The following is a 70,903-nucleotide window of genomic DNA, read 5'->3' as shown; positions in this document are numbered from 1 at the left end:
CTATTTGTTTATATCAGAATGGACTCATAAATGTTTATTTTGTTCTGTGAGTTATGATCCAATACTATCACTATTTATTTTGTTGCTCAAACTTTGGCCACTGGGAGCTCTTTCAGATGGGCTCCAGGGCCGTTTTAATGTCCTCCATCCTTTTTTTGTTTTGTTTTATTTATGAGACAAGACTTCACTGTGTTTCCTAGGCTGAATTGCGGTGGCATCATCATACAGCCTCAAACTCCTGGGCTCAAGGTATCCTCCCGCCTCAGCCTCCTACAAGTAGCTAGGACTACAGGCATGCACCAGCACACCCAGCTGATATCTCCATTGCTATTTTGTTTTGTTTTTTGAGACAGGGTCTCACTTTGTTGCCCATGCTAGAGTGCAGTGGTGCAATATTGGCTCACTGTAATCTCCGTATCCTGAGCTCAACTAATCCTCCCACCACAGCCTTCCAAGTAGCTGGGACAACAGGTGTGCGCCACCACACCCAGCTAACTTTTTTTTTTTGTAGAGACAAAGTTTTGTCATATTGCTCAGGCTGGTCTTAAACTCCTGGGCTCAAGCAATCCACTTGTCTTGGCCTCCCAAAGTGCTGGGATTACAGGCTCAAGCCACTGTGCCCAGCCTCTCCATCCGTGGTATTTTGTTTTTTTGTTTTTTTGTGTGTGAGATGGAATTTCGTTCTTGTTGCCTAGACTGGAGCACAATGGTGCAATCTCGGCTCACTGCAACCTCTGCTTCCTGGGTTCAAGTGATTCTCCTGCCTCAGCCTCCCAAGTAGCTGGGATTACAGGCATGCACCACCATGCCCAACTAATTCTGTATTATTTTAGTAGGGAGAGGTTTCTCCAAGTTGGTCAGGCTGGTCTCCAACTCACGAACCTCAGGTGATCCCCCGGCCTGGGCCTCCCAAAGTGCTGGGATTACAGGTGTGAGACACTGCGCGTGGCCCTCTCCATCCCTTTTTAAAACACTTTCTTGCATTCTGGTATTACAAGATGCTTCATGCTCATTTTTTATTTTGTCCATCCAGGCCCTGGAATCAACTATTTCTCCACAGAGCTCTGGCTCCTCTTTGTATTAGAGAATAATATTTAGAAACCAAGATTTGGGTACTAGGTGTGCTCATTCATAGTGGATGTCACTGCTTCTTGCCCCCACAGAAGTTAGAGCTAGGAAACGTATGTATGTAAACTAACTCATGCATAAACACAGGTCTGTATTTATTTCTGCAATTACCTGTCTGCATATACAGATTGAATCCCTTATCTGAAATGCTTGAGACCGTAAGTGTTTTGGATTTTCAATTTCTTGGATTTCGAAATATTTGTATATACACAATGAGATATCTTGTGGATGAGACCCAAGTCTAAACAAGAAATTTGTTTATGTTTTATATATATCTTATACATGTAGCCTGAAGGTAACTTTACGTGATATTTTAAATAATTTTGTGCATGAAACAAAGTTTGTGTATGTTGACTTGTGGTGTCATGTTGGTGCTCAGCAAGTTTTGGATTTTGGAGCATTTTGGATTTTCAGATGAGGGTTGCTCAACCTGTGTGTTAAACACAAGCATGGGTGCATTTTGACACCTCCAGCTTTAATCCAGCAACATGGGGTTCATTCTAGTCTCTCCCTTTTCTTTATTTGTAACTCCTTTCTCTGACATGGCTACGAATGTCTATAAACATATTTTTTTACTTATTTTTTCAACCCTAATAAACAAATAGTGGTTTCAGAACTGCTAATTCATACCCTTGCCAGAAACACATTTACCAACTACAGTACAGTGTTTCTGTATTTTTTTTTTTTTTTTTGTCTTTAGCTTTATGGTCAAAACACAGTTTTTCTTTTCTTTTTCTTTTTTAAATTTGAGACAGGGTCTTGCTCTGTCACCCAGTCTGGGGTGCAGTAGCACTGCAGCCTTGATCTCCTGGACTCAAGCGATCCCTCCATCCTAGCCTCCTGAGCAGCTAGGAATACAGGCACACCATCATGCCCAGCTAATTTTTTTAACTTTTTGTAGAGGCGGGGTTCTCGCTGTGTTGCCGAGGCTGATCTAAAGCTCCTGGACTCAAACAAGCCTCCTGCCTTGGCCTCCCAAAGTGGTAGGATTACAGGCATGAGCCACCATGCCTGACTCAAAACAGTTTTTCAAAGTTACTTAGGCCAGCTCCTTCTTCTCCATCCGTTTCACTGTGCTTACATGAGTCATTTGTCAGAGTCTGCTTTCCATCTTTCCCTCCACATCCTGGTTGATTTGCTGAATTTCCATACCCTAAAAATCACTTTTTGTAGTGTACAGTTCTATGGATTTTGATAAATGGTAGAGTCACGTATTTGGCGCACTGAATCCCTTCATCCTCCTCAATCTCCCCCCATGCTGTTCCTTTAGAGCCAACCCTTCTCCCACTTCCCAAACCCTGGCAACATGGATCTTGTTTCTTTCCCTATAATTTTTCCATTTTCAGTATGTCATATGAAGGGAATCATATAGTCTGTAGCCTTATAGTTTTAGATATAATTTATATAGTATTCAAAGGAATCATATTTGCAATTATTCATCAGAGTCAAGAATAAATAATTTTTTCTTGCACATATTTTTGAATAAAGTCTTTCATGTGAAAATTGTTATAAATAAATATATTTATCTTGAGTATTTTCTTAACTAGAAAACATGCTATAAATCAAGAAGACATTCCCCAGTCTCCCTCTGTCTCCCAGCCTCCAGCCTGCAGCAGGAGGGAATCACATTGAATATGATTTAAAGAAAATTTAAAAATTCAAAGAATTAGTCATTTGATGAATTAGTTTTAAGAAAATTGCCTAGAGCTCGTTAGATGACGACCTCCCTAAAACAGGACTTTTAACAAAAGTCACCATAAATTCTGGAGTTGGGGATTTTTAAAAAAGTGCTAGGCAGAAATCTCTTGAAATTCACATTTCTTCTCCGTTTTTTTTTTTTTTTTTTTTTTTTGAGACAGGGTCTCACTCTGTTACCCAGGCTGGAGTGAGTGGCGCAATCACAGCTCAGTGAAGGCTTGACCCCCTGGGCTCAAGTTATCCTCCCACCTCAGCTGGGACTACAGGTGTGCACCACCACACATGGCTAATCTTTTAAACTTTTTGTAGAGACAGGACCTCACTCTGTTGCCCAGGCTGGTCTCAAACTCCTGGGCTCAAACAGTTTTCCCACCTTGGCCTCCCAAAGTGTTAGGATTACAGGCATGAGCTACTGTGCCCAGCCTCCACTTCTTTTCTTCTTTCCCATTTCCATGTTTTGTGGTCTTAGATTTGTCTATTTGCTTCTTTCTTTGCGGGGGCATTACAACACCCTTTTTGCTGGTTTCCAGCCTCTATTTTCTACTCACTCAGCTGATTGAAGTGTTCTTATTGGGGAAAAAATTGTGTCCCACTACACCTTAAAGTGATGTGTGGGCTTTGTGCTGTTAAAGGATGAAATCTGGCCTCCTTGGAGTGGTGTTCAAAGCCACGCATTAGCCCCCAGCCCCAGCTCCCTCTGCTGTGCTCTCCAGCCCCACAGGTCTTCTGACCTTCACTGGCCGTGCCATGCCCAGTCTTGCACAAGCTGCTTGCTTGCCTGGCATTTCCTCTTCTGCTCCTCGTAAATGCCTGCTAACTCCTCAAAATCCAAATGTCACCTTCTATGTGAGTCAGCCTCTCCTCCCCTCATCAAGTTAGATGTTTCCTCCTGTGGTGCTTCCATTCATACTACTTGATGCGTTGGCCTGTAACTTATGTGCCTCCCTCACCCAACTGTGACCTACAGGGTCATCCTAGCTGCCCAGCTCCTTGAGACCTCATGCCAAGCAGGTGTCCAGTAAATATGGTGAATGAATGAATGAAAAAATGAGTGCAAAAGATGATAATTATTTTATGAAAAAGGTCTGGGGGCTCTTAAAACTGAAGAGGAGATAATGGATACACTGATAAATATCTTCAAGGTATTATTTTAAAACCCTAATATAAAAATAAAAATTAAAAAATCCCAAAATAAAAAACCCGAATATACATTTTTTCTTCCTATTGAGGTAAAATTTACAAAAAGTGAAATGCACAGATCTTAAGAATTCAGTTAGTGGAGGTTTCTTGTTTTGTTTTGTTTTTTTGAGACAGGGTCTCACTCTGTTGCCCGGGTTGGAGTGCAGTGGCACCATCACGGCTCACTGCAGCCTTGACCTCCTGGGCTCAAGCAATCATCCCACCTCAGCCTCCCAAGTAGCTAGAACTACAGGTGTGCATTACTATACCCGACTAATATTTGTATGTTTTGTAGAGATGAGGTCTTGCCATGTTGCCCAGGCTGGTCTCAAACTCTTGGGCTGAAGCAATCCTTTCACCTCAGCCTCCCAAAGTGCTGGAATTACAAGCGTCAGCCACCACGCCCAGCTGTTAGCTGAGTTTTGACAAGTGTATTTACCTGTGTAACCAACAGACCAGTTGATATAGAAAACATTCCTATCACCCAGAAAGTGCCCCCTTCCTAAAAACCCTCACCCTCATAGGAGATCTGATCTCTGCCACCATAGATTAGTTTTGCCTATTGTTGAATTTCATGCAAATAAATTGTACAGTAGATACTCTCTTGCATCTGTTAAAAATAGATTTTGTTGTTGTTGTTATGTTTTTTGTTTGTTTTGTTTTGGAGACAGTCTTTCTCTGTTGCCCACGATGGAGTGCAGTAGCGCAATCTCTGCTCACTGCAACCTCCGCCTCCCAGGTTCAAGCAATCCTCCCACCTCAGCTTCCCGAGTAGCTGAAACTACAGGCATGCGCCACCACACCCGGCTAATTTTTGTATTTTTAGTAGAGACGGGGTTTTGCCATGTTGGCAGGGCTGGTTTTGAACTCCTGACCTCAGGCGATCCGCCCGCCTCAGCCTCCCAAAACGCTAAGATTACAGGCCTCATGAGCCACCGCACCCAGCCTAAAAACAGTTTTGTTCATCATATTGTAAAATGTTCTTAGAGAAACAGCTTGGTCCTGTTAAGGCTCTCCCAAAGACCCAGGAGAATCTCAGAAGCTGAAGAGACTTAGCAGAGGGTGAAACTGATAAAGCAGAGGCGAGTGATTCACAGGGAGGAAGAATCAGTGGGGTGCGTGTGCGAGAGCAAGTTGCACCAGAAGCCTGGGTGGGACCAGGCCTGAGCATGGTGCTGACACTGGCATGTGTGCCCTCTGAGGCCTGGTTTTGGGGGAGCTGCTGAGGATCTAGACCGTAGCAGGGCAAGCCAGTCCTGCCCTTGCAAAAACTGGGAGCACATTCTCCCTGCCCTGGACAGTTGCTGGGCTGGGAGCCCACAGGAGAGAAAGGTGGCAACTCACACCTGCAGCCCAGAGCAGACGTGAGTGGCCAGGAAAAGTGGCCACGTCTAAGGGTGGCCCCAGTAGCAAGCTCTTTCCTACCTCACAACATGAAAACAGGATCACTTTCCTCCAGTTCATGTTCTAGGCTCATGCAGAGGCTGTTTTCCTGCCATGCAACACACGTCTGTAAAGACCAGCACCTGCCTTCCCCCATCTCTCCTGACTCCATTCTTCCATCGACCCAGAGGCCTCGGGGAGCAGGGAAGGAGTGGGGAAGAAAATGGGACAGATGTGAGGTCTCTGGATTTCATGCTAGGATTTGAGAACTGGGAGTACACAGCGAAAGAGTGTCCTCATGATATAGGAAACCTCTCTTCACAGCAATATACAAGCACACACCCACATTCTGGCTGTCACATAGAGCAGATGCACTTATTTAATCATTCAGCACCAGCGATAGCCTCCTGTTTCAGGTCTGGGAGAACTAAACGGAAGGTGGGAGTGTCAGGGGCTGGAGCAGAGCTGGGAGGAGCAGCCCTGGGGGCAAGTGAGGAAACCCGAGACCGCTGGTCCTCCCCACCCTGAGGACAGTGAAGTGCCTGCCTTTAGGGACACTGTGTCTCCTCATCAGCTCCATGCCTGCGGGAGAACACTGGTCTCTAAAATCCGTTTCAGTCTCACTTGACCCATCTTGGACTCCATGATATCCTTGAGGGCATGGACCAAGGTTTGGGATGTGAAGATCTTTGGTGAAGAGGTTTCTTAGGCACAGAGAGTTTCTCTAGAAAACAAAAGGATGGATCGTTCAGAGTTATGCCCCTCTTCCAGTGCTCTCCCATCCCACGTGTCCCCACTCCCCATTCGGCCTCCCCAGCCTCAGTACTCCTTTGGCCCCTTCTCTCCTTATGAATTTCCTCTGAACATGTACCAGCTTTTCTAGCCCTCTCTCTTGCTGGTTCTCACCTGCTCTCTCTGTCTTGCTTTGTCCCTCTCCTGATTTCTCATTCCCTATTAGCCACACAATGACCCTACTCTCTCTACCTTGCTTCCCTCCTCAGTTCCCTGCACTCCCTCCCTCAGAAAAAGGATTTCCCACACATCAGGCACTCGTGAAATAAAGGAGCCCTGTGAAGAGAATCACAGCCATTGCAACCAAGGCCAGAGTGACTAGGACGACTTCCCACAGCCTCAGGCATCCATTAGACCTTCCCTCATTCCCTGGAGGGGCTGCACTTGTGCTGGTGACACTGGAGGTTGCGGTTGTTGTGTTAGTTCCACTGGAAGATATAGTGGACCCAGGGCAGGGGGGTTGTAGTGATTCCACTGGGAGGTGTGGTTGGTCCAGGGGGCGTGGTCACGGTGATTCTGCTGGATAATGTGGTTGATCCTGGAGGGGTGGTCATGGTGATTCCACTGGAAGGTGTGGTTGGTCCAGGGCAGTGTTCACGGTAATTCCACCAGATGGTGTGGTTGATCCTGGAGGGGTGGTCACGGTGATTCCACTGGAAGGTGGGGTTAATCTAGGGGGATGATCGTGGTGATTTCACTGGAAGTTACAGCTGGTTAAGAAAGGGTGGCTGGTTGGCTCCATTGGAAATTTGGTTTTGTTCACCGCTACCGCTACTATGAGTAATACTAGTGATAATAATAGTGGCTGTCATTTAAGAATGCTCACTATATTCCAGGCACTGTGCTAAGTGCCACATATAAATTAGTACTAAAATCCTTACAACACCTCCTTGAGATAGAAACTAATATTACCCCCATTTTATAGATAGGTAAATTGAGGTTTAGAGAAGTTAAGCAGCTAGTTCCAGGTCAGACAGTTAGTAGGTAGTGGAACAAGGATTTAAATCAAGGCAGTCTGACCCCAGAGCCAGCCCCTAAAGCCCTTAACCCATGCATTATTCCATATCCCAGGTATGGGGGAGTTACAAGACCAGGGTTTACAGGGGATGGTGTTATTCTTTTAACTATTCATGATACTCTCCGACTAAAGAACGTAAGAGAAAAGTTGAAGGCCCATCAAGCTCCTCTCCAAACAGTATTGTGCCCTTCCTCTAGGGGGCAGATAATCAAGGGGAGTCGGTTTGGAAGGGGACCATGATGTGCATTTTTACTACATCGGGTAATTCTTCTGAACACAAAAGTTTGGGGCTGGGCGCAGCGGCTCACACCTGTAATCCCAGCATTTTGGGAGGCCAAGGCAGGAGGATCACTTGAGGCCAGGAGTCTCGACCAGCCTGGACAACATGGAGAAACCTTGTCTCTACTACACATACAAAAAAATTAGCCAAGCATGGTGGTGCACGCCTGTAATCCCAGCTACTCGGGAGGTTGAGGCACGAGAATTGCTTGAGCCTGGAAGGTGGAGGTTGCAATGAGCTGAGAGCACGCCACTGCACTCCAGCCTGGGCGACGGACCAAGACTCTGTCTCAAAAAAAAAAAAAAAATAGTTTGGGAGCCACTGGTTTAAGGGACCCCAGATGGTCTTGACACATGGACTAGTAAAGAATCAGTCACGTCAGCTTGAAGAAATAAGATCTTCTGGGATTCAGGAAAGTGGCTCAGCTTTCTTGTTGGATCAGTTAGAGTTAAGGTGAGACTGAGCTTCTTTCCCTGTCATGCCTATTTTCTACCCTGTTCTGATTTTCCATCCCATTAACAACGAAGCCCTTGACCTCCCAGATCCCTATAGACCCTCTCCTCATCGATGGCCCTGTTCTCTCCCTGGATGTAGGTGCTGCCCTTCACCCTCCACATATGTTCTTGCCTTGGTGTTGTCTGGACTAACATAAGGATTGCCAATTTAGATTTGAGGGAAGAATCCCAAAACTGTGTGTCGATGCCTTAGGTTAGGGTCAGAGCCAAGAGAGAAACTAAGTGAGAAGTTGAGATGAAAAGCTGGCCTGTGGAGAGGGAATAGACTGGTTTTGTGTTGGTCAGGGGCATAAAACACAAGAGTCAAAGCCATGCTGGGGCAGATTCTAGAGAGAATTAAATCTGCGTGAGTGTGGAACAGCAATGTCTCATGAAGTGTTTAATTAGAGGCTAGATGACTGCTGTCAGAGACGCTGGAAATAGATCCCTGCCTATTACGGGTGGTCAGACACTAATTCAAGTTCTCTTCCAACTCTAATGCGCCTATATCTGGGAATGATGTATTATAGAGTAAATAGGTCCATCTTCTGGGCAGAAGAGTTGCCACTGAGAACAGAACAGAGGACAGATGCTGGGTTGCATTGGAGAGAAAGAAGCAAAATAATCATCCCTCCTGCCTTGAAGAGAATGGGGGCAACAAGGACAGAGTGTGTGTCCCAGAAGTTGTCAACACTTTCCCCAAACTCTACTCAAACTCCAAGATTATTCTCTTTTAAACAAAATCACTCACCATTTCCTAAAAGTAGAAGGAAGTGAAACAGCCAGCATGCAAGGGAAAATTGTTTTCTCTTTCTTTTGAGATAGTCTGCCTGTGTGAGGCTGGAAGGGAAGGCTCCTCCCTTAGTCCCAATGGGATTAAGCCTTAGAAGGGAAAGGCAGAAAATGAGAATCTTGAGGGTGGAGTCTCAAGGTGGAGATCTGAGGGCTGGACTACTAGGAATTTGGAACTCCAAAGAATAGGTCCTCAATCTGAAGAGAAGCACCGCTAGGGGGACCTGGGCTGCAGGGGAAGCTGGATGTCTGGTCCTTGATGTTCCTTCACAGAATGCCACCTCTTCTTTTTCTCTTTCAAAGAAGGCCTTTAGGGCGGGTACAGTGGCTCATGCCTGTAATCCCAGAACTTTGGGAGGCCAAGATAGGCAGATTACGAGGTCAGGAGTTCGAGACCAGCCTGGCCAAAATAGTGAAACGCCATCACTACTAAAAATACAAAAATTAGCTTGGTGTGGTGGCACATGCCTGTAGTCCCAGTTGCTTGGGAGGCTGAGGTGGGAGAATCACTTGAGCCTGGGAGGCAGAGGTTGCAGTGAACTGAGACCATGCCATTGCACTCCAGCCTGGGCAACAGAGTGAGACTCCATCTGAAAAAAAAAGGAAGAAGAAGAAGAAGGCCTTTAAAGCATCATCTGGACTAGGCAAGGCCTGGACATGTAGGCTGTTGTTCTTCCAGCTGTGAGCAGTGGCAGAATCCCCAAGCTTAGAGAGGAGGGTACAGCAGCCAGAAGGTAGGTGAGGGTGGAGGATGACTTAGTCCCATTAGGAAGGGCCTGGGGAGGAGTGGGAAGTGGAATAGTTCAAGGGGATCAAGGCTGTCAAAGTGGAGGGGCTCCACCCTCTGAGGCAGGGATGGGGCAGAAAACCTGCTCTAGTTGGAGGCCTCCTTTCCTGGACAAGAAGTCCTGAGAACCCAGTATAGCTGGGCAGGAGCAGGGGTGTGAGAAGGAAGCCCCTGCAAACAGAGCTTAGCAGGTAGGGCACAGGAAGTGAGATCCCTGTGAATAGGCACTGGAGACTGGACCTCTGGGCATTGCTGAATAAGTAGTAAGCCTGCAAAGCATACCTTGAATGAGGTGGGGAAGAGAGACCCGGGGGAGGGAAATAGACTCTGGGGTCTCGTGGGAGCTGGGGGTGGGAGAGTTGGGGGTGGTGGTGTGAGCTGTTGAGGAGATGGAACCAATGGTGTACTGGGTCAGTGCATGCCTGTGTGCTAGAGCTCATTGCTGAATTTTCAGGATTTTTGGCAACACAGCCATCATTAAAAATTAACGTGTATTAACTTACAGTGAACTAAATTATATTTAAAACAAAGGTAAAAATGTTCCAAACTCATTACTTTCTAATTGCTTTACCACATTTTACTATTATCTCTGCGCACAGAGTTACGTACGCCTATCACATCTGCCTGGTGGGAATGGTATGGAATGGTGTGCCGCCCATCGCTTCCCATTCTATACACAGTGATTCACGCTGGTCACATGCAGTCAGCTCTGGCGGGTGCATTTGCACCACGAGAAGTGGGTTGTTAAACATTTACCAGCACACACGCTGCAGGGGACCTAAGGAGAGTGATGGCACTGGAAAGAGGAATGCTCCTGCTTCTAATCCTCCTTGATAGAGGCGCTCCCCTTTTGTTTTTGAAGAATTTATAGAAGCTTTTCCACCGGGGAGCTTCAGCTAGGTCTTCTCATCAGTGCTGTGTGCCAGACAAGCCAGATGATCAAGGAAGTACCTACACTTTGGACACTGTCAGTTTGCCTGGGGACTGAGAGCTTATAGTCCAAGCTTGCTTCAACTCTGGCTGAGGCCAACAGAGAGAGCCCAAAGACAACTGAAGGAGCGGCAGAAAACAAAGATGGGAACGGGGTAATTGGCTTCCAGTTCCTTCATTCGCAGGTCATGAAAAAAACCTGGGGCTAGACTCCATGAGAGTTTTTTTGTTTTCTGTTTTTGTTTGTTTGTTTGTTTGTTTGTTTGAGACTGAGTTTTGCTCTGTCACCCAGGCTGGAGTGCAGTGGCACGATCTCGGCTCGCTACAAGCTCTGCTTCCCAGGTTCACGCCATTCTCCTGCCTCAGCCTCCCAAGTAGCTGGGACTACAGGCGCCCGCCACCATGCCCTGCTAATTGTTTTGTATTTTTAGTAGAGACAGGGTTTCACTGTGTTAGCCAGGATGGTCTCGATCTCCTGACCTTGTGATCCACCCGCCTCAGCCTCCCAAAGTGCTGGGATTACAGGCGCGAGCCACCGTGCCCGGCCTGTTTTCTGTTTTTTTGAGACAGGGTCTTGCTCTGTTGCCCAGGCTGGAGTGCAGTGGCACAATCTTGACTCACTGCAACCTCCCAGGCTCAAGTGATCCTCTTACCTCAGCCTCCCAAGTAGCTGGGACTATAGGCATGTGTCACCACGCTTGGCTAATTTTTGTATTCTTTTGTAGAGCTGGGTTTTCACTATGTTGTTCCTGCTGGTCTCGAACTCCTGGGCTCAACTAATCCTCCTGCCTCAGCCTCCCAAAGTGCTGGGATTACAGGTGTGAGCCACTGCACCTGGCCACCAGGGGACTTCTTAAGCATCAAATCATTTCCTTCCAGCTTTTGGCTAAGTTTGAAATTGGAAAAGTTGCAGAAGAAAAACGTCAAATTATCTAGAGGGGAAAATATATTGGAGTATGTTCTAACAATATGATCCTAATTACTTATATCTACAAAAATGTTTAAATGGCCCTGATACAACATCTTTGGGAAAGGACAGCAGCACTTGGAGGGGCTAAAAAGGGATTTTTCCTACCTCCTCCAATCTCCATCTGGCCCCTTCAAAGCCACCCAAATATACATAAAACCTAATTTGAAACAATATGGTTGCTATACAAATACAGCTTTTACAAAAGACCCCTAAAAAGTATTTCCTTCCCTCCTTTGTAAGATATCCACAAATGAACAATCTAATGATACCTAATAATAGTTAGCTTTTATTGAGTATTCCATGTGCCAGACATTATTCAAAGTGTTTTACAGATATTAGTTTATTTAGTATTTGTATTACTCTATGCTTAGGTGCCACAATCTCTGTTTTACAAATTTAAGATGCCTCAGTTCATCTTGCCCAGACTTGTAAAGCTAACAAGTGGCAGAATCAGGATTCATACTCAGGCAGTCTGACTCCTGTGCCACGTTCTTTTTTTTTTTTTTTTTTTGAGATGGAGTCTCGCTCTGTCACCCAGGCTGGAGTGCAGTGGCATGATCTCGGCTCACTGCAACCTCTGCTGCCCAGGTTCAAGCTATTCTCCTGCCTTAGCCTCCCGAGTAGCTGGGATTACAGGTGCATGCCGCCACACCCAGCTAATTTTTGTATTTTTAGTAGAGATGGGGTTTCACTTTGTTGGTCAGGCTGGTCTCGAACTCCTGAACTCAGGTGATCCACCTGCCTTGGCCTCTCAAAGTGCTGGGATGACAGGCGTAAGTCACTGCGCCCGGCCTGCCATGTTCTTAATCACTATAAAAAGAAGGCATCAATTACAAACATTGGTCCCAGCTGCCCCCTTGAAAATATTGCATGTACCTAAACCCCTCCCCCAGAGAAATTCTGGAGCTTCCACAGAAGCAGCAAAGGTTCAGCCAGGTTAAGTTTAAAATAAAACAGATGCAATATTTATCAGAAGGGACATTCCATTAGAATGAGTAAGTTAGAAGCAGGTTCTCCAGGCAAAGCTGACTGAAAGAGATCGTATTTTGACACATGTTTGGAGGGTCAGTGCTGACAACCGTGAAGGGACAGGATGCAGAGGCTAAGAGCTTAGAACTTCTGTCTTGTTTAGAGAATGAGAGATTAATTTACCTCAGTATTAGAAATGTTAGGATGCAAACATTGCATACAAACAGAAAAATCACAAAGACACAGAGTAATTTTGGAATTGTATTAGTCTAACCTAGGAAAAAAAAAAAAGAAAAGAAAGGTGGAGTCCTATTTAGGAATTGCCTGAACTCCAGATTCTCTCTGCCCTGTCCTTTAATTTTAGCATGTCCTAATTCAGATCGCTTTCAGACATCTAGACAGGTCGTCTGCTTTCTCTTTCTAGTTTTCATCTCCGATCTCCAGTTCCACTGCAGCTCTCCAGACTGCCAAGCTTAATGTGCACTTAGCACATTTAACGTGTTTCCACTCTCTCCCCTGGATGGCAGGGACCCCGATCCTGGGAACTACCTTTTCCAGGCTCCCTTGCCAGGAGACTCCAGGCACATTTTACCTTCCTCCAGTGAAACAAACTCTCATGAGACTCAGTTCTGTGGCAGTAATGGCTGCATGCGTGCATGGCTTCCTAGGGGAGGATTTTGCGGTGGCCTCCGCATTTCCCTGCCTCTGGCACACTGTGGGGCTGTGGAGGAGTGGAGGAGCCTCAGCAGTTGCCTGCACGTCCCTGCCTCCGGTGACCGCAGATCTCTGCTCTCGGTGGCAGTGAACCTGAAAGCTATTGGCTGTCATCCTGACTTTCACTCCTCCACCTTTTCGAGTGGTTTTATAAGCACCTACTTCTTGTACTAAATCCTTTTATGCTTGAAATATCCAAAGTGGTTTCTGTTTTCATAAGTGAACTCTGACTGTTACAGTATTTGGTATAACAAGAGGTTTCAGAAAATTGACGTTCAAAGGTGGCAATCTGGGATTGGTTCCCTGACCCATTAGGCTTGAGGGCAGGGGCGACCTCATGCTAGTATAAAATGAAGTCTTTGTATTCCACAGCAAAAGATAGAAAAAGTGACTTAAGTTATCACCTGTGGTGGTGCCTGGAATAAAGCAATTGTTGAAGGGAAGGGCCGGGAGCCCAGGTGGTCGCTGTGACAGATCGTGAAGCTGGGAGTGTTGACTGCCGGGACTGTGGGTGGCTGCACTGGGAGATTACAGAAAAAAAATGACCCCTCTGCTGCATCCTCAGTCAAGGCATTGCCAGCCAACACAGAGCTTTCTCTGAATATTCTAAAAGACATGCTTATCTCTCAAAGCCATAGGGACTATGTATGAAAAAAGCAGACCCACAGTTTGATTCTGCAGACTGGAGAATTATATTCAACTTGCATTTATATCTTTGCCAGTCTCGTGTGTGACATTTGGAATATTTGTTAAACGGAAGCCCAGAATTGGAGTGGAGACACCTGGGTAGATTTTGATGAGTCTGAAAAACTTTGAACCTCCAAATCCCGCGGAGCTTTCCTTGCCAGCAGAATAGCCCCTCCTCCCCTCTGTGAGGAAGTCACTTTCTCTTGCCTGAAGACCCTATAGTGATGCCCTCACAGCACTCCCTTGGCAAGGGGACACAGATTTTCCTCAGGCCTTGTATTAGTTTCTTATTGCTGCATGACAAATTACCACAAATTCAGGCTGAAGATAGCACAAATATATTATCTTGCAGTTCTGGAGATCGGAAGTTTAAAATAGGTTTTACTGGGCTAAAGTCAAGGTGTCAGCTGGTCTGTGGTCCTTCTGGAGGCTCTAGAGAAGAATCTGTTTACTCACCTTTTCCACTGCTAGAGGCTTCCAGCACTCCTTGGTTTGTGGCCCCTTCTTCCATCTTCAAAGCTTGCATCGCAGCATCTTCAAATCTCTCTGACTCTGACTCCTGTCTCCCTCTTTTTTTTTTTTTTTGAGATGGAGTCTTGCCCTGTCGCCCAGGCTAGAGTGCAGTGGCGCAATCTTGGCTCACTGCAACCTCCACCTCCTGGGTTCAAGCCATTCTCCTGCCTCAGCCCCCTGAGTGGCTGGGATTACAGGCACCCACCACTACACCCGGCTACATTTTGTATTTTTAGTAGAGACGGGGTTTCATCATCTTGACCAGGCTGGTCTCGAACTCCTGACCTCGTGATCTACCCTCCTCAGCTTCCCTAAGTGCTGAGATTACAGGTGTGAGTCACTGTGCCTGGCCTCTCATCTCCCTCTTATAAGGACCTTTGTGATCACATTGGGCCCATACAGATAATCCAGGATAATCTCCCCATTACAAGATCCTTAATGCGATCATGCATGCAGAGTCCCTTTTGCCATATAAAGTAACATATTTCCAGGTTCTGGGAATTAAAACGTGGATGTTTTTGAGGGGCTGTTATTCTGCCTACCACAGGCCCTATTACAATGCCCCTCGTGGCCTCCAGCTCCATGCGTTGAGTCAGATCTAGGGGCTGAAAACAACCATAGATGACAGTGAGCAAGGAAACAGGGGCCTCAACTCTAAACACAAGGAACTGGACTCTGCCACAACCACGTGAGCTTGAAAGAGATGCCAGCCTCCAGATGAGGATGCAGCTCAACTAACACCTTCATTTTAACCTGTGAGACTGAGCAAAGGAGCCAGTCATGCTGGCCCCAGACCCGCCTCATAGAACTGTGGTCTGATAAATGGGTGTTGGTTTAAGCTGCTACATTTGTAGTAAGTTATCACTGATAGAAAACAAGTACATGGGTGAACTTATCACATGTTCTAGATTCAAAACATTAGCTCAAGTAGGTGTGAGTTGCCCTAATAGTTCTCTCGGTTGCTTGAAATGTGGACTTAGTGGTGGCCTACACTAAGTAAAGTTGAGATCCCAGTATTTCATTAGTATAAGCGGAAGAAAAAAATCAAAAGACGTAGGAAGAGAGTTATGTTGGAATGGATTTAATATGTGCAACTTGCTCACCCACTCCTTCATTACGTCCTCCCAGAAGGTTCCATTGAAACTGTCTTCATCAAGGCATTAGAAGGGAGAGGACCAGATCGTTGAAAAGCTCTGTAGCAGCTCTTTGCTAAATGCAATGGTGGATGATCTGACCATTGAAATGAGCTTCCTGATTTCAGCGGGCATGGTGGAATCTTCAGGAAACAGTAGGTGCGTGGTAGGGCTTTCCCTCCAGAGACAAGACAGGCATGATTATCGATGAGAGCGTCACGACCAGAGCTGTAATCAGGGCTCTTTGGCTACGGCTAATTAATCATTAATCAATTAACCACTAAAATCTTACTTGATCTATATAAGTGAAAATATCCAGGTGGTTGAACAGAGAGCTGACTTGAGTTGCCACAGACTCTCACCTAATTCCCAGGCCCGAATCTGTTCACAGACCTAGAAATGAAGGGAAGGCAGCAAGATCCACCACCACCACCAGGATGTGCCGCGAATCTTCCTCCTAGCTTTCAAAAGGAATCTCAGCCATTTATCATCGTGACAGTGCAATGGGGAAATGAAAACACCCAAACCTTTAGGGTAACATACAAGACACCATTGCGATCTACAAGTCAGGGTGGAGCTTATGGGGGTCAGAACATAAATGACGTGGCTGGGCACAGTGGTTCATGCCTGCAATCCTAGCACTTTGTGGGGCCAAGGCAGGTGGATTACTTGAGGTCAGAAGTTTGAGACCAGCCTGACCAACAAGGTAAAAACCTGGCTCTACTAAAGATACGAAAATTAGCCAGGCATGGTGGCAGGCACCTGTAGTCCCATCTACTCGAGAGGTTGAGACAGGAGAATCGCTTGAACCCGGGAGGCGGGAGGCGGAGGTTGCAGTGAGCCAAGATCGTGCCACTATTCCAGCCTGGGCGACAGAGCAAGACTCCATCTCAAAAAAAAAAAAAAGAAAAAAAGAACATAAGTAACATCTTACTCCAAGTTCATCTCTAGGCTCCGTCCGCGCATATTTCCCCACTTTCAAGTGGGAACCAAAGCAAGGCCATAAGGCTGCTTGAGACATTGCTGAATAGATCCAATGTTGCCTAAAATGTCTGTGGTACATCAGAAAGCTGTGTGGAGACACTGGGTAGCTAGTAGAAGAGCCACGGCACAGGTCTCCAGAGCTTTGGAGCAAAAGCAAGCCCTCTTCCACATCCTAGCATCTGACTTGATCTTGGGTCCTCAGCATGCGAGGGTTCATGAAACATGAGCTGCCCTTTATGAACTGGGTGTTGTCTGTACCACCACACTAGACTGGGCATACTTAGCAGTGCTCACCTCCTTGAATGGAAGTGGTGCCTGTGAATTTGGCTGAGTTAGTTCCTCAAGGCACAAGTAAGAGGCATGAGTAGGCAGCTGTAACTCCAGTGGCATCTCCAGCTACATTCCTAACCTCTCTCTCCATAATCACAGTCACATGAAGGGTTTCTTATGTCTAGTTGACTGAGAAAGGAAAGATTTGGTTTCCTCTGGTGTGTGGGTGGTTCTGCATGCTATTCTAACACCACAGAGAGCAGGCTGCTGCAGCATTACCACCCCACTCAGGGCAGCCCTGCAGGACAGTGGGGAAGGAAAATTCTCCCAGTGATCCGAATTGTAAAGAATGCATCTGCTTTGTTTACTTTGCCTGGGCAAAGAGATGACCAGTTACAGTTAACCCTGATCAATAGGCAGTGGCTAACAGTTTGGCTAGATAACTCAGGGTGAGGAAAGACATGGTGAATTGATGACAAGGAAGTCCGGGAAAGAGGAAGGTGGACGAGTCTCTTGGGAAGGGCACAGATGGTGAGAGTATGTGCATCCCATGTGACTGTTCACCAATGGGCGTTCACTACAGAGGAAATCTTCCATGATGAGGTTGACCAAGCGATCCATTCTGCAGACGTCAGTCAATCTCTTTTTCCAGCTGCTCTAGTGCTCGCTCAGCAGGGACATGGACAAAGCAGACAGGCTGGCAGGGATGAAGCGTATGCAAGGCTCAGTGAGCTGGCCTTCCCCCTCACCAAGGCCAAGCTGGACAGATAATCCATGGCTGAGTGCCTCAACTGCTAACAGCAGAGATCAGTGTTGGCCCCGTTATGTGGCACCATTCTCCAGAGAGAATGGCAGATTAATTATATCAGACCTCTTTCAACCTAAAGAGAGAGGTGATTTGTCCTCATTGAAAATAGCTGCTTGTCTCCCTTGCACACAATGCTTCCTGCAGCACCACTGTCTTTGGGCTTACCAAATGCCTCATTTATCATCATGTGTCTCCAACCACATTCTCTGACCAAGGAAATCATAATACGCTGAGAAAATAGCCTCAGAATATCTTTTTCATTTTTCAAATTGAGACATAACTTACATACCATAAAGTGCACAGATCTCATGTGCACATTTTAATGAAGTTTTACATATCTATACACCCTTGTAATCACCACCCAGATCATACACAGAACATTCTCAGCTTCCCCTGTCTGCCCCTGCAAGAAGGCTTTCTCATGCCTTCTCCCGGTCAGCATTTTCCCCCAAAGGCATCCTCAACTCTGACCTTTATTACAACAGGTTAATGTCACATGGCCTTGAACTGCATGTGAATGGAATTATACAGTAGGTACACTTTTGTTTTGACTTCTTTTACTCAACACTGACTATGAGATTCATTAATGTTATTGTGTGATTTCATAGGTTTTTTTTTTTCACTACTGGGTAGCATTCCACTGCATGAATATGTCACAATTTACTTACCTGTTCTAATGTTAGTGGACTTTGGGGTTAAATTTCCACCCTGCAGTGGTATGAATGAAGCTGGCATGGTACATGTCTTTTGGTGGACACAGGTATTCATTTCTGCTGGATATTTACTCTCAGGAGTGGAAGTACCGAGTCATAGGGTATGTGTTTAATTTTAGCATTGCCAAACATTTTCCCAAGATAATTGTATCAATTTACACTCCCACTAACAATGTGTGAGAGTTCCAGTTGTTCAATGTCCTTTCCAATACTTGGTACTGGCAGTCTTTCAAATGCTAGTCATTACAGTGTGTGTATGTAGTGGTATCTCATTGCGGTTTTACATTCCAGTTCTGATAAGCAGTGATACTGGGTACCTTTTCAAATGTTCACCGGCTGTTTTGATATCCTCTTTTGCTAACTATTTATCAAATATTTTGCCCACTTTAAAATTGCATCATCTTTTTCTTATTGTAGCTCTTTCTGCATTCTGGATATTAGTCGTTTGTTAGCTATATGTGTTGCAATATCTTCTCCCATCTTTGACTTTCCTTTTATAGTTAAGAATATACCTCTTAAAGGTATATGCTGATACTAGGCTTTAATGAAGTCCAAATCATCACACTTTCTTTTAATAGCTAGTGCTTTTTGTGTCTTGCTTAAGTATCTAAGTATCTTTGCCTACCTGAAGGTCACCAAGATATTTTCTGAGGATTAAATGATGACCTTTTTTTTTTTTTTGAGACAGAGTCTTCCTCTGTCGCCCAGGCTGGAGTGCAGTGGCACAATCTCGGCTCACTGCAACCTCCACCTCCCAGATTCAACCGATTCTCCTGCCTCAGCATCCCGAGTAGCTGGGATTATAGGCACTCGCCACCACGCCTGGCTGATTTTTGTATTTATTTAGTAGAGACGGGGTTTCACCATGTTGGCCAGGCTGGTCTCGAACTCCTGACCTCAAGTGATCCACCCGCATTGGCCTCCCAAAGTGCTGGGATTACAGGCGTGAGCCACCACACCCAGCCAAATGATGGCGTATTTAAAGGCTCCTGGGATAGTGATTGGTACATAATAAGCACTCAAAAAAAAAAAAAAAAAGAAAAACTGAAAGAACAAACAGGAAAACGAATACGCGTGTGGCCCTGATAATACATTCATTATGTGCTTTTGTTTCTTAGACATGTCTTGGTAATATTTATAGCACCATGAGGAAACACAGGGATGAGAAACGTTGACCCTGATGTGGTGGGAAATGGGAGAGAAGATGTCCTGAGGGTGGTTGTCGTGACTCCCCACAACAGAGGCTGAGACTCAGGAAAAACTCACAGAAGCTTTGACTTGAAGTCCCCTCCAAGCCAGTCAAAGTCTCTGTGGTCCTTTCGCTGGTTCTTTTCTTGACCTAGTCCATGTCCATCTCCATGGATCACATCCTGGGAACCTTCCTATGCTCCATTTTAATTATTTCATGATCATTATTTTTTTCTCCTCCGTGACCCCCTCCCACCCATAATATGTTTTGATACCCAATCTATGGCCACAGCCATCTTGTCCTGCCGTGGCCTCCTTGGTGGCTTCCTCTGTGATCCACTCCACGGTGTCTTCAGTGGCCTCCTCCATGTCCATAATGCCCGCCATGATTCACTCCGTAGCCATCTCTATGGATGTGGCTCAGTCCATGGCCCACTCTAGATCCAAAGCCATGTGTTCCTCCATGTCCCATTTCAAGTTCTCCTCCATGAACCAGTGCATTTCCCAGGCTGTGGAATGTCCCAGAGCCCAGGCCCAAGTCCAGGTCCAGAACAAGGCTGTGGCTGTGGCCATGGGGGTAATAAATACCACAATATCTCAGGGGGAAGAAAAGGTCTCTCTAAAAGAAAAAAATAAATACATTGATAAATGAAAATTAAGTCTCCTCTCCCTAATCACCATACATGACTGTTTCACCAATGTCAGATTTTCACTTTTCCAAACTGCCCATGTTCTCTTCTCTTTACCACCATCCTTACTATGATCTCTGTCTCTGTCTCTCTTTTTCCTTGTTCTTTTACTCTTTCTCCGTCTGACAAAATAAGCTTCCCTGTTACCTTATTAACATATCATCTTTATGTGCGTACTCAGGCCCTAGCTCTGCAGATCATAAGGTTATGTGTTTTTGGACTTCCAAGACAAAGGTAAATCCATACCCCTATGTGAAAGGCACAGAGACTCACTTGACAGACAGTCTTTCTCTTTGTTAGTCAGCTAAGAAAGCTCAGAACAGGTACATGGAATTGAGAGCCCTAGAAAGCTGTCTACACAGAGCCTTGAGATTATAGGCATGAACTCCAGAATCCAACTAACCTGAGTTAGAGTCTTATATCTGCCACTCACTACATGTGCTGGGGCGAACAGCTAAGATCATGAAGCTCCAGATCCCTCACTTGTAAGATGAATATAATATGGCCATGGGATTGTAGGCCAGATTAAATAACATTGTGCATTTTAAACATTCAGCCTTGAGCCTAGCACGCAGTAAAAACTCAATGTTCACTTTCGTTATTCTCTCTTGATCTTGCAAATGAAATAATAAAGTAATTTAGGGAGTAATTCTTAGATGCTGGTATTTATTATGTAGCCCACATATGGAGAGAGGCTGAGAATTCTAAAATAAAGAACCTCAGCAAATTGACTATATTATCCAAACCTTTTGTGACTTCCGTATTTTTCATTTTGTCCATTTTTACCAGTGGTATGTTGTCCGACACTTAATAACAGGCTCTCCGAGGGAAAAGTGCTGATTTGTAGTGTTTGACAATTGCTGTGGTGTAAGTATTTCCAACACAGCATATTTTAAGCTACCAGTGTCACACCACTCAGCTCAGAATTGGGAAGAACTGCACAATCTCTTGTGGGCCAGGATGAGCCAGCTCCAGCACACCACTGATTTATACTCTGCTTCACTCCTCAAATGGTAACTTACCCGCAGGATCACAAGAAAACAGGAAGAACATCAATAAGTGTGAAATCAATGTAAGAAAAATATGTATTCAAAGAACAATCAAAACCAGAGAGCAGAGATGGAGTGGGAGGTCAGAGAGTAACAGTCACAGGCCACACAAGGAATTGCTGTGAGGACCAGAAATTTGTCATACATGAGACAATCGGAAGCCCGCATTTTGGATGACTGAACATTTTTATGCTTCTTTCTTTTCTCTATTTCTCTCTCTCTTTCTTTCCTTCTTTCTTTTTTCTTTCTCTTTCTCTCTCAGTTTCTTTCTTTCTTCCTTTCTTTCTCTTTCTTGCTTTCTTCCTTTCTTCCTCGTTCTTTCTCTTTTTCTTTCTCTCTCTCTACTTCCTTCCTTCCTTCCTACCTTTCTTTTCTTTCTTCCTTCCTTTCGAGACAGGATGTTGCTCTGTCACCCAGGCTGGAGTGCAGTGGCACAATCTCTGCTCACTGCAACCTCCATCTCCCAGGTTCAAGTGATTCTCATGCCTCAGCCTCCAAAGTAGCTGAGACTACAGGTCCATGCTACCACTCTCGACTAATTTTTGTATTTTTGGTAAAGACGAGTTTCACCATGTTGGCCAGGCTGGTCTCAAATGCCTGGACTCAAGTGATCCACCGTCCTTGGCCTTCCAAAGTGCTGCAATTACAGGGGTGAGCCACTGCGCCCAGCTGCTTCTTGCTTCCTTTATGTTTATGTCCTCCTTGTTCTCTCTCAGTATTTCCCTTGTTCTGTCAGTATTTCTCTTCACTTTGGCTCCAACTCCATCTTTTCCCTCCTCTTTTTCTACTTTGCTTCTCACTTTCTCTGACTTAAGCATTCTCTCTTGTCCTTATATCAGGCTAGGTGATTCTTTCCTTCTGAGCACACCAACTTACTCCCCTTTCTCATTCTGGATTTTTCCAAAGCACTGCTGACATGATTCCCCCCTGCCTTCTTGCCAGGCTCCCCTGTGAACCCACCCTGGGTACTCACCAGACAAAAACTCAGTCCTACTGACAATCCAACAGCAGCCACAACTGCAGCCAGGGAAATGAGGATGATAGCCCAGGGCTGTAAATATCCACTTGGTTTGATCACGTTTGTGGGTGTGTGGCTCATGCTAACTGTGTTTGTGCCCATGGACACCGGGCCTGTTTCCTGGAAGGTGCTGCTGGTTGGCTCACGGGTGGATCCTGTGGTGGTCCTGACGCCGTGGGCTGAGGTGGTAGATGATGCTCCCATAGTGGATGTACCCAGGCCAGAGGTGTTTAAGACTATTCCCGGCACAGTATGGCTGGCAGCAGAGGCCTTGAAGTCCATTCCAGGGGCCATGGTGACAGAGCTGGAGGCAGTGGGTCTGGTTCCAGTGGTTCTGGTGCCTATGAAAAAGGTCACACAAGCTGATGCATTTGTAGCAGAGATGATTAAAGGGGAATGGGGGTGCTTAGAGCAGAGGAGGGTGAATCTAACAAACCTATGGTGGAGGTGGCTCAGGAGAGGTGTGGTGGGGGAGGAGAGATGGTAGAAAGCGATTCTGCTGTGGCCATGTCCCCAGAATGCAGGTGGGTGTCATACAGAGAAGGAGGTAGAATGTGTCACCTGGTGGAGTTGGTGATGGAGGAGGCAGAAGTTTGAGGAAACGTTATCACGATGGGTTCAGAAGTGGAAGATCTATTTGACTTCAGAAGTGGCCACCCAAATAGAAGAGGGCAGGCTGATAAAAAGGAATGAATTAACAGCATTTGCAGTGACCTGGATGAGATTTTAGACTATTATTCTAAGTGAAGTAACTCAGGAATGGAAAACCGAACATCATATGTTCTCACTGATATGTGGGAGCTAAGCTATGAAAATACGAAGACATAAGAATGATGCAATGGATTTTGGGGACTTTGGCGACTTTGGGGAAGAGTGGGAGGGGGCGAGGGATAAAAGACTTCAAATATGGTGCAGTGTATACTGCTAGGGTGATGGGTGCACCAAAATCTCACAAATCACCACTAAAGAACTTATTCATATAACCAAATACCACCTGTATCCCAATAACTTATGGAAAAAATTGAAAATAAATAAATCAAAGCAGATCAAATAAGTGGGTGGGCTGGTATACAAAGCGGCAGGCCCTGCTTCTCTTGTCACTGTGATCACTGGGTGTAAGGAGGAAGCTGGAGGAGGAGATGGCGGAATTGGATTCACTCATGGGCATGCCAGTGGCCGTGGCTGGGACAGAGGTGACATCATCTACCACACTGTGGTGGTCAGCAAAGGTGAGGTAAGTGTGCTTGGGCAGATGTGGGAGGACCTGACCCAAGTGGAGAAGGCTGCTCATAGGGATAGGAGAGGGTGGGCTCAGACAGATGCGAGCAAGAATCAACACAGCAGAGGCGGTGGTGGCGGCTTAGGTAGCGATGGGTGTGCCTAGGTCAGAAGTGGTTAAAATGGGATCACAAACAGCACCAGTCATGAGAATAGAAGTGAGTGTGCTTAGAACCAAGAGGATAGAATCAGATGTAACCGGCTTGCTGATGGCAAGTGCCAGAGAATGAACAAAATTGTTTGGTCTCAGACTGGAGCAAAGGTTGCCAAATTTTTTCTGTCAAGGTCCAAACAGCAAATACTTTAGGCTTTTGGGCCAGGTTGTCTCTGTTGCAAATACACTGAAAAGCAGAAAAGCAGCTGGAGACAAACTATAAATGAATGGGCATGACTATGTTCCAGTAAAACTTTACAAAACCAGGTAACAGGTGAGACTTGACCCATGAAATGTGGTCTGCCAGCCTCTGGTCTAGAGTCAATATATTGATAGGAGGTGGTGGTGTCACAGATGGTTGGTTGAATAGAGATAATCTACTTGGCACCGAAGTGGGAGCATTTCACAAAACTGTGATGGGCCAGTAGAGTTGAGGCGGGCTTGCTGGAGGAAGATGTGACAGATATGATGCACTTGTGGTTTACTATATTGTGGTTCTGATTGCAATGGAAGTGGTGGGCACTTAAAAAAAAAAAAAAAGAGTTGAGACCAGAGTAGAGGCAATTAGGATTCCAGAAGAGGAAATTTTTTTTTTTTTTTTGAGACGGAGTCTCGCTCTGTCACCCAGGCTGGAATGCAATGGCGCGATCTCTGCTCACTGCAAGCTCCGCCTCCCGGATTCACACCATTCTCCTGCCTCAGCCTTCCGAGTAGCTGGGACTACAGGTGCCCGCCACCATGCCCAGCTAATTTTTTGTATTTTTAGTAGAGACTGGATTTCACCGTGTTAGCCAGGATGGTCTCAATCTCCTGATCTCGTGATTCGCTCTCCTCAGCCTCCCAATGTGCTGGGATTACAGGCATGAGCCACCGCGCCCAGCCTAGAAGAGGAAATTATATCTAACTGTGTGCTGGCTTGACTTGAACCAGGGCAGAGATGATAGAAACAGGTGAACAGCTGGTGATTGCCACTGGAGTTAAAATATGTGGGCTCAAAGAAGACATGGGGGTTAGTACCTGACATAGGTTTGTTGGTGATGGGCTGGATAGAAACGTCAGTGGCCTTGGTGGGTACAAAAGTGGTGGAAGAGACAGTGGTGGAGGCTGCAGTGGCCCCAGAAGCTGTGATAGAGACTGTGGTGGTCTCAGAGCCTGTGAGGGAAGTTTCAGTGGGCTCCAAGCTTGCAGTGGAAGCTATGGAGGTCTCAGAGCCTATGATGAAGGCAGTGTTGGTCTCAGAGCCTGCACTGGAGGGTGTGGAGGTCTCAGAACCTGTGGTACAGGCTGTGTTGGTCTCAGAGCCTGAAGTGGAGGCTGTGGTGGTCTCAGAGCCTGCAGTGGAGGCTGTGGTGGTCTCAGAGCCTTCAGTAGAGGTGGTGGTGGCCTCAGAGCCTGCAGCAGAGGATGTGGTGGCCTCAGAGCCTATGGTAGAGACTGTGGTGGTCTCAGAGACTGTGGTAGAGACTGTAGTCATCTCAGAGCCTGTGGTAGAGGCTGTGGTGGTCTCAGAGCCTGTGGAAGAAACTGTAGTGGCCTCAGAGCCTTCAGTAGAGGCGGTGGTAGTCTTAGAGCCTGTGGTATAGACTGTTGTGGTCTCAGAGCCTGCAGTAGAGGCTGTGGTGGTCCCAGAGCCTGAGGTGGAGACTGTGGTGGTCTCCAAATCTGCGGTAGAGGCTGTGGTGGTCTCAGAGCCCGTGGTAGAGACTGTGGTGGTCTCAGAGCCTTCAGTAGAGCTGGTGGTAGTCTCAGAGCCTGTGGTATAGACTAATGTGGTCTCAGAACCTGCGGTAGTGACTGTAGTGGTCTCAGAACCTTCAGTAGAGGTGATGGTAGTCTCAGTGCCTGTGGTAGAGACTGTGGTGGTCTCAGAGCCTGTGGAGGAGACTGTAGTGGTCTCAGAGCCTTCAGTAGAGGCTGTGGTGGTCTCAGAGCCTTCAGTAGAGGCTGTAGTGGTCTCAGAGCCTTCAGTAGAGGCGGTGGTGGTCTCAGAGCCTGTGGTAGTGACTGTGGTGGTCTCAGAGCCTTCAGTAGAGGCTGTGGTGGTCTCAGAGCCTTCAGTAGAGGCCGTGGTGGTCTCAGAGCCTGTGGTAGTGACTGTAGTGGTCTCGGAGCTTTCAGTAGAGGCTGTGGTGGTCTCAGAGCCTTCAATAGAGGCTGTAGTGGTCTCAGAGCTTTCAGTAGAGGTGGTGATGGTGGTCTCAGAGCCTGCTGTAGAGGCTGGGATGGTCTCAGAGCCTGCAGTGGAGACTGTGGTGGTCTCAGAGGCTGTGGTAGAGGCTACGGTGGTCTCAGAGTTTTCAATGAAGACTGTGGTCATTTTAGAGCTTGCAGTGGAGACCTTGGTGGTCTCAGAGCCTATGGTAGAGGCCATAGTGGTCTCAGAGCCCATGGTGGATGCCATGGTGGTCTCAGAGCTTGTAGTAGAGGCTGAGGTGGTCTCAGAGCCTGTGATGGAGGCTGTAGTAATCTCAGAGCCTTCAGTAGAAGTGGTGGTGGTCTCTGAACCTGTGGTAGAAACTTTAGTGGTCTCAGAGCCTGTGATGGAGACTGTAGTGGTCCCAGAGCCTTCAGTAGAGACTGTGGTGGTCTCAGAGCCTGTGGCAGATACTGTAGTGGTCTCAGAGCCTTCAGTAGAGGTGATGGTAGTCTCAGAGCCTGTGGTAGAGACCATGGTGGTCTCAGAGTCTGTGGTGGAGACTGTAGTGGTCTCAGAGCCTTCAGTAGAGGCTGTGGTGGTCTCAGAGCTTGTAGTAGAGGCTGTGGTGGTCTCAGAGCCTGCAGTGGAGGCTGTGGTGGTCCCAGAGCCTTCAGTAGAGTCTGTGGTGGTCTCAGCGCCTGTGGTGGAGGCTGTAGTCATCTCAGAGCCTTCAGTGGAAGTGGTGATGGTCTCCAAGCCTGTGGTGGAAACTGTAGTGGTCTCAGAGCCTGTGGTGGAGACTGTAGTGTTCTCAGAGCCTTCAGTAGAGACTGTGGTGGTCTCAGAGCCTGTGGCAGAGACTGCAGTGGTCTCAGAGCCTTCAGTAGAGGCTGTGGTGGTGTCAGAGCCTATGGTAAAGACTGTGGTGGTCTCCAAGCCTGTAGTAGAGGCTGTGGTGGTCTCAGAGCCTGTAGTATAGGCTGTTTTGGTCTCAGAGCCTGCGGTAGTGACTGTAGTGGTCTCAGAACCTTCAGTAGAAGCTGTGGTGGTCTCAGAGTCTGAAGTAGAGGCTATTGTGGTCTCAGAGCCTTCAGTAGAGGCTGTGGTGGTCTCAAAGACTGTGGTGGAGACTGCAGTCATCTCAGAGCCTTCAGTACAGGTGGTGGTGGTCTCTGAGTCTGTGGTAGAAACTGTAGTGGTCTCAGAGCCTGTGGTGGAGACTGTAGTGGCCTCAGAGCCTTCAGTAGAGACTGTGGTGGCCTCAGAGCCTGCAGTGGAAGCTGTGGTGGTCTCAGAGCCTTCAGTAGAGGCTGTGGTGGTCTCAGAGCCTGTGGTAGAATCTGTGCTGGTCTCAGAGCCCATGGTGGAGGCTGTGGTGGTCTCAGAGCCTGTGGTAGAGACTGTGGTGGTCTCAGAGCCTATGGTAGAGGCTCTGATTGTCTCAGAGCCTGCAGCAAAGACTGTGGTCACCTCAGAGCTTGCAGTGGAGACCTTCGTGGTCTCAGGGCCTATGGTAGAGGCCATAGTGGTCTCAGAGCCCATGGTGGATGCCATGGTAGGCTCAGAGCCTGTAGTAGAGGCTGCGGTTGTCTCAAACCCTGTAGTAGAGGCTGTGGTAGTCTCAGAATCTTCAGTAAATGCTGTGTTGGTTTCAGAATCTTCAGTAGAGGCTGCAGTGGTCTCAGAGCCTGCAGTGGAGACTGTGGTCTCAGAGCCTGCAGTTGAGACTTTGGTGGTCTCAGAGCCCATGGTGGAGGCTGCAGTGGTCTCAGAATGTGCAGTAGAGGCTGTTGTGGTCTCAGAGCCTGTGGTGGAGACTGTAGTGGTCTCAGAGCCTGCAGTAGAGACTGTGATGGTCTCTGAGCCTGCAGTAGAGGGTGTGATGGTTTCCGAGCCTGCAGTGAAGACTGTGGTCATCTCAGAGCCTGTGGTAGAGGCTGCAGTGGTCTCAGAATCTGCAGTAGAGGCTGTGGTGGTCTCAGAGCCCATGGTGGAGACTGTGGTGGTCTCAGAGCCTGCAGTAGAGGTGACAGTGGTCTCAGAGCTTGTAGTAGAGTTTGTGGTGGTCTCTGAGCCCATGGCGGAGACCATGGTGGTCTCAGTGCCTGTGATAGAGACTGTAGTGGTCTCAGAGCCTGCAGTGGAGATGGTGGTCTCAGAGCCTGCCGTAGAAGCTGTGGTGGTCCCAGAGCCTGCACTAGAGACTGTGGTGGTCTCGGATCCTGCCATGGAGGTGGTGGTGATCTCAGAGCCTGAAATAGAGACTATGGTGGTCTGAGAGCCTGTGGGGGAGGGGGTGGTGGTCTCAGAACCTGCTGTAGAGGCTGTGGTGGTCTCAGAGGCTTTAATCAGGATTGTTGTGGTCTCAGAGCCTGTGGTAGAGGCTGTGGTGGTGTTAGAGCCTGCAGTGGGGGCCACAGTGGTCTCAGAGCTCTTGCTGGATGCTGTGATCACCTTGGAGTCTGCAGTTGAGGTTGTGGTGGCCTCAGAGCCTGCCGTGGAGGTGGAGGTAGTGGTGGTCTCAGAACCTGCAGTAGATGCTGTGGTGGTTTCAGAGCCTGTGGTAGAGACTTTAGTGGCCTCAGAGCTTGCAGTGGAGGTGGTGATGGTCTCAGAGCCTGTGGTAGAGACTGTGGCAGTCTCAGAGCCTGTGGTGGAGGCCATGGTGGTCTCAGAAATTATGGAGGAGGCCATCGTTTTCTCAGAGCCTGCAGTGGAGGTTGTGCTGGAGGCCATGGTAGTCTCAGGGACTGTAGTGGAGGCTACAGTAAAGGTTGTTGTGGTCCCAGAGACTGTGGTGGAGGCCACGATAGTTTCAGAGCCTGCAGTGGAGGCTGTGGTTGTGTCAGAGCCTGTGGTGAAGGTCCTAGTGGAGGCTATAGTAGTCCCTGAGTCTGTGGTGGAGGCCGTGTTGGTCTCAGAGCCTGTGGTGAAGGCTGCAGTAGAAGCCATGGTGGAGGCTGAGGTTGTCTCAGAGCCTGTGGTAGAGTCTGTGGTGATCTTAGAGCCTGTAGTTAAGGCCGTAGTAGAGGCCATGGTGGAGGCCATGGTGGTCTCAGAGCCTGTGATGGAGGCTGTGGTGGTGTCAGAGCCTTTTGTGAAGGCTGTGGTATTCTCAGAGCCTGAGGTGGAGAACAAATAAGGGTGGGAATGGGTTAAAGATGAATTTGCAGGTTTAGTATAGTGTTACTTTCACATATACTCAGTACTGCTTATTCATTTATTTATTCAGTTATTGAGGGCTTAACATGTACCTGGTATTTTACTAAACTCTGGGCATACTCCTGTCAGCAAAAGAGATACGGGCTTATAATTTAGTAAAGAAGAGAGCTACAACATAAAATACAAATACACATTGGCTTAAGTGCTGTTAAAGAAAGCAGTGGTGCTGCTTTCGATACTGGAGTCAGAAAAGGTCTCTCTGAGGAACTGACATATGAACTGAGATCCGAAGGATAAGAAGGCAGCCATCTGGGCTGGGCGCAGCGGCTCAAGCCTGTAATCCCAGCAGTTTGGGAGGCCGAGGCAGGCGGATCACCTGAGGTCGGGAGTTCAAGACCAGCCTGACCAATATGGAGAAACCCCATCTCTACTAAAAATACAAAATTAGCCAGGCATGGTGGCGCATGCCTATAATCCCAGCTATTCAGGAGGCTGAGGCAGGAGAATCACTTGAACCGGAAGGCGGAGGTTGCGGTGAGCCAAGATTGCACCACTGCACTCCAGCCTGGTCAACAAGGGCAAAACTCCATCTTAAAAAAAAAAAAAAAAAGAAGGCAGCAATTTGAAAGGCCAGGAGAAGGACATCACAGATTGATAGCATAAGTACAAATACCCTGAGTTGTTAATGAGCTCGATGTGATTCATGAATAAATAGGAGACCAGGATGGCTGGAATGTAGTTACTGAAGGAGAAAACGAGGCGGTAGAGAGACCTTTTCTAACCATAATCTCTGAAGCAGGACCCCTGCCTTTTTAACAACACATAACCCAAAGGTGTATTTACATTCTTTATATTCTAAACTCTCTTCTTTACAAGAACATAAGCCCACATTTCTTTTGCTGACAGGGGTATGCTCAGAGTTTAGCAAAATACCATGGTAGAAAGGTTAAATTTCATCTCAAATACAATGAAGACCCACTGGAATAACATACTCTGGTTAATTTCTCTTTGTTTTTATTTTGAAAAAAAATCACAAATTCTTTTGTAACAAGTATAACACAAAGAACCCTTTTCCCTGAATCATTTGGGAGTTACTTGGTAACCTGATGTCTCATTATCCTTCAGTACTTTATATATTCTCATACGCAACCATAATACAGCCATCAAGATCAAGCAATTCACATGAATATATTGCTGCCACCTGATCCTTAGATCCCTTTCAAGTTTTGTTAGTTGTTCTAATAATGTCTTTAATAGTAAACCAGTTCAATTCAGAATCGTGTGTTGTTTTTCGTTGTTCTGTCTCTTTAGTCTTCTTCAGTCTGGTGCAGTTCTTCAGTCTTCCTTTGATCTTCATAACTTTTAACCTTTGAAGATTACAGGTCAATTATTTTATAGAATTTTCCTTAAACTGAGTTTTTGTAATGTTTCATCATGATTAGGCTCATGTTATTAATCTTTGCCAGGAAAACCACTGAAGTGATGCTGTATTCTTCTCTTTGCATACTATCAGGTGACAGATAATATCAATGTGTCCCATCATTGATGATGTTCTCTTGGATTACTTGATTAAGGTGTATCCAGGCTGGTTTTTCTCCCTTTGTAGTTAGTAAATATTGTGTTGTGATTATAATAATGAAATGTCTCTCTTTATCCCTAATAATATACCTCTTCTTAAGCCTATTTTGTCTGATTTTGAAATAGTCACTCAATTTTTTTTTAAATTGATGTTAGCATGGCTAACATACAGTATGGTCGTATCTTTCTTCCTCTTATTTTTATCCTATTGTTTACCCTATTTGTAGTTATAGTTAGTGAAAATGTATTTCTTGGTTGAATATTATTTATTTGGGGCTTTCTTTTTTAACCAATGTGTCAATCTCTGCCTTTTAATTGTGGTGTCTGGACCATATACATTTAATGTAATTATAAATACATTGGGTCTGATTCTTTTTTAGAGACAGAGTCTTGCTCTGTCACTCAGGCTGTAATGCAGTGGCACAATCACGGCTGACTGCAGCCTTGACTTTCTAAGCTCAAGAAATCCTCCTGCCTCAGCCTCCAAACTATCTAGGATCACAGGCACGAGTCATGATGCCTGGCTAATTACTTTTTAATTTTTATTTCTTGTAAAGATGGGGTCTCCCTATGTTGCCTGGGCTTGTCTCGAACTCCTGGGCTCAAGTAATCTTCCTGCCTCAGCCCCAAAAGGTGCTGGAATTACAAGTGTGAACCACTGTAGCTGGCCCTGAATTTAATAGTCTTCATATTTGTTTTCTATTTTTCTCATCTGTTCTTCTTTCCTTTTCCTCCATTTTTCGCCTACTTTTTTTTTTTAATTAACCCAGTATTTTGTTTTTTGTTTTGTTTCGTTTTTTGAGCGTCTTGTTCTGTCACTCAGGCTGGAGTGCAGTGACGGGATCTCAGCTCACTGCCAATTCCACTTCCCAGGTTCAAGTGATTCTCCTGCCTCGGCCTCCTGAGTAGCTGGAACCACAGGCATGTGCCACCACGCCCAGCTAATTTTTGTATTTTTAGTAGAGACAGGGTTTCACCACGTTGCCCAGGCTGGTCTCTAACTCCTGGCCTCAAGTGATCCACCTGCCTCAGCCTCCCAAAGGGCTGGGATTACAGGCCTAAGCCGCTGCACCATGACCTGAGTCATTTTGACCCCATTTTATTTCCACCATTAGCTTATTAAATATCATTCTTATTTGTGTGCCATTGCTCTAGGATTTACGATATACACCTTTATCACTGTCTACCTCTCAGTGAGCTCATTCCTCTTCATGTAAAGGCATGAGAGTCTCAACACTGTACACTTCCATTTCCTTTTTCTATCCCTTGTACCACTGTTGTCATACATTTTATGTCTACATATAAGCCTCATAATTCATTGTTACTCAAGTATATTATCTTTTAATTAGAATTTAAATGAAAAAAATTTTATTTTTACCCATATATTTATCATTTCCAGCACACTTCATTCCTTTTTGCATAGATCTAAATTTTTTCTTCCTGAAGAACTTTTACATTTAAAAAAAAATGTCTTGCCCATCGATTCACACCTGTAATCCCAGCACTTTGGGAAGCAGAGGCAGGCAGATCACCAGGAGTTCGATACCAGCCTAACCAAAATTGAGAACCCCCGTCCGTACTAAAAATACAAAATTAGCCAGGCATGGTGGCACATGCCTGTAATCCCAGCTACTCGAGAGGCTGAGGCAGGAGAATCGCTTGAACCCAGTGTGTCCGGAGTTGGTGGGTTCTTGTTCTCACTGACTTCAAGAATGAAGCCGCAGACCCTCACAGTGAGTGTTACAGCTTTTAAGGTGGCATGTCTGGAGTTTGTTCCTTCTGATGTTCGGATGTGTTCAGAGTTTCTTCCTTCTGGTGGGTTTGTGCTCTCGCTGGCTCATGAGTGAAGCTGCAGACCTTCACGGTGTTACAGCTCTTAAGGTCGTGCATGTGGAATTGTTCCTTACTCCCAGTGGGCTCGTTGGCTTCAGGAGTGAAGCTGCAGACCTTTATGGTGAGTGTTACAGATCACAAAAACAGTGTGGACCCAAATAGTGAGCTGTAGCAAGATCTATTGCAAAGAGCAAAAGAACAAAGCTTCCACAGTGTGGAAAGGGACCCAAGCAGGTTGCCACTGCTGGCTCGGGCAGCCTGCTTTTATTCTCTTATCTGGCCCCACCCACATCCTGCTGATTGGTAGAGCTGAGTGGTCTGTTTTGACAGGGTGCTGATTGGTGCGTTTACAATCCCTGAGCTACATACAAAGGTTCTCCATGTCCCCATCAGATTAGTTAGATACAGAATATGGACACAAAGGTCCTCCAAGGCCCCTCCAGAGCAGCTAGATACAGAGTGTCAATTGGTGCACTCACAAACCTTGAGCTAAACACGGGGTGCTGATTGGTGTGTTTACAAACCTTGAGCTAGATACAGAGTGCCGATTGGTGTATTTACAATCCCTGAGCTAGACATAAAGGTTCTCCGAGGCCCCACCAGAGCAGCTAGATACAGAGTGTCGATTGGTGCACTCACAAACCCTGAGCTAGACACAGGGTGCTGATTGGTGTGTTTACAAACCTTGAGCTAGATACAGAGTGCCGATTGGTGTATTTACAATCCCTGAGCTAGACATAAAGGTTCTCGAAGGCCCCACCAGAGCAGCTAGATACAGAGTGTCCTTTGGTGTACTCACAAATCCTGAGCTAGACACAGGGTGCTGATTGGTGTATTTACAATCCCTAAGCTAGACATAAACACTCTCCACGTCCCCACCAGACTCAGGAGCCCAGCTGGCTTCACCCAGTGGATCCCACCCCGGGGCCGCAGGTGGAGCTGCCTGCCAGTCCTACGCCATGCGCTCACAGTCCTCAGCCCGTGGGTGGTCGATGGGACTGGGCGCCGTGGAGCAGGGGGCGGCGCTTGTCGGGGAGGCTCCGGCCGCACAGGAGCCCATGGAGGGGGTGGGAGGCTCAGGCATGGCGGGCTGCAGGTCCCCAGCCCTGCCCCACGGGAAGGCAGCTAAGGCCCAGTGAGAAACCCAGTGCAGCGCCAGTGGCCCAGCACTGCTGGGGGACCTAGTACACCCTCCGCAGCCACTGGCCCGGGTGCTAAGCCCCTCACTGCCCGGGGCCTGCAGGGCCCGCTGGCTGCTCCGAGTGCGGGGCCGCCAAGCCCACGCCCACCCAGAACTCCAGCTGGCCCGCAAGCACCGAGCACAGTCCCGGTTCCCGCTCGCACCTCTCCCTCCACACCTCCCTGCAAGCTGAGGGAGCCGGCTCTGGCCTCGGCCAGCCCAGAAAGGGACTCCCACAGTGCAGCGGTGGGCTGAAGGGCTCCTCAAGTGCCGCCAAAGTGGGAGCCCAGGCAGAGGAGGTGCCGAGAGCAAGCGAGGGCTCTGAGGACTGCCAGCACGCTGTCACCTCTCACCGGGAGGCGGAGGTTGCAGTGAGCCAAGATCGTGCCATTACACTCCAGCCTGGGGCAACAAGAGCGAAACTCCGTATCAAAAAAAAAAAAAAAGTCAATCTCCAGGAGGCAAGGTCTTCCAGTTTTTGCTTGTCTAGAAAAGCCTTCATTTCATCTTCATATTGAAAATATTCTTACTCCGTGTAATTCTAGGTTGATAAGGTATTTTTTTCTTTCAGTATTTTAATGATGTTGCTTCTTTATCTTCTGGTTGTCATGGTTTTTCACAGGAAGTCTGTTATGCTTGTCTTTGCTCCTCTCTATACAATGTGTCTTTTCTAGCTCGTTCTAGGATTTCCCTTTTATCACTGATTTTTAGTTATTTGATTATGTTGTACTTTGGTATGATTTTTTAAAGTTTATTTTGCTTGATATTTGTTGAGTTCTTGGGATCTGTGAGTTTATAGTTTTCATCAAATTTAATTTTTTCAGCTACTATTTCTTTAAACATGTTTTCGGTTCCCTTTTTTTCTGGAACTTCAATTACACATATTGTAGACAAAACATTGTCTCACAAAATCACTGGTATTCTATTCATTCATTTTCAGCCCATACTCCCTCCACCCCATACTCCCTCTCACCCTCACAAGATTCTGACAAAACATGCCAGGCTGCCACTCTGTGGAGAAGTCCACTTCATCCAATTTAGTTTCTTGCTCTGTCACCTAGGCTGGAGTGCAGTGGTGCTATCTCGGCTCATTGCAACTTCCACCTCCCAGGTTCAAGGGATTCTCCTGCCTCAGCCTCCTGAGTAGCTGGAAATACAGACATGCGCTACCACACCCAGCTGATTTTTGTATTTCTAGTAGAAACAGAGTTTTGCCATGTTGGCCAGGCTGCCCTCGAACTCCTGACCTCAGGTGATCTGCCCACCTCAGCCTCCCAAAGTGCTAGGATTACAGGCGTGAGCCACCGCACCCGGCCCAGTTCAGTTTCTTATATCTTTCTCTGGGCCACTGCTGTCTCCCCTCCTGTCCAACCCTGATACCTGCTTTGCTCTGCCTCACCTAATGATCTGGGGCTTAATCATTCAGGAAGGGAAGAGAAAGTAGAAAACAAAACTGATTTATGTTTTTAAAAGATGCTGTGTGAAAACTGGCATGTAGGAGGGCAAGAGTGAAAAAATTAAGAGCAGTAATTATTGCTTGAACTAGGATGGTAGCAGGGGAGATACATTTCAGTGGATGAATACAAGCTATGTTTTGAAATTAGAAAAGTAGAACCAATAGGAAGTGTTGAAAGGCTGCATGTGGTGGATGACACGAAAAGAAGTTAAGAACAACTTCTAGCTTTGGGGCTTACGCAGAGTTGGAAATTAGTTCTATTTATCTGAATGAATAGGGATGAAGTGGAGGTTGGAAATATTAGACTTTGAACTTTTTGTGCCCATTAGATATCCAGGAGACTGTTGGCAGTTGGAAACCTGCACTTAGTTCTCAGAGGAGAAATCAGATCAAAAGACGTGAAACTGGAAGTCATTTAAATATACATTGTATTTAAAGCCATGAAGCTGACTGAGATCACTTGTCTGGGAGAGTATAGTTGGAGAATAGGGCGCTGGACCATGCTCTGGCCACTGCATCATTCAGATAGAAGAGGAGATGCAAATGAATGAGACTGAGAAGGAGCATCCAGTAAGGCAGAAAGAAAACTCTAAAAAGTGAATCAAGGAAGTCAAGAGAATAGAGAGGCTCTAGAAAAATATGGCAGTTAGCTGAATTGATTTTTGCAGAGAGATCAAGTAAGATATGGCCTGGGCCATGTCCATTGGATTCAGAGACAATATGGAAGTGAGTTTAGTTTATTGAAAACAGATTTGAATGATGGGGTAGACCCCAATTGGAATGAATAAAAGAATAAATAAGTATATGTGGAGGCTTACGGATTTCATAGAATAAAAAGTAGAGAAATAACAAAAGACATACCTCCACAAGGACAAAGGATGGAGAGATAACAGCAGAGGAAATATTTAATTTAATTTTTTTTGAAGGTTAATAGGCAGATGAGTGGTAACTCTCCAACACAACAGAGAAAGCTTCAACATACAGGCCTCCATTGGGGGTGAGAGTAAGTCAACTACTGGTAGATTATTAATTCTGTGGAATCCTGGAAAGATTCGGGAATTGCAACTGGGTTCCTCTGAAGATTTGGGTGTGGCATGTGACTAAATACAGGAAGGATAGTTGAAATACAATGTAGCTAGGAACTGTCTCTCAGCTCCAGATCACTCTTTCCACTCAAGGACTTGGATGAATACACCTCTCTCCCTTTTAACACCTTAGGGTTTGATCTCTGGAGACACTGAAACCAAAGAAACTCTAGACCAGTAATCCCAGGCACTGCTGAAGGCAGGAGTAAAAGTGTATCCGGAATTGGTGGGTTCTTGGTCTGACTTCAACAATGAAGCCGTGGACTCTCGCCGTGAGTGTCACAGTTCTTACAAGTGGTGTGTCCTGAGTTTGTTCCTTCTGATGTTCAGATGTGTTCGGCGTTTCTTCTGGTGGGTTCGTGATCTCACTGGCCTCAGGAGTGAAACTGCAGATTTTCGCAGTGAGCGTTACAGCTCACAAACGCAGCGTGAACTCACAAAGAGTGAGCAGCAGCAATATTTATCACAAAGAGTGAAAGAACAAAGTTTCCACACTATGGAAGGGTACCCAAGCGGGTTGCCACTGCTGGCTCAGGGCAGCCTGCTTTTATTCCCTTATCTGGTGGCACCCACATCCTACTGATTGGTCCACTTTACAGAGCGGCGATTGGTCTGTTTTACAGAGAGCTGATTGGTCCGTTTTGACAGGGTGCTGATTGGTGTGTTTACAATCCCTGAGCTAGACACAAAAGTTCTCCAAGTCCCCACAGAGCACTGATTGGTGCATTTACAAACCTTGAGCTATACACAGGGTGCTGATCGGTATGTTTACAAACCTTGAGCGAGACACAGGGTGTTGATTGGTGTATTTACAATCCCTTAGCTAGACGTAAAGATTCTCCAAGTCCCCACCAGATTAGCTAGACACAGGGTGCTGACTGGTGTGTTTACAAACCTTGAGCTAGACACAGAGTGCTGATTGGTGTATTTACAATCCCTTAGCTAGACATAAAGGTTCTCCAAGTCCCCACTAGACTCAGGAGCCCAGCTGGCCTCACCTAGTGGATCCCGCACCTGGGCCGCAGATGGAGCTGCCCGTCAGTCCCGCGCCGTGCGCCAGCACTCCTCAGCCCTTGGGCAGTCTATGGGACCGGGTGCCGCAAAGCAAGGGGCAGCGCTCGTCTGGGAGGTTCTGGCTGCGCAGGAGCCCATGGCGGCATGGGGGAGGCTCAGGCATGGCGGGCTGCAGGTCCCGAGCCGTGCCCCTCAGGGAGGCAGCTGAGGTCCGGCGAGAATTGGAGCGCAGCACCCGCCGGCACTGCTGGGGAACCTGGCGCACCCTCCACAGCTGCTGGCCCGGGTGCTAAGCTCCTCACTGCCCGGGGCTGGCTGTGCTGGCCACGCCAGCCCGAGGCTCAGAGTGTGGGGCCCCCCGAGGCCACGCCCACCTGGAACTAGTGCTGGCCTGCAAGTGCCGCAGGCAGCCCGGGTTCCCGCCCGTGCCTCTCCCTCCACACCTCCCTGAAAGCTGAGGGAGCTGGCTCCGGCCTCGGCCAGCCCAGAGAGGGTCTCCCACAGTGCAGCGGGGGGCTGAAGGGCCCCTCAAGCGCAGCCAGAATGGGTGGCAAGGCCGAGGAGGCTCCGAGACTGAGCGAGGACTGCCAGCACCCTGTCATCTCTCAAAAGGTTTTACTGAAACTATGCAATTAAGGCAATGCTTACACCCTGAACTGTAAAACCCACATTACCTATTCCCTTACTCAGCTTCCAGCACTTCAGCAGCTATGCTAGTATGCTCTAGACAGGATCTGGAGAATTCTTCTTGTGGAAAGAAATTAGCCAACACTAGATACTGACATTTTGAGGATCTTCCCAATCAAAACTGCCACGTCTGTGCTAAATTACCCTAAAGCTAAGTCCACCAGTTGACAGGCCCTACCCCTGCTCACAAAGCTTCCAGGCATCATACTAGTGCCTCACTCAAATGCAAAGGACATTCTGGGATTACCAGATATTTGAGAAAAATCTCTAGCTTGAAATATAGAGACCAAAACAAATATCCCTATGAAGCAAAGCCAGAGAGAACTGAGACAATGCAAACAGCAAAACCAACTTCAAATGTCCTCAGCAATATAAGAGAAAGTATAACACCCACGAAAAAAAAAAAAGTAAGAGATGCCATCTTAAAAATGGTTGTAGAGAAAAAAAGATCTCTTTGAAAAAAAAAAAAAACCTCAAAATTCACTAGAAGGATTTGAAGACTTTAGAAGCTGAGGAAATCTCCCCAGAAGAAAAATAAAACGACAGAGTTGGAAGACAGAAGAAGAAATATAAGAAAATTAGAGTGTCAGCCCAGGAGGTCAAACATCCAAATTATAAGATTTTTTCAGAAAGACAGAACAGAGAAAATGGACGAGAGGCAATTATCAAAGAAAAAAATGCAATAAAATTTCCCAGAACTGACTGATACAACTTTCTACTGTACAAATTCCTAACACAATGAAAGAATCCATACTATGACACCATATCATGAGATTTTAGAACAGTAGTTTTAAAAATCTGAAATCCTCCAGAAGAAAAAGAATGGGTCTTTTACAAGAGGTCAGTAATCTAAATATCAGACTTCACAATCTACAATCTAGGAATAGTGGATCAACGCCTTTAAAATCCTGAGAAAAATCATATCCATCCTAGAATTCTATAACCAGCTAAACTATGAGTCAAATGTGAGGGTGGAATAAGACATTTTCAGACGTATAAGGTCTATGGACAGCTGGGCCCATTTTTCTCTTCTTCCTGGGCACATGGCTAAGTTACATTTCTCAACCTCTCTTGTAGCTAGGTAGGGCTACATGTCTAAGCCCTAGTCAGAGGCCCCTGAAGGGAAGGAATACATATTAATTTCCACTTCATTTCTTTAAGAGTAAATACCTATTCCTTGATTTCTGCTTGTATATATATTTTTAATTTCTGTATATTATCATGTTTTGACATCTTAACAAACTTTTCTAGCTAGGGAGAGACAGGACCTTCCAGGGCTAGCCAATTCTTAAAAGTAGCAAAGGGCCCAGCCAGGAGCATGAGCTGATATGCAGATTAACCATTCCAGAGCCATAGCTTCTCTATCTGGCCCATATACTCCAGGAAACAATATTTATCTGCCTTAGTCATTCCAAAGCCAAGTACTAGGCAACTAGGTGGTAATCAGCCATATAGCTCAAAGAACACAGGAATTATTCAAACCAGCCAATCCTAAACTGTTCACCCTGCCTTTCCTTGCCTTTCCCACAGAAACCCCAATAAAAGGAAAGACATAAATCTTTCCTTCACTCCTGTCTTCTGCCTCCTGACTACCTTGGTGTCTTTCTCAGGTGGTCCCGCATGGCAGTGCCATGCCTCCTGTCTCTAGGGCCTGTAAGCCTCTCCTCTTGTGGCTGCACTTTGACTGACTGTATCATAAAATAATACAAAATACTGTTTTTCTCCCCTCTCCTTGGGCTGAAATGATGATGACACTGGAAACCATATGTTGAAGATGGAAGAACCATATTCACCCAGGATCCCTGAATGACTGCATGGAGCAGAGCTCCCACCATCCTATAATACTTACCTTAGGACTGGTACAAGGGAGAAAAATAAACTTGTTTTTCAAAGCCACTTTCGGGATCTCCTTGTTACGGCAGCTTAGCATTACCCTAACAGTGCATAAGGTTTTAAAATAATTTCCCACCATAAACTCTCTCTCTCAGGAAGCTTCTAGAGAAAGTGATGCTCAAAGATGGAAAAATAAAGCCAGAAAAAAGATAAGAATTTACAAGGGAAAAAAGGGAATTTCCAGAATGTTGCTGAATACAGATTGCAGGACAAGAGACCTAGCAAGCAACCAGTACTGGTTGGACAGAGGCTTCTAAATGGGATTGCTCTGGTTGGACAGAGGCTTCCAAATGGGATTGCTCAAGGGAAAAAAGTGAAACTGATAGATTGCCTCATGTGTATGGAAAAGACAGGGATACTTCTGGTGGAGGTTTTGGGATGAATTAATTACATATATGAAGAAAACTATGGACATTTTAAAAATGAGGCTATTATTAATATCTAGAAAAACAAAAATTACAAGAACGGATGGTCATCACAATGCAATTATATGACCCAGTTATAAATGTTACTAGAGGTAAAATTTATAGTTATCATAATGTAAACACTAAATGCTAGTTTAACGCCAAAAATTTGATACAGTCATTTGGGGAGAATTGTGAGCGGGAATGTGAGACAGTAAGTGTGTAGGGGGAGTGGTCTAACCTAAATCTTTCTTTTCATTAGGAGGAAGACAATAAATCATGCCCAAAGCAGGAAAAAAAACCCAAAAAACCTCAACCAACAAAGAAGTAATGGTAGTAAGAGAATTTATGGCCGGGTGCAATGGCTCACGCCTGTAATCCCAGTGCTTTGGAAAGCTGAGGTGAGAGGATCCCTTGAGCCCGGGAGTACCAGGCTGCAGTGAGCTATGATGGTGTCTCTGCATTCCCGCCTGGGTGACAGAGTGAGATCTTGTCTCTAAATAAATAGATAAATGCAGTATGAACGTAAATGCCAACAGGAACCCTGGGAAGCAGGACTCAGAATAAGAAGCAACTGGGGCAAGGGAATCAGGGGCTGAAGTTTTATGAGAAGCCTTGTAGGACTACAAGTATTTCTTTTTCAGAACTACTTACATCCATTACCTAATACAATAAAATAAAATAAACGAGTGGGAGGTGAGAAGTGACATAGCAAGTGTGGGGAAGTCCTTCAAGAATGGGGGTGAGGGGCTGGGCCCGGTGGCTCACACCCGTAATCCCAGCACTTTGGGAGGCCGAGGTGGGTAGATTGTCTGAGCTCAGGAGTTCGAGACCAGCCTGGGCAACACAATGAAACACCGTCTCTACTAAAATACAAAAAATTAGCTGGGCGTGGCGGTGTGCGCCTGTAGTCCCAGCTACTCAGGAGGCTGAGGCAGGAGAATCGCTTGAACCTGGGAGGCAGAGGTTGCAGTGAGCCGAGATTGCAGCACTGCACTCTAGCCTGGGCGACAGAGCCACACTCCATCTCCAAAAAAAAAAAAAAGAATGGGGGTGAGGAGGAGAGTGGAGGGAGAGGTGGTGGCTGAGGAGTGATGCGGGGACGTTAGGATGGACATCATTCAGTGTTTGGTCCAGGGATCTCTGGGATCACACTGTCTGAAGAACCCACGCCATCCCACCAAGCTTACTGAATCAAGATCTTGCTTGGTGGGGTGTCAGGGCCTGGAAACCCAAGTTTTTAATCGTCTCCTTGGATGATACTTGTGCATACAGAACTGAGCTTGTTTGGATGCTGATGGAAAGGACCCAAGAAAGGTAAAGTGAGATGGGAGGGGAAGGAGAAATGCACTGAGCAAAGCCCCTGAGACGGCAGGAGGGTGAGAAGGCGCCCAGCGTTCAGATGGAGGAGTTGGTCCTTGCTAATCCACTGTAATGGGGCTACAGGAGACACCGTTGGTTACTTTATAGATCTAGTGGTAGGAAAAGAGGAGGGGCCTTTCAGCCCTTGCACACTTGCTCCCTTTTGTTTGGAAATATTATTTAAGTCTATGTTTTACAGTAGACCAAGTGTTCCATGGGGGTCAAGACCATGGCATTTCCCACTCCATTCCTCACCATGGCCTAGCACGCAGCAGTGCCTGGCCCAGAGGAGGAGCTCTATAAATGTTTGTTGAATGACTACATGAATGACAGTTTCTTCTGAGGTAAGGGGACTCTTGTTTAAAATCAGACAGATAGGACTGGAGTTCAGGATTAGGACAGGCGACGGGCAGATCTGGAAGGCATGGGTAGGTAGACAACAGTTGAAGCATTCAGGGTGAAGGCAAGGGGAAAGAGAAGAAAAAGAACGCCGAGGAAAGTGCTGAAGCGGGCGAGGGAGCGAATCCAGAGTGGGGTGCAGGAAACAGATGCATACTGAGGAAGAAGGGGGAAGCACTCCAAATCCCCCACATCATCCAACCTATACCTTCTCTTTCAACCGCACCTTCCACTTCTTGACGAGCCATCCTACAGTAAAGGCAATGGAATGGATGAGCCAATTAACCTGGTGTCTCATAATTAGGGAAGATATGTTGATGTAAGAAATCAAAGACTGGAGTGAACAGTACTATCTCAGACAGCCCATTGGAGTCACACGGAGCCCAATTCACTTCTCCCCTGGGCTGTTTCCTTTCACAGCCATTGCTGATCCAATGTCAGAGCCAACCCCTCAGTGGCCGAACTCCGGTTTGTTTCTACCAGGGAAGTTCTCAGGGGGTTATACATGGATTTGGAATCAGGCAGCATCCGAAGAAGGGTTGAAGCAAAAAATCAAAAAACAGTAGATGTTGGCGTAGATGCAGTGATCAGGGAACACTTCTACACTGCTAGTGGGAATGTAAACTAGTACAGTCACTATGGAAAACAGTGTGGAGATTTCTTAAAGAACTAAAAGTAGATCTACCATTTGATCCAGTAATCCCACTACTGGGTATCTACCCAGAGGAAAAGAAGTCATTATACAAAAAAGACACTTGCACACACATGTTTATAGCAGCACAATTCACAATTGCAAAGTCATGGAACCCAAATGCCCATCAATCAACGGTGGATAAAGAAACTGGCATATATATACGATGGAATACTACTCAGCCATAAAAAGGAATGAATTAATGGCATTTGCAGTGACCTGGATGAGACTGTAGACTATTATTCTAAGTGAAGTTACTCAGGAATGGAAAACCAAACATCGTATGTTCTCACTGATAGGTGGAAGCTAAGCTGTGAGGACTCAAACGCATGAGAATGATACAATGGACTTTGGGCACTAGGGAGGAAGGACGGGGGAGGCACGAGAGATAAAAGACTACAAATAGGGTGGGTGCAGTGTATACTGCTTGGTGACGGGTGCACCAAAATCTCACAATTCACCAATAAAGAACTTACATAACCAAATATCACCTGTACCCAAATAACCTATGGAAAAAAAACAAAGAAGGATTGAAGGATTTTTACTTGACTTTAGACTGAGATCCTGGTTTTAATTTGGAATTAAGAATGCTATTGGAACTAGAGTTTTCCGGTTAAAAAAAAAACTTTTATCCAAGATACAAAGGAAAGTAAAATCTCACCCCCCTCCATTTCCCCAGCACCGCCCCACCGCCCCACCACTTGTGCTCACAACCACAGCTGGGGGAGACTAATACAGATTTGCTTCTAAGACAGCATCAGAATCATGGTCAGTGGAATTGGGATCAGTACTGGCTTTTGCAGAAATGGGCAAAAAAAAAAAAAAAAAAATGAATCATCATTGTTTCTGGAAGAAGAGTCATGCCTGGGCAGGGGATTCCCCATCTCCTTCAGGGCTTATGTGGCCTCCATGCCCCTCTCCCTCCTTAACTGCTAAGTCACTTACTGGGTCCCAGAAGTCCAAAGAGAAGCAGCCACAGGAACCAGAAAGCAGGAGAGATATTTCCTCTTCTCATCTCTAAATGATGCACATAGAAGTTGTCATTTAGATGCCTGGGTTCCAAAGGAAGGATAGGTCAAAGAGGCAGAGAGACAAGGGACAAACCCCCTGGGCCTTGATAGAAAATAAAGTTGCACAAAAAGACCCAAAGGCCAGCCAGTGCCAGGGTAAGCCTTGTAGGCAGATGGCATGGTTGGGGGGAGCCCCCAAATTGCTCCACAGTTTGGCTTCTTATTTTTCTTCTTTTTTCCTCGCAAACGTGTCTGTGGCATTTATAGCTGATACTGAGTAGGGGAGGCCAGAGCTTTGGGTCCTCCCTCCCCAGGGAGGGGCATTTCCGCACTGTGCTTTCTGCAGGGCCGTTTGGAGAGATGTACCCTACAGGAATCAAGGCAGAGGAGAGAGCAGAGTCGGCAAGACCAGAGGGCGCACACATGAGGAGGGGCAGGGAGGGAGGCAGAATGAGGAGATCAAACTTATCGGAGTGGAAGGGACCCACCCTTTGAACCAGAGCTGACCTGAAACCTGTTTTCCCTGGGTATGCCTCATTTTCAAAGCAGGAGGCCTTTGTAGAAGAAAGAAGGAAGAAGAGAAGAAAAGGAAACAAATGGATGGTAAAGGTCAATAGCAGTCTATCTAGGGGAAGCTGGGGATTTGGAGGGTGAGAAGAGCATCAGGACACACGCCCGGCTTTCTCCAGAGTGCTCCTTCCCAGCTGCAGAGCAGCACGTGGCTACGTGAGTGATACACTCCACTCCCTGTGAGCTCTCCAAGGGTGGGGAAAGTGGACACTGAGTGAGTCTCACTTCTAGTATCAAGCGGAAGTGAGTAGGGAAGAGGATGGGGCATGGAACTACCCATTTCCCTAAGTCAATCTTTGGCAATGGCTCTTAAGCATAGGTCAGGGACCCTGACTCACCTGCGTCCCTATTTCTAGGCTCACAACTAGCAGTTGATTGAAATTTACCCCGTATAATTCAGATATGCAAGGAAAAATGTAGTTTGGCTTGCTATAACTCACCCAACTCAGTTTCCAGACTCTCTTTCCCACCAATGGCAGGGAAGCCTGGGGTTGGAAATGAGGATATGGGTATAAGCTTGCCAAATATTGGTGATGAAATTTCATTTTCTTTTAAAAGTGTCTCTTTTGGAAGGCATACTGTATGGTTCTAATTATATGAAAGTCAAGTACATGGAAAAATCAACTGATGATGATTAAAGTCAAAATACTGGCTACCTCTAGGGTGGCACTGATGGGGAGGAGGCAGGGGAGGCTTCTGGGGTGATGAGAATGCGGCACATCTTGATCTGGAAAGTGGGTAGGTGAGTGTATGCATGTGTTAAGATTCAACAATTGGCCGGGTGCGGTGGCTCATGCCTGTAATCCCAACACCTTGAGAGGCTGAGGTGGGAGGATTGTGTGAGCCCAGGAGTTCAAGAGCAGTCTAGGCAACATAGCAAGACCCTGTCTCTATTTCTTCAAAATAAATACATTAAAGAATTAAATAAAATTTGACGACTTGAGCACTTATGTGTCCACTCTGCACATTTTACTGCATATATTTTAAGCCTCAATTTAAAGATTAAAAACAACAGTCAAGGGTACAAACTTTCAGTTATAAGAAGAATGAGTTCTGGAACTTTAATCACATGGAGACTATAATTAACAATATTGTATTGTCTATCTGAAATTTGCTAACACACACAGAAAAGAAATGGTAAATATGTGTTGGTGATGTGTTCATTAGTTTGATAGTGGTAATTATTTCACAATGTATACTCATCAAATCAACACATTGTACACGCTGAAAACATATAATTTTTATTTGTCAATTTTACCTCAGTAAGCTTGGGGGGAGAATTAAAAACAATAAGAAAAAAATTTTGGTGGCTCACACCTGTAATCCCAGCACTTTGGGAAGCCAAGGCGGGCGGGTTAGGAGTTTGAGACCAGCCTGATCAACATGGTGAAACCCCATCTCTAATAAAAATAAAAATAAAAAAAATTAGCTGGGCGTAGTGGCGGGTGCCTGTAATCCCAGCTACTTGGGAGGCTGAGGCAGGAGAATTGCTTGAACCCGGGAGACAGAGGTTGTAGTGAGCCAAGATCGCACCACTGCACTCCAGCCCGGGTGACAGAGACTCCGTCTCAAAAAAAAAAAAAAAAAGAAAAGAAAAAGAAAACAATGTTTCAGGTCTCTTTTGGGTAAATACTTGGCCATATGAAATTTAATGCCCCTCTCAGGACTGTTTTCCCCATTTCAAGGGCTCTCCCCTCCACTTCTTTCCTGCACGTCCTCTGAGGGGGAGTTTATGCCTCCTACTGGCAGTGTGGGAACAAGACTTCGGCCCTTCAAGCTGGTCTCTCCTGAGCTCCCTCTCGTCCCGTCTGGTCACTGGGATCCTGCATTGGCATCCAACGACTCTGAGACACAGTACTACCATTGTCTTCATTTTACAAATAAGGAAACTAAACCATGGAGAAGTCAAGTAATTTGGCCAAACTCACAAAGTTAATAAGTGATGGAGTCAGGAATTAAACTATCAGTCCAGCTGCAGAGCCTGTGCTCTTTGCCATTATAAAAGGAGGTTGTCATGTCCAAACAGGACTTTGAGTCTGGCCCCTGAAAATCTTCCTCCAACCAGACTGCCTGTTCCCAACTTCATCTGACATAGAAATTCTGGAGCTGTCACTGTTAGAAAGTATGCGGAATATAAAACCACAAAGCTACAGAGGCCCAGCTATGTGGAATTTGAAAAACAGATGGACGAGTCATCATAAGGGACATGTCGGGAAAATTAATGAGTTAAGAGCAGGTTGCTCGAGTGGAGCTGACTGGTCTGAGATCATTTTTTTAAATGCCTCCTTGGAGAGTCTGAGTCATGAGGGTTCTGATGACTAGGAAGGAAAGAGCAAACAGGGGTTGTGGGCTTAGGACTTGGGTTTGTTTTAGAGAGTAAGAGATTAGTTTCGCACAGAGTAGGGAATTCCAGGGACCTGGCAATTACGTAGAGTACACAATTTATAAACATAGCATAGATTTGAAATTCGCCCTTGAATGACCTGTGCTGAAAGTTTGATTTAGGAAAGGCCTGTGTTCCAGATTCTCGCTGCCATCTCTCTCAGCCTCACACTGTACCGGCTTAGATTTTCTTCAACCTGGCTGGACAAGGGGTCTGCTTTCCCTTCTAATTTTAGTTTATCCCCAATTCAAGTAGAGTTATTTTCATCACAAGGAGTCTCAATGGTACCTTCCATATAGCATATAGTTTATCAGAAAGTAACAAAAAGAAGAAGATTTTCTGTGAAATATAGCCCGATATGGTCTATGTCTGTGACCCATTTTCCCACAAACGGACCACTCTGATGGTGGCCACCGTCCCTGGATTTGGAGATCTCTCCTACGGCTGCTTAAGCTTCTTCAGCTATCTGGAGCCACCATTTGTGTAGAAATGTCCTATGTGCTTGAGTGCCCATCTTCAAATTTTCTGTTGTGTATACGTTCAAAAACAATTTTGAAAAGCTGTTTTCCCTCCTCTGTCCATGTTTAATCTAAATTTTTTATCATACATTTAATTATTGCAAAGAATGTAATTTCTACCATATTGTAAATGTAGACATTGAAATAATAAAAGTTTTTACTACTCTTTAAAATGTTTCCAGTAGACTCTAAACACTAGCAGCATCTCAATACTCATCATTATCCTTTTTTTAAATTTTATTTTACTTTAAGAGATGGGGGGGGTCTCACTATATTGCTCAGGCTGCTCTTGAACTCTTGAGCTCAAGCAATCCTCCCACCTCAGCCTCCCAAAGTGCTGGGATTACAGACGTGAGCCACTGCACCTAGCTTCCATTATCCTTTTGAATAACATATAAGCAAGCTCTTCCTCAATAGTCTAGGTTTTTAAATGGTTCCTCCTGCTCTATGAACTTATAGTTCCATTTTACTTTCCCCATATTATTCTACTGGTCTCTCTCCATATATCATATTAAATACCAGTAACATAAATATTCTACTGCTATATATATATAACAGTATGTCTAATTAATAAACCTTATCTCTTAGAGCAGTTTTGGGTTCACAGCAAAATTAAGTGGAAAGTACAGAGGTCCCATAGACTCCCTGCCCCTACGCAAGCACAACCTCCCCACCTCGTTGACGTCAGGGTTTACTCTTGTATATTCTATGGGTTTTGACAAACGTACAATGACAGGCATCCACCATTGTGGTATCATATAGAGTAGTTTCACGCCCTAAGAATCCTCTGTGCTCCACCTATTCATCACCCCACCCTCGTAACCCCTGGCAACCATTGACTCTTGACTGCCTTTATAGTTTTGTCTTTTCCGGGATGTCATATGGTCTGTAATAATTTTTTGCTTGAAAAGCTTTTATTGATCACCCTGTCATACTCCTCTGCATCAAAAGATATGTTTATAAACTTCTAAAAAATTTCCTGTGCCTTGTAAGACTCTGTGTTCAATTTATAGCCCCCAGTAACTTTTTGGTGAATTAAGCAAAAATGCTTCTTTTATGATATGTTTTTCCATATTTTCAAGAAAATATGAATCATTAACTTACCTAACATTTTTTATTTTTCATTTTTTTGAGATGGAGTCTGGCTCTGTCGACCAGGCTGGAGTGCAGTGATGCAATCTCGGCTCACTGCAACCTCCACTTCCCAGGTTCAAGCTATTCTCTTGCCTCAGCTTCCCACGTAGCTGGGACTACAGGTGCCTGCCACCACGCCAGCTAGTTTTTGTATTTTTAGTAGAGATGGGGTTTCACCATGTTGGTCAGGCTGGTCTCAAAAGCCTGATCTCAGGTGATCCACCCGCCTCCGCCTCCCAAAGTGCTGAAATTACAGGCATGAGCCACCTCGCTTGGCCAACTTACCTAACATTTTAAAAATAACACAACTTACAGAGCGCTTACGAAATGCAGGACTATTCTAAGGCTTCACAATAACCCCGTGAAGTGGGTACTATTTTCACTCTCATGTTTACAAATATGGAAACTGAGACCCAGAAGAATTAAGGAATTTGTGGAAAGTCACAATGAAATTGGATTTGAAACCAGAAATTCGAGCTCCACAATCTGTGCTCTTAGCTGACATGCCGTATGGCCTCTCTATGTGTCTTTTATCTTAAGGTGTAACATTAATCAGTTGGAGCTTACAACATCTTTCTCCTTGAAATCATGCCAAATACACAATTGTTACCTAAACCCAGAAACTAGTGAACAGGAAGCTCTTTCCCCTTACAGAAAATGGTGTACAATTCAGGGAAGTGTGCTTCATAGCACATTGCTTTGTCCCAGCAAGTTGTTGACAAATCTTGAATATTCTAAAATAGGCAGACAGACAGATAAGGTGGGTTGGCTGCCATGGGATTTTTCTCCTTGGTTAAATAAGCCACTGCTTCCTCTATTCTTTCTGCTGATTCTGCTCTTGCTCCAATCTCATGAGATACTCCTTCAAGAGGGATGCCTTTTTAAAGAGTGGATGGAAGAGAAGAGATTGTTAAAAAAAGAAAAAAAGAAGTTTTTATTACTCCTGTTACTTCATTCTACAGTGTATCTGCGTAAATAACATCTTAACACATGCCAAAATTACCAGTTCCTTACACTCCACGTAGCCCTTCACAGGAATTTATATGAGGCAGGAGAAAACAGGAAGTCCTACTCTGGGTATATGATCCTTAAATTAGAGGTGGTTTTTGAGGTATCCCTTTACTAAAAGGCTTTATTTGACACCCTGAAATATTCTACACCCTGCGGAAATGTGGTAATAATAATATGGGAGCTACAGAGGAAATGTTGGATGTTCATCAAAGAAGAGTCAGAAAACTGTAGCCCTGATCACAGAGGTGCCCTCAGACAGATCAGTTCTAGGCAACAAGCACATACGGAAGTTGAAGATCTGGAAAATGGTTCCCATCAAACAACCCACGCCTGCATAATACTCTTCAGGAAGTCTTTATGTACGCCCAAGATGTGGGGGCACAGATGCCATGTGAAGATCATTGTGCTAAATCCACAGTGCAAAGGCACAGGTCTAGATGGGCAGCCCTTTAACCCTGTCCAGTTCCTGGACTTTTGCTTGGGTCACACATGCTTGGTGGGCTGGGGCTTTGTCACATTACAGGAGTAGGTGTATTCCATGACGAAAGCTGGGTAATGATGCTTCCAAACTCTACCTGCACACCCCAGTTGCTGGGAGTAATGAGATACAGCATAACTATGTGAATCAATCACAAGGTAAATTGCTCACCAGGGATTCCCCCCTTTTCTCCTTCCTCTAGCTCAAAATGCCCATTCATTTGAGTCATTTGTTGTTTATTTTTGGAATTTTTTTTTTAAATTTGAGACAGAGTCTCACTCTGTCACCCAGGCTAGAGTGCAGTGACATGATCTCAGCTCACTGCAACGTCCACCTCCCAGGTTCAAGTGATTCTCCTGCCTCAGCCTTCCAAGTAGCTGGGACTACAGGCGCGCATCACCGCGCATAGCTAATTTTCGTATTTTTAGTAGAGACAGGGTTTTGCCATGTTGGCCAGGCTGGTCTCGAACTCCTGGCCTCAAGTGATCTGCCTGCCTCAGCCTCCCAGAATGCTGGGATCACAGGTGTGAGCCACCATGTCTGGCAGGAAATAAAAATTTTTATTTACATAATGTGCCTGGTAAAAATTTAAGAGCTGTATTGAGCTATAATTTACATACCATATAGTTCACCTGTTTAAAGTATATAAACCTGGCTGGGCAAGGTGGGTCATGCCTCTAATCCCAGCACTTTGGGAGGCTGAGATGGGTGGATCACCTGAGGTTAGGAGTTCAAGACTAGCCTGGCCAACAGTGGTGAAACCCCATCTCTACTAAAAATACAAAAATTAGCCAGGCATGGTGGCACTCGCCTATAATCCCAGCTACTTGGGAGGCTGAGGGAGGAGAATCTCTTAAACCTAGGAAGCAGAGGTTGCAGTGAGCCGAGATTGCGCCACTGCACTCCAGCCTCGGTGACAGAGTGAGATTCCATCTCAAATTTAAAAAAATAATAAGAATAAAATAAAGTATATAAACCAGTGGTTTTAGGCCTGGTGCAGTGGCTCATGCCTGTAATCCCAGCACTTTGGGAGTCCAAGGTGGGTGGATCACCTGAGGTCAGGAGTTCGAGACCAGCCTGGCCAACATTGTGAAACCCCATCTCTACTAAAAAAAAAAAAAAAAAAAAAAATTAGCTGGGTGTGGTGGCACGCGCCTGTAATCCCAGCTACTCGGGAGGCTGAAGCAGGAGAATCACTTGAACCTGGGAGATGGAGGTTGCAGTGAGCTGAGATCACGCCACTGCACTCCAGCCTGGGCGACAGAGCAAGACTCCGTCTAAAATAAATAAATAAATAAACCAGTGTTTTTTAGTATATTTACAGAGTTGTACTTTTTGAAGCTTTTCATTGACAGACTCAAATCTTTTTTCTCTATTCCAGCTCTTCTTTTTTCCCTTCTAATTCCTCTCTTCCATTTCGTCTCTTTTTCTCTGTTTTGAGCCTTATTACTTGCACATTAGTCTTCCTGGATCTATCCTCCAAATGTATTATATTTGCCGGGTGATTTTTATTCCTGTATAATTGTGTCTGTTTGAGTTATTTTTCCCGCTTGCTCTTCCGGATTACTAGCATAATTCTCTATAATGTCCAGCCTCTTTCAATTTGTCTATTAAAATTTGAAAATACATGTTTTACTATTTTTTTTTAAAAATGATCTAGTTGGACACCCTTGCCTGATCTTATTTCTTTTCATGCTTTTCCACATAAGGGTTTCCACAGTTCCTATCAGTGGGAGGCACCTTTTCAGGGTGTTCAACTTGTCTTTCCCTTCTGGTTTCTGGATCCCTTTAAGTGAGCAGATGATGATGATTGCCTGCATATGGCTCAGCGTGGCCTCTCTGTTCCTCAGTGAGCAGGGGCATGCAAACCTTCCCCCAAAGACTGAGGGAGCTGAGAGGCTGTGGAGACAAAGTGACTCCATCTTGGATGCTAATCTGCCATGTTGACTTCTGATTAACCCAGGTGCCATGAGTCACATGGGCCTCCTCATTCCTACTTTATTTACTGTTCTTGGTAAGGACATGTACTTACTGTAAATCCTGTCGTTTTTTGTTTGTTGTTTTGTTTTGTTTTTAGAGACAGGGTCTTCCTCTGTCACCTAGGCTGGAGTTCAGTGGTGCAATCTCAGCTCACTGCAGCCTCTAACTCCTGGGCTGTAATGATCCTCCTGCCTCAGCCTCCCAAGTAGCTGGGACCACAGGCACATGCTACCACTCCCAACTAATTTTGGTTTTCTTTTTTGTAGAGATGAGGTGTTTTGTTTCCCAGACTGGTCTCAAACTCCTGCCCCCAAGCAATCCTCCCTCCTCTCCCTCCCAAAACTCTGGGATTATAGGCATTAGCCACCACATCCAGCCCCTGCCTTTAGATCAAAGCAACCTTGATATTATGGCACAAATTATAGGCTACGACGCACATAGCATTCCTGCCTGTTCTGAAAGGTTGCTTTTAATTGTCTCTACAGGAAGTATACACCCTTTCTGGGGTAAGCCCTGGGTCTGGGGGTAATAGGTGTGGCGATCTACCTGACTTGCTGCCACCCACAACTACACTTCTGTCTGTAAATTCCCCAGCAAATCACCACTTACTGACAAACTGGATCTATCTGCCTTGTTTTTGGTTTCTCGGCTCCTTCAGCGTTTGGGAGCCACTTTACATGTATGACCCTTTCATGGAACAAAGGCTGAATAAAATAAGAGGCTGACAAATCCAGTTTCTCAGAAAGAAACTTTGAACGAGGACTAAAACAGAAGCCACGTCTGGGAGAGCTGCGAGACGATGGACACTCCAGAAAACATCCTTTCTATAGCAAGGTTTTAGGGTAAAATATATGCAGCTAGTCACGTCTCAGACTTTCTTGCCAAAACCCATTAACCACTGGGGAGGTTAAAGAAGCATGTTTGTGAAGGGTTATTTATGCAGCAGGCATTGTTTGAAGACTTTGCTGCATTGCACTTTGCTATGCAAAAGTGGACCACTGGTCATCATGTGTCCAGAATTGGTGGGTTCTTGGTCTCACTGACTTCAAGAATGAAGCCGCAGACCCTCGCGGTGAGTGTTACAGCACTTAAGGTGGCGCGTCTGGAGTTTACTCCTTCTGATGTTCGGATGGGTTCGGAGTTTTTTCCTTCTGGTGGGTTCGTGGTCTCACTGGCTCAGGAGTGAAGCTGTATATTTTCACGATGAGTGTTACAGCTCATAAAAGCAGCATGGACCCAAACACTGAGCAGTAGGAAGATTTATTGCAAAGAGCCAAAGAACAAAGCTTCCACATTGGGAAAAGGGACCTGAGCAGTTTGCCACTGCTGGCTTGGGCAGCCTGCTTTTATTCTCTTATCTGGCCCCACCCACATCCTGCTGATTGGTAGAGCCGGGTGGTCTGTTTTGACAGGGTGCTGATTGGTGCGTTTACAATCCCTGAGCTAGACACAAAGGTTCTCCACGTCCCCACCAGATTAGCTAGATACAGAGTGTGGACACGAAGGTTCTTCAAGGCCCCACCAGAGCAGCTAGATACAGAGTGTCGATTGGTGCACTCACAAACCCTGAGCTAGACCCAGGGTGCTGAGTGGTGTGTTTACAAACCTTGAGCTAGATACAGAGTGCCGATTGGTGTATTTACAATCCCTGAGCTAGACATAAAGGTTCTCCACATCCCCACCAGACTCAGGAGCCCAGCTGGCTTCACCCAGTGGATCCCGCACTGGGGCTGCAGGTGGCGCTGCCTGCCAGTCCCGCGCCGTGCGCTCGCACTCCTCAGCCCTTGGGTGGTCGATGGGACTGGGCGCCCTGGAGCAGGGGGTGGCACTCGTCGGGGAGGCTCGGGCCACAGAGGAGCCCATGGAGGGGGTGGGAGGCTCGGGCATGGCGGGCTGCAGGTCCCGAGCCCTGCCCCGCGGGAAGGCAGCTAAGGCCCGGAGAGAAATCGAGCGCAGCGCCGGCGGGCTGGCACTGCTGGGGGACCCAGTACACCCTCCGCAGCTGCTGGCCCAGGTGCTAAGCCCTTCATTGCCCAGGACCGGCAGGGCCGGCCGGCTGCTCCGAGTGTGGGGCCAGCCAAGCCCACGCCCACCCGGAACTCCAGCTGGCCCGCAAGCGCCGCGTGCAGCCCCGGTTCCCGCTTGCACCTCTACCTCCACACCTCCCTGCAAGCTGAGGGAGTGGGCTCCGGCCTTGGCCAGCCCAGAAAGGGGCTTCCACAGTGCAGCGGTGGGCTGAAGGGCTCCTCAAGTGCCACCAAAGTGGGAGCCCAGGCAGAGGAGGCGCTGAGAGCGAGCGAGGGCTGTGCGGACTTCCAGCACGCTGTCACCTCTCAATGGCAGCTTTGCTTCAAAATGGCGTCTTTGTTGCCATGCAACAGGCTGTATTCCTACACTCCACCTCTCAAAACTGGCCCTGACAATTTCACGTGCTCATCTCTTCCATGATAGTCCCTGGGCCTAAAGGGAGGACCCTTGATAGTGCATAGTTTTAGCAGCAGTGCGTTGGCTCCACTGGAGGCAGATAACACAGCAGCAGTAAAGGCTCAAACAAGACAGTAAGGAACGTACGAGTACAGCACCTAAACCAAGAAGCAACTTCTGCCACCAGGTGCCCCAGGACCCAAACCAGCTGTGAAGCCAATTATTCAAAGTAGAGGTCTGAGAGCTTGGTTATGTGGGCTTTTATATCAGTCATTAATTTAGCGATATTAACTGATTCATCAGGAATATAAACACAGCAGTTTTTCCAATTGCACAAGTACCCCATTGTGCAGCGTGAGTATATGTAAAGCCTGGTAATTTGGGAGGACAGACTTCCTCATGACAGCGACTTCCATGTTTAAAAGAGAGATTCCCATGCAGCTATCATTTAAAGTTTTCTTTTTTTTTTTTATTTTTTGTAGAGTTTCTTTTTTTTATTTTTTGAGTCAGAGTCTCGCTCTATCACCCGGGCAGGAGTGCAGTAGCACGGTCTTGGCTCACTGTAACCTCCACCTCCCAGGTTCAAGCAATTTTCCTGCCTCAGCCTCCCAAGTAACTGGGATTACAGGCATGCGCCACCACGCCCAGCTAATTTTGTTATTTTTTGTGGAGATGGGGTTACACCGTGTTGGCCAGGCTGATCTCGAACTCCCGACCTCAACTGATCCACCTGCCTTGGCCTCCCAAAGTGCAGGGATTACAGGCTTTGTAGAGTTTCTATATGCCAGATAATATCTTCAATAACCGGATGAGGAAGACAAATGGAGGCCAAACAATCATACCAATAAAAAACAGATCAGAACCAGTGGGATTTCAAATGAGGGAGATTGATAGGCTTTGTAGTGTGTGAACTATTCAGTCTGTGCCCGTGTATAATCCAAAGAACATCTTCCTAAACATGCAGGGGGTAACCAAGGCCATAAATTGGTACCACATATCCAGGAAGTTCCATTTGGGGCCAACCAAAAGATGCCTGCACACAGTGTCTGTTCTGTAACATGCCCAATGAGTATTTTATTATATTATAGCGTAGTATATAAATATCAGTCTCTTGCTATCCATCACATATCCCTTGTGCAATTTGGCCAAGTATCTTTAGAATGATTCATTTGTTCCCAAGACTGAGGAGCAAGTTGACTAACATGGCCAAAAGATGGAATTAACCAAATAAACCCAGCCTGTTTTTGGGTATCAGGTTGTTTTGTTCTTTATTTAGGGTGTTGTCACTCTCTAGCAGGAAATAGCCTATCCAGCCTGGGGCTATTTGTCGTTCCAAGCTCGGTGTGTTTCCTCCTTGGTAGTATATCTGCTGGCATCTTCATGTGCAAAATACACTGGTTGTCAATGAGGTCTGGGAGCAAGCAAAGCAGTCGTCTCAATTACCCCTATGGGAACAGTGGTAGACTTGGTGGACCATTGTCCTAGATGGTCACATGGGGCAGGCGTCCCTGCTTTGGCTGAATTTAAAGAAATAAAGGTTGGAGATAACACATTCATCTGCCTATGCAAGGTAGGTTTCCCAAATTAGAGTTTGAATTTGTGCTTTCAACAGACTGGTATTTCTTTCAATTAACCCTGCTGCTTGGAGGTTCTATGGGAGATAAAAGTGCCATAGTGTATCATGTTTCCTGGCCCAGTCCTGCATGTCATATCCAGCAAAATGGGTCCCTCGGTCACTGTCAATGTGCCAGGGATATCCATACATAGTACTGAGAGCCTCTAAGCCTTTAATAGTACTGGCTTGATTAGCTTGCTTATAGGGAGAATCTTGCAGCAGTCCAGTAGCGGTGTCCATGCAGGTTAACATGTATATATTTCCTTGGCTTACAGGGACAGTATCTAAATAATCCACTTGCCAATCTGTTACATGGTGGACAGCCTTCTGAATATCTGAATATGTCCTGCTCGATATGATCTACAATAGAGAACATGGTAAACAATTTGTAAGAGCTGTTGGGAGGGCACTATATATTTTTTGTTGTTGTTGTGGAGATGGGATCTCGATATGTTGCCCAGGCTGGCCTCAAACTCCTGGCCCCAAGCAATCGTCCCACCATGGCCTCCCCATGTGTGAGCCACTGTACCAGGACTAGGTCACTATATATATAGATATATAGATATAGATATATAGATATATTTTTTTTTGAGACGGAGTTTTGCTCTTATTGCCCTGGCTGGAGTGCAATGGCGTGATCTCGGCTCACTACAAACTCCACCTCCCGGGTTCAAGCAATTCTCCAGCCTCAGCCTCCTGAGTAGCTGGGATTACAGGTGCGTGCCACCACGCCCAGCAAATTTTGTATTTTTAGTAGAGACAGGTTTCTCCATGTTGGTCAAGCTGGTCTCCAACTCCCGACCTCAGGTGATTTGCCCGCCTCGGCCTCCCAAAGTGCTGGGATTACAGGCATGAGCCACCGTGCCCAGCCTGGTCACTACATTTTAAGAGCAATCCTGCTTCCTTGACTGTCTTCCAGCCTACTCTTGCACTTCTGTGACCACTTTTGTTATGTACCCAGGTCAATAGTTCAGAGGCCTGAGCTGGCATGATGTTTCTAATTTTTTTTAGGGTTTTAGCTTCCATGTTTTGTGGAACGGAGTGGTTTTTATGTGCAGTCACCTGAAATACAGTTAAATCAGCCACAAGGCTTTGCGGCTTTTTCCGTATGTCTTGCCACATGTTCATGCCCCATATAGGTTTGTGCATAATCATCCACTTTTCTTGTTCCTGTTGAGCCAGCCACATAATTAGGCCTTTGAATACAGCTCAGCTATCAGTGCAAAGAACCAGGGGCCAGGCCCATATGTGACTATTAACCAGGCCGCTTGCAACTCATCCCACTGGCTCCTCTGATGCCTACCTGTATCAAACCAGATTGTATCAGTTTGTGGCTGTGTAGCAACAGCGGTCCAAGAACAGCGGTTTCCCCTGCTGGAGTCCTCTGTACACCAAGCATCATCTGGATGCTTACCATGCCAGGTGCTGGAGTTGGAGAGGGTCAGGTGGTATCCTTTGTTTGTTCACGTCGTAACAGAGCCTAATGCAGTATGTAATTCTGGGCTTAAGGGACTCATTGCTAGCATTCTTCCTTGTTGCAAATAATCATGCCATTTATTCAAGGTAGGTGTTGGGGCTACAGCAGAGGTGGGTTGTTTAAAAATCCTTCTAACCATCCCTTGATTGGTAGACCTATTCTCACAGTCATGGGAAGGGTCTTTGTTAGCAATTCCACCTGCTGTAAAGCATTCTCTACTACTAGCACTTCTTGTTCAACAGGAGAGTATCTGGTTTTGGCTCCTTTCTTAAAGGGACTGATTCCCTAGACTGCGGTTGCCATAAGGCCCCACTCATATCCTCAGGAGCAGCAGTAACATCCAAAGTCCTAGCTGTACCCTCCAAAGGGGTGCCTAAGGCCTGTGCCTGCTGTACCAGCACTTCAGCCTGTTCAAAGCTTCCTGCTGTGGTGTGTCCCAGGCCCAATGTGCCCTTTCTCTGATAGGTCTGTATAGGGATCTCAAAAACTGTGCTAAGTATGGGATGTATACTCTCCAATAACCCAAAAGACCCACAAATGTTTGGATTTCTTTGACTATTTCTAGAGTTGACATTGTTGGGCTTTGTCAATTATTGCACCCAGTATCAAAGGAGTGTTACCCAACCATGTAACCCCTAAAAACTTCACTGTGGGCCGGGTGCAATGGCTCACACCTGTAATCCTAACACTTTGGGAGGCCAAGGTGGGCAGATCACAAGGTCAGGAGTTCGAGACCAGCCTGGCCAATATGGTGAAACCCCATCTCTACTAAAAATACAAAAGTTAGCCGGGCATGGTGGCAGGTGCCTGTAGTCCCAGTTACTCGGGAGGCTGAGGCAAGAGAATCGCTTGAACCCAGGAGGCGGAGGTGGCAGTGACACAAGGTCGCACCATTGCAATCCAGCCTGGGTGACAGAGCAAGACTCCGTCTCAAAACAAAACAAAACAAAACAAACAAACAAAAAATCTTCACTTTGGGCCCTGGGCCTTGCATCTTCTGAGGATTGATGGCCCATCTCCATTCCATAGATGAGCACCCAATACCATAAGACATTACTGCAAACCAAAACAACATGATACTGGTACAAGAACAGACACATACACCAGTGGAACAGAATAGAAAACACAGAAATAAGACCATGCACCCACGACTATCTGATCTTCAACAAACCTTACGAAAGCAAACAATGGGGAAAGAATTCCCTGTTCAATAAACGGTGCTGGGATAACAGGCTAGCCATATGCAAACAATTCAAACTGGACCCCTTCTTTACACCTTACACAAAAATTAACTCACGATGGATTAAAGACTTAAATGTAAAACCCAAAACTATAAAACCCTGGAAGATAACCTAGGTAATACCATTCAGGACATAGGCATGGGCAAAAATTTCATGACGAAGATTCTGAAAGCAATTGCAACAAAAGGAAAAATTGAAAATGGGATTTAACTAAACTAAAGAGCTTCTGCACAGCAAAAGAAACTATCAACAGAGTAAACAGACAACCTACAGAATGGGAGAAAATTTTTGCAAACTATGCATCTGACAAAGGGCTCATATTCAGCATCTATAAGGAACTTAAACAAATTTATTTTAAAAAAGCAAACAATTCCATCAAAAAGTGGACAAAGGACATGAACAGACACTTCCCAAAAGAAGACATACATGTGGCCAACAAACATATTTTAAAAAGCTAAACATCATTGATTATTAGAGAAACGCAAATCAAAACCACAATGACATCGTGCCATTGCACTCCAGCCTGGGCAATAAGAGCGAAACTCCATCTCAAAACAAACAAACAAAAACCCACAATAAGATATCATCTCACGCCAGTCAGAACAGCTATTATTAAAAAGTCAAAAAATAAAAGATGCTGGCGAGGTTGTGGAGAAAAAAGAAGCTTATACACTGTTGGTGGGAGTATAAGTTAGTTCAGTCATTGTGGAAGACACTGTGGTGATTCTTCAAAGACTTAAAGACAGATACCATCTGACCCAGCAATCCCATTACTGGGTGTATACCCAAAGGAATATAAATCATTCTGTTATAAAAGCACATGGACGTGGCCAGGCACGGTGGCTCATGCCTGTAATCCCATCACTTTGGGAGGCTGAGGCAGGTGGATCACCTGAGGTCAGGAGTTCGAGACCAGGCTGACCAACATGGAGAAACCCCTGTCTCTACTAAAAATACAAGATTATATGGGCGTGGCGCCACATGCCTGTAATCCCAGCTACTGGGGTGGCTGAGGCAGGAGAATCGCTTGATCCCGGGAGGCAGAGGTTGCAGTGAGCCGAGATCGTACCATTGCACTCTAGCCTGGGCAACAAGAGCAAAACTCCATCTCAAAAAAAAAAAACAAAATGCATGCATGTGTTCATTGCAGTGGTATTCACAATAGCAAAGACATGGAATCAACCTAAATGCCCATCAGCAATAGACTGGATAAAGAAAATGTGGTATATATACATCATGGACTACTATGCAGTCATACAAAAAGAACAAGATCATGTCCTTTGCAGGGACATGGATGGAGCTGGAGGCCATTATTCTTAGCAAACTAATGCAGGAACAGAAAACCAAATACCGCATGTTCTCGCTTATAAGTAGAAGCTAAATGATGAGAACACATGGACACATAGAGGGAAACAACACCCACTGGGGCCTATCAGAGGGTTGAGGGTGGGAGGAGGGAGAGGATCAGGAAAAATAACTAATGGGTACTAGGCTTAATAGCTGGGTGATGAAATAACCTGTACAAAAAAAAACCCCATGACACACATTTACTTATGTAACAAACCTGCATATGAACCCCCGAACTTAAAATAAAAGTTAAAAAAAGAAAAGCCATGGCTGCAAGCACAGTAAAAGCTTCAGCTGCTGACATAATGCCAACAAGATAACAAAACTAGAAGAAAAGACGGGAATGCGAAAAAAGACAAGACTCTTTCATGGGCTTTGTGCTGAGTGGATAATAGTTGCACTTATTGGGAGGATAATAATTGCACTTATTTCAGCATACCCCCTGGACAATATGAATCGTTTAATGTTGACAACGCCATGTAGGGGCAGGAAGTTGTAGGGGCTCCCATTTTCTTCCTCTCTCAAGAACAGTCTTCACTACATGCACCTTCGATCTGAATTTTTCCACTGAAGTTTGCGAAGTCTTTCCTAACAGAATACCTGTGCCTAAAATGTTTTCTGGAATAAGAAAAATAAACACCACATATGGGGCGGGGAGCTTCCCTAATACCTAGATGTATTAAAGTCCTTCTCATCCAGATCGTTTGTCCCCATAACCATTGATGGCAGACCATTGACCAGGGTGTATTTATGGATTTCCATGAATTAAAGTATATTCTGCCCTAGTATCTACTAAGGAAATAGTCTTCTCCTTATTTTTTTGAGAGGAACAGTAAATGGTGAGCTCAATATGGGGCCTCTGATCACCTGCAACGTGGGGTTGACCTTGGCCCCACTCCTAATATTGGGCCCAGCATGGAATCCCCCTCTGATAGGCTGGAGTATTAGAATGAGGGGTTGAGTCATCTTCCTCTTCTGCTAGAGGGGCAGAAATGAAGGGACAAAACAGCCCTTCAGTCTGTACTTCCCTCCATAGGCTACTAACACAGCATTTTTCATATTTTCCATATTTTAACATTTTTTACATATTTTTTCTCAGAATTTTTCTGCTCCCAATAAGTCATGCCACATTTGCCTATTCTTGACTCTAGTTGGTCGCTTTCCTGTATTTTCCCCCTTCTTCCTGTGGAGCATTATCTTTCCCCTTTGTCAGCCCTTGCCGGGTTACAAAGCACACCCCGTCCCTAGCTTTCTCAGTAGCTCCCAAATCTGTGATGGCTTCTCCTACGTCATATACATCTTTTTTTTTTTTTTTAAGACGAAGTTTCACTGTTGTTGCTCAGGCTGGAGTGCAATGGCACGATCTCGGCTCACTGCAACCTCCGCCTCCCATGTTCAAGCTATTCTCCTGCCTCAGCCTCCCAAGTAGCTGGGATTACAGGCACCTGTCACCATGCCCGGCTAATTTTGTATTTTTAGTAGAGACGGAATTTCACCATGTTGACCAGGCTGGTCTTGATCTCCTGACCTCAGGTGATCCATCCACTTTGGCCTCCCAAAGTGCTGGGATTACAGGCATGAGCCACCATGCCCAGCCCTTTTTTTTTTTTTTTTTTTTGAGACGGGGTCTCACTCTGTTGCCCAGGCTGGAGTGCAGTGCCCCAATCTCAGCTGACTGCAACTTCTGCCTCCTGAGTTCAAGCAATTCTCCTACCTCAGCCTCCCAAGTAGCTGGGGTTACAGGCACACCACCTAGCTAATTTTTGTATTTTTAGTAGAGATGGGGTTTCACCATATTGTCCAGGCTGGTCTCGAACTCCCGATCTCAAGTGATCCGCCTGCCTCGGCCTCTCAAATTGCTGGAATTACAGGTGTGAGCCCCTGTGCCTGGCCTTGCCACATCATATACTTCTTGTCCCATTTATAGGACTCAATAACATCAGCCAAGGGTTGTGCCATTCTCCTGGTGCACCCTTCAGCAATTTATTTTTCATCCCTGCAGGAAAAAACTGTTTTAAGTCCTGTGAGAACCCAAACATAGATGACTTGACTCATTCCTAATTCTTGGAGAAGCCCTTGGGCCTTTTCTGTTGACTGCCAGGAGGTCATCCTTCCCGGTAAATTTCCCTCATTAGGTCAAGCCTCCCTCATAGCTAGAATGAGCCAGTCCATAAGCTATGACTCCCTTGCGTCTGCCTTGCCTTAGCAAAGATGCTTCTGCAGGGCTGCATGGGTGGTGATGTTACTCATTTTTTCTGCTTCTCCTGTTAAGGAAATATCATCAGCCCCTGTGTCCCACAATCAGACCATCCAAGCAGCCAGGGATTCCCTCGGTAGTTGTTTAAAGGCCTTTGCAATCTCTAAGAGTTCTGCAGCGGTAGATTCCCTGACAGTGAGAGTCTCCTGTATCGGCTGACCCCCGTTTTGCTGCCAATGTTAGGTTTCGCTTTCCTTTGCATGAGACAGTGAGCTTGCCAATGATCCCCATCCCCCTCCACACCTGTGACTTCTATGTCATCAGTCTTCCTCTTCATAACAATCCCAGGGATTCCAAGTTTTCACATCCCAGTTGGGCTTTCTCATGAGAGCTCTGATTTTTGGTCATTTCCATATCTTTCGCCCTAGGTGGACAAATCTACATGCTAACATTTCAATTTTTGTCTCTTGGTCTTCAATTTTGTTTGCTAAGTTGGATGTGAGGAGAGACATGGAGAGGTACACGTCTTTTTCTAGTTGCAATTCCTTCTCTAGACATTTAATTTTGGCTTCTGCTGCTAGCCGGATCTTCATTGCCAAAAGAAGCACCCAACCCTCTGCAGTGGCTATTGGCCGACCTTCCGTACCCCAGTGCACTATGCGGCTTTCAGTTAATAACTGCTCTAGGCCACCTGGCATTTTCAAGGCATCCCTGCACTCACACAGGGGTACACAGGTATCGAACAGTTGTGCCATCCAACCCTATACAGACGTGGCTGCCGCCCTGGGGTTTCCTTACAGATGCTTCATTCTCCTTACCCATTCCTTGTTCTCCCAGCTACTGGCTGGGGGATCACCAAATGTTCTACCATGAGCAGGTCTACACAAACCTACCCCTAAATTTTGAGGGGAAAAGAGATCAAAGAAAGAGACTGACAAATCCAGTTTCTCACAGAGAAATATTTAATGGAGTCTTCCAAAGAGAAGTGATGTCTGAGGTGGCCACAAGATGGTGGATTCCCGCACTCCCTCTCCAAAAAATATCCTTTCTAGAGTAAGCTTTTAGGGGAAAACATGTGCAACTGGTCACATCACAGACTTTCTTGCCGAAACCTATGACTGCTGGGGAGGTTAGATAAGCATCTTTTTGAGAGGTTAATTATGCTACAGGCATTGTTTTAAAGCCCTTGATGCAGAACACCTTGGTATGCAGGAGTCAGACATTGGACATCTGGCGAGGTGCAGTGGCTCACACCTGTAATCTCAGCACTTTGGGAGGCCAAGGCAGGAGGATCACTTGAGGCCAGGAGTTCAAGACCAGCTTGTGCAACAAAGTGAGGCCCTTTCCCTACAAAAAATTCTAAAAATTAGCCAGGCATGGTGGCACACAAAACTGTAGTCCCAGCTACTCAGGAGGCTGAGGCAGGAGGATTGCCTGAGCCCAGGAATTGAAGGCTGCAATGAGCTATGATTGCACCACTGCAAAACTCTGTCTAAAAAAAAAATGGCCATTGTGGTGGTTTCACTTCAAGATGGTATCACTCTTACCATGCAACAGGCTGTTTTCCTATAGCCGCATTGGTAAGATCCAACTCTTTGGTTTGCTGACACTGGAGAAACCCAATAAGTGGTGGAAGATGGAGCAGTTTCTACTGCTGTGAGTTGGGGTGAACCCACCAACAGACTGCTAATTCTCTGCTGAGGGCTCTGTCCCAAGTAGGAGCCCTCCATTACCTTGTGGGCTCAGAGCAACTTAGCCTCCAAAGCAGCTCCCCTCTGTCTTCCAAGACCTGGAGGACCCTCTTCCCTGGACTCATGAAAGGGATACGTGCAGCTCTTCTGGGCGGGGATTTATGAGAATCTCGGGTCTTTGCAAGAGCCTCTTGGAAGATTCGACCTCAGCAGGCCAGAAAGTCTTTCCCTTGGGAAACCAGGGAGCACTCAGGGAGATGAGTGTCACCAGCTCCTCCACCCTGATGGGTAGTCAGGCCTGGAGCACATGGAAATACCCTGGGAACCTCGACTTCAAGTGAATATGCGCACCCCCCTCCCCCCTCCCGCCCACACACAGAGCAGGTAGTTGTAACGCCTCCACCTCATCCTGCTCTTGCCTCTTCATGTATCACAACCTAATCTCTGTGTACCACAGGCCTCACGCAGGAGCCCATAGCATGCTGGCACCCGCCCTCCCTCCTTATCTCTCGCAAGTCAATTCTCCAGCCAATCGGGGTGTCTCAGAGATACAGGGACCTTGCCCGGGGCAAAAAGGATTAGAAAATGCAGATACACAGATAAGAATGAGGTCTTTGGATTTTACTGTGGAGATTTTGAATGCCAGACGGAGTCCAGCATGGAGGTTTTCTCCTATAACTGAGTTCATCTCAGAGCTAGACACCCACCCCGGGGCACGCACAGCTTCTCTTTGTCGTGTGTGTTAGATGAGATGTATTTATTTCTTAGCTAAATGAGCAATATAGTATTCTCTTTCCAGTGTCTGGTAAAGGCAAGAAAGGTGAGGAATGCCTTCTTCAAGATTTTCAGGATCTCAAACAAAGCTGGGAGGGGTCTCCTGGGATGAATTAAAGGAAACCAGGTCTTGGGTGCCCAGGTCTCTTCCTTCCTGAAGAATGCGGCACTTGCTTCCGGGGCTGCTCAGGGCCCGCTGTTCCTCCCGCTCATCTCCATGGCTATTGAGGATACTGGTCTCCTCCAGAACCAGTTAGGACTCCACCTGGGCCTGTGGGGGGCTCCATGATTCCCTCCAGGGCCTGGGCCAAGGCCATGGTTGAGGCCATGAGGGTGGTAGACAGCTGTGTTAAAGGTGTTTCTCAGGGACAGGCTGTTTCTCTAGAAAAAGAAGAGTCAATAGTTTCAGAATTGCATCCCTGTCTACCACGCCTTTACCATGTACGCCTTCTGGAATCTTCTCCTACTTCCAACCATACTCTTCACCTAGTTCTCCTTTCTCCGGTCCTTTGTGTGGCCCCCTTTTCCCGCAGGTCAGCAGCTTCCTCTGCATTGACCTACCATGTCTCTGTGTTACTCTCTCCTGATCTCCCTTCCTCCCTACCCACCCCTGACTTGAGACCCCTTCTATTCACACCCATTTCCTTGTGTTTCTGCTGCTCCTTCCCCCAGGCATTTTCTTACATATTAGGCACTCACCACACAGAAGAAGAGCCCAGCAAAGAGCCCCACGGCTGCCACAACCGAGACCAGGGTGATGAGGAAGATTTCCCACGGCACCAGGGACCCACCAGGCTTCGCCTCACTCACTGCAGTAGATGCACTATGGGAAGTTGTGTGCATTCCAGTCAGAGCTGCTGTTCCAGAGCCTGCAGAGGTCACACTGGACCCAGAGTTGGTGGCTGTGTTGGCCCCACTGGAGGTCGTGCTGGACTCAGAGTTGGTGGCTGTGCTGGCCCCACTGGAGGTCGTGCTGGACTCAGAGTTGGTGGCAGTGCTGGCCCCACTGGAGGTCGTGTTGGACTCAGAGTTGGTGGCTGTGCTGGCCCCACTGGAGGTTGTGCTGGACTCAGAGTTGGTGGCTGTGTTGGCCCCACTGGACACTGTGCTGGACTCAGAGTTGGTGGCTGTGCTGGCCCCACTGGAGGTCGTGCTGGACTCAGAGTTGGTGGCTGTGCTGGCCCCACTGGAGGGTGTGCTGGACTCAGAGTTGGTGGCTGTGCTGGCCCCACTGGAGGTCGTGCTGGACTCAGAGTTGGTGGCTGTGCTGGCCCCACTGGACACTGTGCTGGACTCAGAGTTGGTGGCTGTGCTGGCCCCACTGGACACTGTGCTAGACTCAGAGTTGGTGGCTGTGCTGGCCCCACTGGAGGGTGTGCTGGACTCAGAGTTGGTGGCTGTGCTGGCCCCACTGGAGGGTGTGCTGGACTCAGAGTTGGTGGCTGTGCTGGCCCCACTGGACACTGTGCTGGACTCAGAGTTGGTGGCTGTGTTGGCCCCACTGGAGGGTGTGCTGGACTCAGAATTGGTGACTGTGCTGATCCCACTAGACACTGTGCTGGACTCAGAGTTGGTGGCTGTGCTGGCCCCACTGGAGGTTGTGCTGGACTCAGAGTTGGTGGCAGTGCTGGCCCCACTGGACACTGTGCTGGACTCAGAGTTGGTGGCTGTGCTGGCCCCACTGGAGGTTGTGCTGGACTCAGAGTTGGTGGCAGTGCTGGCCCCACTGGACACTGTGCTGGATTCAGAGTTGGTGGCTGTGCTGGCCCCAGAGTTGGTGGCTGTGCTGGCCCCACTGGAGGTCGTGCTGGACTCAGAGTTGGTGGCTGTGCTGGCCCCACTGGAGGCTGTGCTGGACTCAGAGTTGGTGGCTGTGCTGATCCCACTGGACGCTGTGCTGAACTCAGAGTTGGTGGCTGTGCTGATCCCACTGGAGGTTGTATGGAACTCAGAGTTGGTGACTATGCTGACCCCATTGGAGGTCACACTGGACCCTGAGTTGGTGGCTGTGCTGACCCCACTGGAGGTCACACTGGACCCTGAGTTGGTGGCTGTGCTGGCTCCACTGGAGATCACACTGGATCCAGTGCTGGCAGAGGTGCTAGTCTCATTGGAATTTGTTGCTGAAGAAATCATATAATGACAAATACATATTGTGTATATATACTTTCTGCTTATTGCTTGGCTAAATTCATTACCTAATTTTATTTAATGCTCACTATGGTGCTATAACATAGATGCTATTATTATCACCAGCTGAGATGAAGAAATTGAGGCTTAAAAATGTTGATACTGGGCTGGGCACAGTGACTCACACCTGTAATCCCAGCACTTTGGGAGGCCAAGGTGGGCGGATCACCTGAGGTTGGGAGTTCCAGACCAGCCTGACCAACATGGTGAAACCCCATCTCTACTAAAAATACAAAATTAGCCGGGCATTAATTCCAGCTACTCGGGAGGCTGAGGCAGGAGAATCACTTGAACCCGGGAGGCAGAGGTTGCGGAGAGCCGAGATCGAGCCATTGCACTCCAGCCTGGGTGCCAAGAGCAAAACTCCGTCTCAAAAATAAAAAATAAAAAATAAAAAAAAGTTGACACTGGCCCAAGTTTACACAGCTAGTGAGTGGTGGAACAGGAAACAACCCAGGCTACTGAATCCGCACTTGTGGAGACTAAGCTAAGTCAACCACCCACCCACAATGCCAGAGTTACATCATCTAGTTTCACTGGTAGCTAACCTTTTTCCACATTCTGCTATACAAGATACAATACAGATATAAAGTATTATAAAAGAATTATAGGACTAGGTGAAACTAGTATATATTGATCAATTTTTTTCTTAAGTAGTATTGCTTCCTTCTTGGAAAATATTTCTCAGAATAATATTCAGAACACACTTATATCAGAATTACTTAAGGGAGCATGTTGAAAATATTCTTAAGCAAATCATTCCAGACTAAATGAATTAGAGTTTGAGATGGGGCCCAGGAGTCTGCGTGTACAACAAGAAGCCAGGTGACTATATGCATTCAAGTTCCAGGGGCCCTTGATCACTATGGCCAAGGCTAGAGAAGAACGAGTTATATGTAGCTCAAATACATAAGAGCTCCCAGGATTAAGGGCTGTAAACCAACGTCTAAAGGTAGAGGGAAGGCTTTTAACTTCTTGGAGGCTTGGCTGGAGTTAAGGTTATGTCAAATTTTTGCCCTTGATTTCCCAGAAGGATGAAGACATTCAACCCCCCAAGCCTGTACGTGGGAAGCTGACGTGGAATTAGGTGTAGGGGTAGGAGAGAAATTGAGTTTGTAGAATATAGAAGAGTGGTATTTTATTTTATTTTATTGTTTATTTATTTGTTTTTGAGACGGAGTCTTGCTCTGCCGCCCAGGCTGGAGTGTAGTGGAGCAATCTCAGCTCACTGCAACATCTGCCTCCCACGTTCAAGTGATTCTCCTGCCTCAGCCTCCTGAGTAGCTAGGATTACAGGCATAAGCCACCCCGCCAAGCTAATTTTTGTACTTTTAGTAGAGATGGAGTTTCACCATGTTGGCCAGGCTGGTCTGAAACTCCTGGCCTCAAGACATCCACCCGCCTTGGCCTCCCAAAGTGCTGAGATTACAGGCGTGAGCCACTGAGCCTGGCCTTATTTTATTATTTTATTTTTTTGAGACAGAGTCTCACTCCGTCACCCAGGCTGGAGTGCAGTGGCACCATCTTGGCTCACTGCAACCTCTGCCTCCTGGGTTCAAGCGATTTTCCTGCCTCAGCCTCCTGAGTAGCTGGGAGTACAGGGACAAGCCAACACACTCAGCTAATTTTTCTATTTTTAGTAGAGACAGGGTTTTGCCATGTTGGCTAGGCTGGTCTTGAACTTCTGACCTCAATGACCTGCCTGCCTCACCCTCCCAAAGTGCTGGGATTAAAGGCATGAGCCACCGCGCCCCGCCAGAAGAGTGACATTTTAAAAGCAGCCAACTCTTCTTGTTCTTAATATTTAAAACCCCAACCATATCACACAGGTTGTTACCATTTTACAGATGCAGAAATTGAGGCGCAGAGAAGCAACTGACCTAAAGTACACAGTTAATAGATGGAGCCATAATTCAGATGTAGGCAATGTGAGACCAGAGCCCAATTTTAACCACTGTGTCTGACTGCTTCCTGCGTAACATACCTTGTTAGGCTGAAGTGATTAGAGTAAAATGATGATCCTCACTCTATGGAAGAGAAGCAGAGCTGGCCCCAGTAGTGGTCACATTTCTCTCCCAACTCCTCAAAGGTTCTCAGACCACCCGATTTTAAATAAAATCACTCACCAGCTTCTAAATGCAATAGTAGACCAAACATAAGGAGAACATTTCCTTTCTGCATCTTCATCTGTCTCTTTGTGGCTGGAAAGCAAGATGCCTGGGTCCTAGATGTACCAAGACTTTAGAGGGCAAAGAACAGAGGATTCTTGAGAAAGGGGACTTGAAGGTGAAGAGATAAAGGCTGGTGCTTCCAGGAGCGTGGGTCTCCTACGTTTGTGTTCCTGGGAAGAATCTTGGACTCAGGCGTGGGCAGCTGGATGCCTGGGTTCCTTAGGCTTCCTCCAGGCAATGTAGTTGCCTCTTTCTCTGTTGTGAAAGAGCTGCAGGGGCCTTTATAGCTTCATATGGTCTGAGGAGGGGTGGGGCAGTTGACCTGACAGTCTGCCAACTACAGGCAGGTGACAGAACGATACCAAGCCTGGGACGGAATAGAGCGGGGGTCAAGAGGAAGGTGAGAAAGGAGAATGACATGACCACACTAGGCAGGGTGCTGGGCTGGGTTGCAGCAGGAAGTAGAATGGGATGAGGAGATCATGGTTGTCAGAGTGGAAGGGACCCACCCTTTGAAGCAGGGATCGGGTTAGAAACCTGTTCCAGCTCAAGAATTTGTTTTCTGGTCAGGAAGTCCTGTGGGCCTGCTTTAGCATGAAAGAAGCCCTAATGAACTGAGCCAAGAGGGTAGGACCTCACATCTCTACAGCAAACAGTAACAGGGGACGCAAAAGAGACAAGTAACTAGGACTCTGGGCTCCTGGGTTATGGGCAGAAGACAAATGGAGTGTTACTGAGTATGCAGTAGGCACTCAACAATGCACATTGAAGGAACAGGGGAAGAGAGATCCAGAAGACATAATGAAGAGAGATAATGAAAACATGTTTGGGGTCTCTGGGGCATGAGAACTGAGGGTGTGGGAGAGTATTGAATACGCCCCCTGTCAGACTCATAGCAGGAGAAGGAGGGTAGGGTCTCCTTCTGACCCTCAACCATAGGAGCTCCCCTCTGTTTTGTTTTTGTTTTCAGATGGCTGTATAGGAGCCTTTCCACCCTGAGATCCTTCTGATGTGACTTAGCATCAGTTCCAAGGAAGCATCTCTCAGGAGAGTACACACCTCAGGGAGAGACACAGTGCCATATCGGGACACAGTCTGATGGGAGGAGGGAGATCAACAGTCCAAGTCCTGGAGGAGCCTTGAATTTGGTCTGGACACTTGGATATGGCCAGCAGAGGGGAAACAGTCAGCTAAAAGAGTGTGACTGAAGAGACCCAAATGAGCAGAGGGTTTGGGGAGGTCTGAGACGGCATCTGTGACCAGGCTGATGGGGTTCCAATATACAGTCTGTATTTTCTGCCATAGTCCATTGGTGTTGCTATAAAGGAATCCCTGACTGTGGGTGACATAGAGAAAAGAGGCTTATTTGCCTCACGGTTCTGCAGGCTGTACAAGAAGCATGGCACCAACGTCTGCACTGGTGAGGGCTTCAAAAAGCTTCCACTCGTGGCCGAAGGAGAAGGGGAGCCGGTTTGCACAGATCATATAGCGAGAGAGAGGAAGCTGGAAAGAAGGAATGGAGGAGGTGACAGGATCTTTTCAACAACCAGTTCTTGTGGGAACTAAGAGTGAGAACTCACTGGTTGAGAATGGCACCGAGCTGTTCATGAGGGATCTGTTTCAACCACCCAAACTCCTCCCACCAGGCTCCACCTCCAACATTGGGAATCAAATTTCAACATGAGACTTGGCAGGGTCTAACAACCACATCCAAACCATTGCAATGACCAAAGTGAGTTGTCTGCATTTCCCCCATCAATGACGAGAAGCTTCCTGGAAGACACAGTCTCTCAGATAGTTTATTTGTAGGCGAACGAGCTTTCCTGACATGCAAGTTCTGTTAGAAGGAAGCTGGCAAGCAGGAGGTGGCTGAAGACAAGAAGGAGCTCTGAATGAGTGAGCTGGAGAAACAGAAAGGGTCAGCGGTGTGCTGGGAAAGGCTCAGAAGTGAGTCTGCCTAGTGGCTGTGATGGGAAGTTCCAGAGGGTCAGGTATGCGGGAATGCTCAGTGACAGGTTGGGTCCTGGACTCCCAGCAATTCTTCTGATGTGCCAGTATTCTGCAGCTGAAAAGCCAATAGCACTCTAAGAATTTTCTTCTTCCAGAATTATTTAGAAACAGAGATCCTGGATTCAAGTCCAAATTTCACCTTTTAGAGGGTACTCTGAAAATTGTAGCGCGCATACTTATCAG

General features: G+C 46.4%; 2 protein-coding genes across 2 annotated transcripts; both read right to left on the bottom strand.

Moving 5' to 3' along the window:
- Nucleotides 1-18,739: 18,739 nt before the first annotated feature.
- On the bottom strand, nucleotides 18,740-47,700 carry MUC22 (mucin 22). The gene is made up of 5 exons (XM_034961719.3): nucleotides 47,655-47,700; nucleotides 43,445-43,876; nucleotides 24,636-28,877; nucleotides 22,142-22,527; nucleotides 18,740-20,049 (listed from the first exon to the last, which is right to left on the bottom strand). The coding sequence occupies exons 2-5, from the start codon at nucleotides 43,512-43,514 to the stop codon at nucleotides 19,783-19,785; spliced, it is 4,965 nt and encodes a 1,654-aa protein (XP_034817610.3). The 5' UTR covers nucleotides 43,515-43,876; nucleotides 47,655-47,700; the 3' UTR covers nucleotides 18,740-19,782.
- Nucleotides 47,701-62,828: 15,128 nt separating this feature from the next.
- MUC21 (mucin 21, cell surface associated) lies at nucleotides 62,829-69,170 on the bottom strand. Its single transcript, XM_034963341.3, has 3 exons — nucleotides 68,666-69,170; nucleotides 65,049-66,472; nucleotides 62,829-64,730 (listed from the first exon to the last, which is right to left on the bottom strand). The coding sequence occupies exons 1-3, from the start codon at nucleotides 68,724-68,726 to the stop codon at nucleotides 64,536-64,538; spliced, it is 1,680 nt and encodes a 559-aa protein (XP_034819232.3). The 5' UTR covers nucleotides 68,727-69,170; the 3' UTR covers nucleotides 62,829-64,535.
- Between the last annotated feature and the right edge of the window lie 1,733 nt (nucleotides 69,171-70,903).

This window comes from Pan paniscus, chromosome 5, assembly GCF_029289425.2.
Source record: "Pan paniscus chromosome 5, NHGRI_mPanPan1-v2.0_pri, whole genome shotgun sequence".
NCBI lineage: Eukaryota > Metazoa > Chordata > Mammalia > Primates > Hominidae > Pan > Pan paniscus.
This window is presented reverse-complemented; position numbering and strand designations above follow the sequence as displayed.

Excerpts from the sequence above, each read along its gene's own strand:
- MUC22 (XM_034961719.3), bottom strand. The coding sequence starts at position 43,514 with ATGAGAAGAGGAAATATCTCTCCTGCTTTCTGGTTCCTGTGGCTGCTT. Across the intron at positions 28,878-43,444 it reads CTTTGGACTTCTGGGACCCA|GCTCTGAGAATACCACAGCC; the intron begins GTAAGTGACTTA and ends TCTCCACCTCAG. Across the intron at positions 20,050-22,141 it reads TAGGACTGAGTTTTTGTCTG|AGAGACCTTTTCTTCCCCCT; the intron begins GTGAGTACCCAG and ends TTTTTCTTTTAG.
- MUC21 (XM_034963341.3), bottom strand. The coding sequence starts at position 68,726 with ATGAAGATGCAGAAAGGAAATGTTCTCCTTATGTTTGGTCTACTATTG. Across the intron at positions 66,473-68,665 it reads ACTATTGCATTTAGAAGCTG|CAACAAATTCCAATGAGACT; the intron begins GTGAGTGATTTT and ends TGATTTCTTCAG. Across the intron at positions 64,731-65,048 it reads CTGGGCTCTTCTTCTGTGTG|AGAAACAGCCTGTCCCTGAG; the intron begins GTGAGTGCCTAA and ends TTCTTTTTCTAG.